Here is a 72,089-nt window from a genome sequence, read left to right as displayed (position 1 = left end):
TGCCATCTGCTTCCACTGTGAGACTAGATGGAAAGAGAATACGGTTGCTGTGGAGGACAAGGAGGCAGTGGTAGGTAAGTGTCACGTGTACCTGGATACACTGCCTCCAGCAGGGCGAATTTTGATAATGACACGTGAACCTGGATACACCGCCTGCAGCAAGGCGAATTTAGACAGAGTAAAGGGGAACACCGCGGAAACAGTTACAATGGTAGGCCGGGGACGGGGAGACCTCCTGCACTCCTCTGAGGCAGTGTCCCTAAACTCCTAAAGATCCCTACACAGGTTCCTCATCTGTCGCCGAGCAGGATACCTTAATCCCTAGCTCGCGCTGCACCTATCTCTTACTAGTGAATTGGACGGTGCAGACACTAATCCCACCACTATACTAATACACACAAGGAAAATACAACAAACAAGGAAAACACACAACTTAGCTTTGCTCTGCTGCTATGGCTCCAAGCAGCAGAGTACGGCACCCGGATACAGCTTCCACCTCAATAGCTGCTACTCCAAAGCTCTGGCTTCTCTCCTCTCCTCTCAATAGCTCCTTTTACCACCAAGGTTGGTTGGGAATGAACAATATCACCAACAGTGATTGAGAACACCTGACACTCCTTTATAGGTAGGAGCCAGGGTAATCACACCTGCTTGGTAATTTACGTGTAATGACTCCAGCGGCCACTAGGGGCAAAACCAGAACTAAAGCAACAACAGTGTAATAACCCCAGTGGCCACCGGCGTCAAAACCAGAACTAAAGCAACTACAGTGTAATAACCCCAGCGGCCACCGGGGCAAAACTAACCTTAAGCCAAAGGCTTAAAGGAAAAAAAAAAGGTTATATGTGCTAAATCTGTCACAATCCAACCTGGATCATGACAGTAAGTATAAGTTTTTTTTTATTTTTTGGGGGCTGCAGGAGACTATCATAATACCAAGGTGGATCATAATACTGTACTGGAGCTAAGGTGGGGACCAGCATACTATATTGGAGTTTATGGGGGCCCATCTTACTGTATTAGAGCTTTCGGGGGGGGCCGTAATACTATGTGGGTAATACTATATGGGGGGACCATCATACTGTATTGGGGATGAAGGGGACAATCATACTGTTTAGTGGGTTGTGTGGGGGACCATCATTCTGTATGGGAGGCCTTGGGGCATCCATAACACACTTTAGACGGTGGCTTTTGTAGTCCAAAATATTTTGTTGGGTGGCTGCTGTGGACTGTTATACTGCATTGTGGACTATGGGATGACTATCATATTGTGTGGGGAGGCTGTGGGAGGAAACATCATTATATTATGTGGCATAACTTTTGGAGGCTGTGAGGGTAACATTATCCTGTATGGGAAGCAGTGGGGGACCATCATAATCTATGGGACGCTATTGATGATATCATACTATATGGGAGGCTGTGGAGGATCCATCATGGTATGTGGCTGGGGGGTGATGTGGATAATTATCATATTGTGAAAAGTGGCTGTGGAGGGACCATCATATATTGTGGGGTGACTGTGGGGAAGCTATTATATTGTTTGTGGTAGATGGGGAAAATTAATATATTTTGTGGTTTTGCTGTGGGGAAACCATCATATTCTGTGGGGTGACTATGAGGGCACATCATACTGTGTGAGGGCTTTGGTGGACATTATATTTTGCTGGTGGCTCTGGTTGACATTACACTGTGTGGGTGGCTGTGATGGACCATCATACAGTATGGGGAGGCTACGGTGGCCATCATACTGTCAGGATCCATTTTTGGATCTGTGTCAGATCTAGGATTCTCCTATATAAACTTTTTTTCTTTCAGGCCATCGGGGGTTAACATCAGGTTTTTCCCACCAGTTTGTTTGCTGGGTCGTGTCACACAGGGCCAGTCACTTTGTGACATTATCACCAACCAACACATTTTTTTTTCTGGTGAGCCATGGCCCAAATGCAGGCCTTTGCCCAACTGATTCAGACCCTCACATATGAGCTTAAGGTGCTGTGGGGTGAGGTGGTGCAGCAACTTCAGCAGTTGATGGGGTTCTGGGCCTCGGCTCAGGTGCAGGCTCAACCAGAACTCAAAATATCTCTCCCTGACAGGTTTTCTGGAGGGAGAGATACATTTCAGGTTTTTCAGGAGGCCTGTAAATTAAACTTCAGGCTCCACCCCCGTTCATCAAGGAGTGAGGAACAGCGTGTGGGGATTATTGTCTCCCTTCTCAAGGGTGATCCCCAATCCTGGGCCTTCTCTCTGCCGACCGATTCGCCATCTTTACAGTCTGTGGACGGGTTTTTGCGGGTCTGGCTCTGGTGTATGGAGATCCTGATGGCATCTCCCTGGCAGAAACCTGACTCTGTAAGATCAAGCAGGGGAACCGGCCTGCTCAGGAGTACTGCTCTGAGTTTAGGAGGTGGGCCACTGACACACAGTGGAATGACCCTGCCCTTAGGAGTCATTTTGTGCAGGGTCTGTCCCCAAGGTTGCAGGATACTCTGGTGCAGTACGCTGCCCCCAGGTCGTTGGATGCCGCCATGTCCTTTGCCATCCAGGTGGATAGACTCCTCAGGGAGAGGCATACACCAAATATGCCCCCTGTAGTCCTTGCTAGGGAGGAGGACACATCTGAGCAGATGGACGAACCCATGCAGGTGCGAGTAGTTGGTTCCCAAACATGTTGCCTGCTATTCGCCATGAGGTGGGGGCATGTTTTTACTGTGGGCAGACAGGTCATTTCATTGGAGTCTGCCCAGTGAGCGCCAAATAATCTGTACAAGCTAAGAAGCCGCGTCCCCCTGGTCGTGTGGAGGGAGGCGACCAGGGAGTGTATATTTCCTTCACTTTTTCCCCTCAGTGTACCTTGTCAGCAGAAGTGGTGATTGGCGGGGTAACTGAGGGTATACCGGTGCTTGTGGACAGTGGAGCAGGAGTCAATCTGATGGATGCTCACTTTGTCCAGACCCATGGCCTGAGGTGTAGGATGCTAGCAAAACCCCTAAGCATCCAGGCCATTGACTCTGTACCACAGAGCCAGGGGAGGTTGACCAAAGTCGTGGATAATATACATCTGCGTATAGGGACTCATCATGATGAGTCCCTGTCATGCTACATCTTGGGGGAATGCCATCACCTATCGTTTTAGGCCTCCCTTGCTTGAAAAGACACAACCCGGTCAAAGATTGGCGGTCTAGAGAAGTAGTCAGCTGGGATCAGTCATGTGAGGGCTGCTGCCCAGGGGCTACTGTCTCTGCCGTCATTCTACAACCATCCCTTTCTTCTCCAGTGGGGGCAGCAGAGGTGCTGCCAGGGAGTAGGGGCAAGTCTCAACCCTCACCACAAGCTAACCCTGAGTTTCGGAGTCCTCTTAGGAGGAGGGGTCAGAGGAAAGTGGTGGTTCCTTCTGAGCATTGTGGGGGTGTGAGGGTGACGACAAAGGGGGACGCCTCTGTTGTCAGTTCTGGGAAGAGTTCACCATCTTGTGGCAAACGTGTGCGTGGCAATAAATGTTCAGGTCCAGACCTGTGTGAATGAGTACGTATGGGTGTCCACCAAAAACATCTGGTGGAAGTGTGCTGCTGGGGTTTGAAGTTCTCTGGTGATCGGGCCGTATTGGGTGTCGGCCATTCTCGGCCTGGGGACTTACCAGCTGGAGTTACCCCCAGTAATGCCCGTACACAACTCATTGTCACCGCCATCAATCCACGTTTACCATAATCCTGAGAGTCAGGTGATTGCTGAGGTGAACTCTGGTAGATCAAGGCGTCCTCATTGTAGGCTGTATTCTGGTGAGGTGCAGTGTTGAGGGTCTAGAGGCCCCTCATTGAAGGAGGGGTACTGTCACGATCCATTCTCATATATAAACTTTTTTCCTTTCAGGCCATTGGGGTTAACATCAAGTTTTTCCCCCCAGTGGCCGCTGGTGTAATTACATGGCTGGTCAATTTGCTGATGCAGGTGGTGACCACTCCCACCTTACTTTAAAAGGTCATCTGATGCTTCAGCTAACTGTTGGTGATACACTTCTGCTTTGGAGACCAGCCAAGCTGGAGTCAGGAGCTGGCTGAGTGCAGTGGTGCTTCAGCTGAATGCTGTGATCTGGTGCCTAACTCTGCTGTGTGGTGGATTGCACAGACAAAGCTAAGTGTTGTTTGTCTTACCTCGTTTGTATATCTTCTCTTGGTGCTATATTAGTGCAGCGGTGGGACCAGTGTCCACACTTACCAATTCCATATTGAGGGATAGGTGCAGGGCAAGTGAGGCCTAAGGTATCCTGCTCGGCGACAGTTTGAAAGAAGCCGTATAGGGATGTCAGGATAGACCAGGGCACAGCCTCAGGAGAGTGCAGGAGGTGTCCATTTTCCCATTCCTTATCGCAAGGCCCACCATTGTAATTGTGTCCCTGGTGTTCCCTTGTTTGTTTGTCGTTTATTATTATTTATTTTTATAGCACCATTGATTCCATGATGCTGTACATGAGAAAGGGTTACATACAAATTACAGATATCACTTACAGTAAACAAACTAACAATGACAGACTGATACAAAGGGGAGAGGACCCTGCCCTTTTGGGCTTACATGCTACAGGATGGTGGGGAAGGAGACAGTAGGTTGGTGGGTTGCAGCAGTTCCGGTGTTGGTTGAGGTGATATCTCCGGTAGTGGTGAGAGAGAAGGAGGTAGCATGGTCATTGCAGGCTGTAGGCTTTCTTGAAGAGGTGGGTTTTCAGGTTCCATCTGAAGGATCCAAATGTGGTTGATAGTCGGACTTGTTGGGGCAAAGAATTCCAGAGGACAGGGGCAATTCAGGAGAAGTCTTGTAGGTGGTTGGATGAGGAGCAAATAAGTGTGGAGGAGAGAAGGAGGTCTTGGGAGGACCGGAGATTATGTGAAGGACGGTATCGGGAGATTAGTTCAGAGACATATGGGGGAGACAGGTTATAGTTGGCCTTGTAGGTCAGTATTAGTAATTTGAACTGGATTCGCTGAGGGAATGGGAGCCAGTGAAAAGATTTGCAGAGGGGAGAAGCGGAGGAGTAGTGAGGAGAGAGATGAATTAGTCGGGCAGCAGAGTTAAGGATGCACTGGAGAGGTGCGAGGGTGTTAGCAGGGAGACCACAGAAAAGGATGTTGCAGTAGTTAAGGCGTGAGATGATGAGGGCATGCAAAAGCATTTTAGTAGATTGAGGGTTAAGGAAAGGACGGATTCTGGAAATATTTTTGAGCTGGAGGCGACAGGAAGTAGAAAGAGCTTGGATGTGCAGTTTGAAGGACAGGGCAGAGTCAAAGGTTACTCCGAGGCAGCGGACTTCCGGTACTGGGGAAAGCATGATGTCATTAATTGTTATAGCTAGGTCAGGTAAGAAAGATCTGTGAGATGGAGGAAAGATGATGAGTTCAGATTTGTCCACATTGAGCTTGAGGAAGCGAGAGGAGAAGAAGGAGGATATGACTGATAGACACTCTGGGATTCTGGACAGCAGAGAGGTGACGTCTGGGCCAGAGAGGTAGATCTGAGTGTCATCAGCATAAAGGTGGTACTGGAATCCGTGGGTCTTTATGAGTTGCCCCAGACCAAGTGTATAGATTGAGAAGAGTAGGGGTCCCAAAACAGAGCCTTGGGGGACTCCAACAGAGAGAGGGTGGGATGAGGAGGTGGTGTGGGAGTGGGAGACGCTGACTGTGAGGTTGGAAAGGTATGAGGAGATCCAGGATAGGGCAAGGTCTTTGATGCCGAAGGAGGAGAGGATCTTTAGTAGGAGGCAGTGGTCAACTGTGTTGAATGCAGAGGACAGGTCTAGAAGCAGGAGTATAGAGTATTGTCCATTTGATTTGGCTGTAAGTAGGTCATTAGTAATTTTGGTTAGGGCTGTCTCAGTGGAGTGATGGGGGCGGAGACCAGATTGTAGATTGTTAAAGAGCAAGTTAGATGATAGGTGGGAGGAAAGTTCAGCGTGTACGTGCTGCTCCAGGAGTTTGGAAGCGAATGGGAGCAATGATATTGGGCAATAGCTGGACATAGCGGTTGGGTCGAGGGTTGGCTTTTTAAGGATAGGCGTGATTGTGGCATGTTTGAAAGCAGAAGGGAAGGTACCGGACGTTAGTGATAGGTTGAAGAGGTGGATTAGGGATGGTATAAGTGTGGTGGTGAGGTTGGGGAGGAGGTGGGATGGAATGGGGTCAAGTGCACAGGTTGTGAGGTGCGATTTGGAGAAGAGACAATTAAGCTCCCCTTCAGTGATGTTGGCGAGTGAGGTTATGGGGTTTGAGCATTGGTCTGATATACAAAGGGGTTGTGGTGGTTGAACAATGAAGACTTGCCTTGTTTGGTTAATCTTATTTTTGAAGTGTGTGGCAAAGTCCTCTGCAGAGATGAGGGAGGTTGGAGGGGGCAGTGGTGGGTGGAGGAGGGAGTTAAAAGTTTTGAATAACTGTTTGGGGTTGTAAGATAGGGAAGATACAAGGGTTGTGAAGTAGGCCTGTTTAACAAACGTGAGGGCAGATTTGAAAGCGAGTGTTGCCTGTTTGAATGCGGTGAAGTCGTCTTGCGAATTTGTTTTCTTCCAGTACCGCTCTGCAATCCTGAACACTTGCCGGAGCTTTTTAGTGGTGTTATTGTGCCAGAGTTGTCTGTTGATATGTCGCATTCTGCCATGAACGAGAGGGGCAACCGCGTCAATAGCTGATGCGAGAGTGGCATTGTTGAAAGCAGTGGCAGTGTCTGTGTTGTGGAGTGAGGATATGGATGCCAGCGGTAGAATAGAGTCAGAGAGCGTGTGGGTGTCGAGGTGTGCAAGGTTTCTGCGGGGGTGCGCGTGTTGCTGGACATGGGTGACAGGTGAGGAGGACAGGGATAAGAAAGTGAATAGATGGTGGTCAGATAGAGGGAGAGGGGAGGTGGTGAAGTTAGAAAGAGAGCAGAGGCGGGTGAAGACCAGGTCTAATGTGTGCCCGTCTGTTTGGGTGGCTGAGGAGGACCACTGAGTAAGTCCAAAGGATGAAGTAAGGGACAGGAGTTTGGAGGCTGCTGACTGAAGGGTATCAGTGGGGATTTTGAAGTCACCCATGATGACAGTGGGGATGTCAGTTGAAAGAAAATGAAGAAGCCAGGTAGAGAATTGGTCAATGAAGGCAGTGGTCAGACCTGGAGGTTGGTATATGATGGCCACTTGGAGGTTGGAGGGAGAGTAGATGCGGACAGAGTGGACTTCAAAAGGGGGGAGGATAAGGGAGGGAAGAGGTGGGATTGGGTTAAAGGAGCAGTTGGAAGAAAGGAGAAGACCCACTCCTCCACCATGTCTATTGCCAGGGTGTGGAGTGTGGGTGAAGTGGAGGCCGCCGTAACACAGCGCAGCAGGGGAGGCGGTGTCAGAGGGTGTCAGCCAGGTTTCTGTGAGGCCGAGGAAGGCAAGATTGTGAGAGAGAAAGCGGTCATGAATCACATGGAGCTTATTGCAGATGGAGCGGGCATTCTAAAGTGCTCCCGAGAGAGGGAGCAGGGGGTTGGGTGTTAATGGCACAGGTTTTAAGTTGGAAAGATTGCGGTAGTTCTTATTAGATAGGGAGCGGTAGGAAGGGGTAGTAATGGGGGTTATGAGCTGTGGGGGTCCAGGATTGGGAGATATGTTGCCATCAGAGAGGAGAAGCAGAGAAAGGGAAAGCAGATGGGAGAAGGAGAGTGGGCAGTTTGTTTTATGCTTCATTCGGACAGGTTTGAGGTTGAGGAGCAGGGTAGATGATTATTTGGTTAGAGGGTGCTGGGGTTTGGGGATAGCGAAGGAGGGTGAGGATTAAAGGAGCAAACTCTGTGAGGCCATAGGTTTAGTGACCGACCACTTGCTGAGTCGTGTCACACAGGGCCAGTCACTTTGTGACAGATACAATGTGGAGGTCTATGGGGGTCATTACACTGTGTGGAGGGCTGTGGGGTCAATTTCCTAAATTGGATGAGGCGTTGATATTTATCTAAAGGTTGATAAGGAATCCAGATGTAAAACTGATAAAGTTCTCAAGATGAGTTTGGAATTTAAAGTGATATCCATTTCACCCCTTGAATGCCTTTGTTAAATCCCAGCTTTATTCTTCATTATTTATCATTTACTAACCCCAAACTATAATTTACTGTACCTATTTTTTTATATGGAAGAAAAAAAAGATAATTTATGGATGCATGAAATTACCTTATTTCCAGGTTCCAAATATCGGTTACTCTGCTTTTATGTCATGTGGCTGTCACATGTACGTGTAAGCACATTTACTTTTAAATGAGAACAGAAGGTAGGGTACTTACTTCAAAATGTATAAATGTCATATATAAAAGCCCTCGGATCCCATAATCTAATGCTGCAATGTCATATACAGTATGACACCTTAATTTGTTTAATCATTTGAAAAACATGAAAACCATCAAAGGCACAGAGGTTTTAGGAAGAATATATTAACCTCTAAATAGTTTGTTTCTTCATTTTTCCTTTGAGATATATACATCCATATATATATATACATATATATATATATATATATATATATATATACACACTGTGTCCGTGAAGTAATGGTGCACCTTTATAGTTTATATTTAGGTGCCCTTTCTCTGGTCCAATCGTATCAGACCTGTTCATGAGGAGAGATAACAAGAGGTAGTGGTATTTTAAATTGAATCATTAAAGGTATTTTAAGGGGAATACATGTGCACATACTAATTCTTGATTTCCTTAGCTTTGATATGTCAATACAAAACGAGGTCTGGCCTAGTGCAGAGGACAAGGCTCAACTGTCCACGGAAGGAATGCAACTACTGCAACAATGGGACAAGTTGTGTGTGGAGTGAGGCCTTTTGTATCGTAAGGTGTACCTACCAACTGAGCTGCAGCACCGATACCAACTGATAATCCCTGTGTCGATGGGTCCGGCCATTGCTTGCGAGGCGCATGAGAAGGGGGGCTCACTTTGGAAGTGAAAAGACACTTCAGTGGTTGCAGCGAGTCCTCTATTGCCCTGAGATGGGAGGGATGGTGGCAGACGCGTGTTGGCAGTGTCGGGTCTGTGGGCTCAGCAAAAGCCCTGATCAGCGGGCTCCCACGCAGTCTATTAAGACTTTGGCTCCGCTAGAGCTACTCATGATTGACTACATTTTCATAGGGTACTCTACGTCGGGGTACTCCTATTGCCTGGTAATGAGGTAATGACAGATCACTTTACCAAGTATGCTGTAGCTGTGTCAACAAGAAACCATATGGCAAAGTCGGCGACTGAGGCCATGTGTCGACATTTCTTCCAAGTGTTCGGGTGTCCGCAGAGAATACACTCGGATCAAGGGGCATGCTTCCAGGGGATGCTGATGAAGGAGCTGCACCAGCTGTGTGGTATCGAACAGTCGAGAACATCGCTAAATCACCCCCAGGGTAACGGGACATGTGAGCGCTATAATCGGATCCTGTTGCAAATGTTGAGGACATTAAAGGGTCAACAGCAGGCACGCTGGCCTAAGTATCTCCCCGAATTGATGTGGATCTACAATAATAGAGTGCACAGCACTACTGGCTATTCACCACACATGTTGATTTTTGGGAGACCCGGCCTGGACATTGAGGATTTGAACATGCCGGATCACTCCTCCAATCCCCGTCGGACTTCATCTGAATGGGTACGAGAAAAACAGCGGCGGTTGAGGGTGGTGCATCAGGTGGTGGTTGATCGTCTTTGACAGGTGGCCCATAGGGACACACGACCTGTGCAAACAGAGATGTTATCTCCGGGAGAAAGAGTGTTGGTGAGGGCAAAACGACGGTCAGGAAAGCTCGGTGACCGATGGGAGGTGACTCCGTATCTGATAAAAAAAAACAGGTGAATCCTGAAATTCCAGTGTACGAGGTGTTGCCGGGGGAGTCAGGGGGGCCAACCCGTAATTTGCTCCGTAACATGCTACAATGGTGCTGGTTTAAAGATTCAGCTCCCAATCCTAAGGAGCCAGAGGCCGTGTCCCAAAGGAAGGGTACTCTTAGTGATCTTGAATTTGATGGAGTGCCTTCTCCTGCACTTGCTTACTTGCCACCTTTAACCAATCTGTCCCTGTGTGACGAGAGTGTTGAGAATGTGGTGGATCCTGCTGAGGAAAGAGAATCAGGTCAGCTGCTCGGTCCTGATGTTGTGTCACAGAACACCGTGCTGCAGGGAGGCAACCTCACTCGCTCCCTCTGGCAACACCACGGAAAAGGCTTCTGTTCCCTCTGGAGTTGCGCCTGTTGGAGTAGGCCTCAGGTGAACTACCCGTTCTATGGCAGAAAAACTGCCTCAGCGATATGCTCAGGATGACTTTGAGTGGGGAGGTACAGTATGTCGGGGACGCCAACCTCTAGTGGGGTGACGTGTAAGAGGGTGAACTGTAATTACACCAGGAGAGCACTAGGACCCTGTAGTGTTTGCCTGCTGGCCCAGTGTCGGCTGTCTAGAGCTGTAAGGAAGCTTCCAGAATCAGAGAGAATGCCCAGAGAGACATTGTGTGTGTAAAGCAGCTTGTGAGAAGCAAGAAGACTGAATGCTGTAAGAGACTGTTTACTGCAGCCACTTCATCTTGGGAGCCTGAGGCCTTGCTGTGGAACAAATACATAGCGTTATTGAGGGCTGTATGACTGTGTAGCTCTGTGTAGTTGCTGTTATGATGAGCTGAGAAGCAATATTGGACAGATATTTTATAGAGAAACAGGTGTATTTCTTCTAGGAGAATTCGTGAGGACTATAAGAGGAGAGACAGCATCTTGAGGCTTCAGAACTATAAGTCCCCGGCATTTGGGCTCAGCATCTGCCAACAAGATGAGGAACCTTGTGTTGCTGCAACTGATTGGCGCAGAAGATTCGGACTGGCTGCAGCCTAGGCAATCTGTATGCCTGAGAGGAGACTCACCTCAGGTTAAAGGTATCATATTCATAGATACCCGGGTATCCGTAGTTGAAGCGCTTAAGGACCTTTGTATTATATTTATATGTATTGTTATTGTAGGTTATACTCAGTGTGCCATTCCAGGGGGTCCCTTGATATCACTACCTTTGATTTACACCTGTTCTCTGAGTACCTGAATTGACCTTTCTGTTAGGTAAAATTATTTCAAATCCCAGTGTAATACAATCTTCAGGGATACTTGGATTGGCATAGTGATTTCAGCTCCGGCTGAGTGAGTGTACTGTATAAGGGTATTTCAATCTGCTTCTTCCACATACTAAGTTCTACTTTATCTGCTGTTTGAGTAAAGTTCCTTTTGGGACTTCTGCCTCAGTCACGATTTGTGACCCACCGGATCTTATTCGGACCTCTGGTCATTACAAATTCAACACTACTCAATTTTTGTAGTAAAAAAGTAGAGATGTCCAAGAGCGGTAAAGGATCCAGCTTTCTGAATATAATTTTTTTTTTAATTTAATACATTGAAAAAAGTGAAAACATATACAAACATTGCAAAAGGTTGAAGTGAACACTTTCTGTAAGTACCAACGCGTTCCTCCTCTTATCGCATGAGGCTGCATGCGATCAGCGTATCCTACTGTATATTTAGCGTTGGATACGCTGATTGTGCGCTGACCGTGCGCTGGTCTGATTTTGCTGGCGCTGCGCCCTTTTGGGGCCGCGCCCAGCGCACAAAAACGCGCTGTGTTGCATTTTGTGTGCTCTGGGTGCAACGCCAAAAGGACGCAGCACCAGCAAAATCTGACCAGCGCACGGTCAGCGCATGATCAGCGTATCCAACGCTAAATATAGGATACGCTGATCACATGCAGCCTCATGTGATCAGAGGAGGAACTGACCGGAGGCTGCGCTGCCGGGGGCAGGGCTTAGCGGCGGCCCTGCGCTGCGCCCACGAACACTCGTGTGAAAGTAGCCTTAGTCCTGGTTCGAAATGCATTGTATTTTATGAAAGGTGTTCAGAAGGTGAAATCTCTGTTCCCTTGTACTTTACACACTCTCCCCTGCTCCAGGACTGAATTTCTGGTGCCACACATGGTGTCTGTTACTGTCTTCAGCGCTGACTTCACATCGACAGCGCTGATGGTGATTAGTGAGCTCAGCAGCTTATGATATCAACTCGAGTCATGGAGATAAGTTACTGTCTGCAGCGCTGTCATCAATGTAATGATGAAGTCAGTAAGGATTTAGGCCACTTTTACATGGAGATATTTTGCATCAGTATTTGTTAACAGACTCCAGGAGGAGTGGATCCAAAACACAGACGAGGTGAAAGTGATTCAGTTATTTTTTTTTTCTGTTTGCTCCTGTTTGTTTTTTAGCTTCCAAATATTGATGTAAAATACTGCCCCAAATACTCACTGTGTGAATGAGGCGATGAAGCTGCTTGTAATCCTGCTGTAATATAAGTTCTTATTCCAATGATGAGTGCACACTTGCTTGTCTTCTCTACTCCATCATATTCAGCAGAGCAGGAGCAACACCTGGGGCAAAACTGTGGCCGGCAGATATCCGACCCTATGACACAGTGACGTGATAGACCCAGACTCCCAAACAAAATGAATCTGACAGACGCACACAAAATAAATACACAAAGCATTGTAATTAGGTGTCAAACATTCTCAATTTTATTTAAATTCATGACACCAAAAATGGCACAACCCCCGACTCACGAAGAGTCACCATCCAGCACTCAGGAGAGGAAAAAGCACCTGTGGTGGAAACCTCTAGGGAACCAAAGCTGGAGGATTGCCCTTCCCTTGGACTTAGAGAGTTAAGGGCCCGTTACACATTGCGATATCGCTAGCAATATCGCTGTAAAGTCACTGGTTTTGTGACGTAGCAGCGATATTGCTAGCGATATCGCTACATGTGATACTTACCTCCGACCGGCTCCCCTGCTGATTATCGCTGATCGCTCGAGAATGTCCTGGGCCATTTCTCGTCGGCCACTTCCTGCTGGGGTTCCTGCTGTGGCGACGAGCGACGCATGGACGCGGGCGAGAGGACGTCAGGATCGCCTCGTCTGACAGGTAAGTAGCGACCCCCGACCGCTGCTATGTCGCTGGTGAGATCTGCCTGTTTGGCAGCTCACTAGCGACCACTTAGCGATGCACCAGCGATCCTGACCGGGTCATATCGTGGTCGGGATCGCTGGTGCATCGCTAAGTGTAACGGTACCCTTAGTGCCGATATAGCAGATGTAACTGCAGAATTTTACAATTTGTACATTTTACTAAATTTACAGAGAACGACATAACAAATTTAGACTATAAATGTGATAACCGGATGTGGGAGAGATCTGGCTGCGATATCGGTCACCACATTGGTTGCTAGACCCAATTTAGTTGATCTGATTGCCCAGATGGATGAACCATTTCTTCCTTTCAGATCCAGGTCCAACTCTCAAAAACTTAGACTTTTGGTTACTGAGATTGTTCATAATGAATAATCCCTAATAGGAGAAATGCCTCCTCCCTACCTTCCTCCACCCCAATTTATCACCTACTAAAGTCATAGGTGCTTCCATGAACGCCCAAAGGAGACCAGCTCTTTGTAGAGGGTAATAGAAGGGGATCCTGTGCTTGGGACCCCCCTCTGATACCTTGCCATGCCCTGGGGGTGTCTAAAGCAGACAACCCCTTTCCCTGCTAGAACCTCCAAATTTCACCAAGGTCGGCACATTACGTGGGGTGGTCAAGCTCAACGTCCTCAGGCGCATCAGTAATGGCGCTGATCATGGCAGCGCGCCCTTCTATTATGGAATCTTCTTTATCACACGTGTTTATGACCTCATAACAGTTGTCATGGTTACTTCAGGGACTATTACTGATGCAGATCCAAGTATTAACCCTATCATAAATGGTATTTCACATTATAGAGGCAACTAACTGCGCTTGTCACCAAGTAGGCGCCTATCATTATGGCTTTCTTTAGGCACCATAAGAAATACAGATTAAGGCTATATGCCCACGTAGCGTTTAAATCCGGACACTGAAAACCGGATTCCTTCCCAGAAATCGCGTTTTTTTTCTGCGCGATTTCAGCGCAATTTCACCGCGATTATGTTCGCGATTTTGCCGCGATTTTCGCATGCGATATTCAAGCACTTTCCAAGCGATTTGAAGCATTGCTTGGAAAGTGATTGACAGGTTGGTCACACTCGTCATACATAGTGTTTGACAAGTGTGACCAGATTTTTACTATTGAGGCCGCCTATGCGGCATCAATAATTGTAAAAGATAGAATGTTAACAATGATAAAAAAAATAAAAAATCTGGGTATATTTACCTTTCGACGTCCCGCGCTGTCTCAGCGGCGCTCCCGTTCCCAGTAATGCCTTGCGAGACCTGGGAACGCTGAGGCCGGGAAGGCAGCACGGGACGTCGGAAGGTAAATATACCCCGATTTTTTATTTTTTATTCTTTTTTTTACAGGGGTATGGTACCCAGGGCCTGGAGTACAGTCTCCTCTCCTCCACACCGTGGGTACCAACCGAACATGAGACGCTTAACTTCCCGCATGGTGGGCATAGCCACATGCGGGAAGTAAGCGATTCTCATGCATTCCTATGGGTGCGGAATCGAGGCAATTCTTTGCGATTCCGCACAAAAGAATGAGCATGCTGCGATTTTTTCCGCGATGCGATTCCGCCGCGGAAAAAAGCGCAGCATTAGCACAGCATGTGCAGAATGCCATAGGAATGCATGAGGTGAGTTCTGTACACGATTTTTAAACGTTTTCGCGCTGAAAATCGTGGCAAAAACGCTTAAAAATCGCATCATGGGCAGAAAGCCTAAATGTGCAATTGTTTCAGGAGGGTTTTGCATTTTTTGATCCAGGGATTGGGTTTATAGCTAGCACGTTACCCTGAAACAAATAAGTGAAATTCTTAGAAAATAATATGGAATTTCAGTTCAAGCATTTTCCTAATGTACAGCTTACATAATTACATAGGTTGAACTTGATGATTCTAGGTCTTTTTTCAACCTGGGTTTAGTAATGGATAATTTTTTTTTCCTCTACTTGATCCATAAAAAAACGTATTTTAATTGCAGTTATTTCAGGTAGCGGGGCAAATATTCTCCGGTCACGATTACATAATGTTATCCCTGGATTAAAAGAGGCAGAGGAACATAAAACATGCAAATGATCTCAGATGGTGATTTGTTCTAGTTGAACATTAAAAGTAATCTGAGAGCAGTATGATGCAGGGGCAGAAAGCAGCCAATCAGTGGTGGGCGGGTTTACACAGAGATCATGGATAAAGGAGACAGATCACATGACAGCAGGTGTATTAGTCCTCTAGTGATAATCTCCTGCTGATAAATCAGTCATTTTATAAGAATTACAGCAAGCAGTCCAGTAAGTGACATATCACTGGAATCAGGGTCGCTGCCCCTGCATTATGCTGCTCTCAGATTAAGTGGCCAAAACCTGGTGACTGATTCTGTTTAATGGCAGTAAAATGAGTTTTAAATGTTTCTGGAAGCACAAAAACAAACAAAAAAGCCTGTTTAGTGTGTGAAGGGGGTTTTATAGAGAAACTGTTGCTGATTACTTGAATCCTCTGTCCAGTCAGATCAAAGAACAATTACACCATCATGTGCTGCCAGAGGAAGATCAGGAAATCAGTGATACTGCTCCGTTGTCCTTTAGCACCATAGAATGGATTTATTATACATCACTTATTCATTTCCGTGGATTGTCGAATACTGCTGGGTATAACAGCCGTCCGGAGGCGAGAGCAAGACATGTTCTCTGTAACCACACTGACCACGAGGATCATGGATAAAGGACACCCCTATATTGCCTAGTATTCATCAAGAGGCTATATCAAAATGTTTTGTCTTTTTTTGTGCATGTTTTTCTCAGCTGGACAATCCCATCATTCAGACGACAAATTCTCTCCCATCGGCAACAGACTTTTCTCTCATCTCCCGTCTCACAATCAGTGATATACCCTCTACTGCTATGTTTCCATGATTAGTACTTGGTGAGGTTTTCACGCTGCAGATTTTCCGCAGAGTTTCATGTTTCAATTTGCCAGATTAGGTTATTTTGTTTCATCGTTGCATTTTTGAGTGTTTTTACATGGGTTGTATTGCTTTTTTTTTTCAGTTTCGCGCTTATTTATTTTTGTATATCATGTTTTCATTAAAATTTTTTAGTTTTCTAAACTTCCTTTATGCTGTGAGCTTTGATAATGGTTTATTGATAATGTTATGTGTGCGTATGGATTGCATCCATTTTTTTTGCTGCTGAAATGTAATAAAAACCCATATGCATTTTTTATATGCAGATATTTGGCATCTGAGGCCTATTATAATATTTCTACTCTGTGGAAATTGATGGCATTTTAGTGGTGTGTGATAAGCATTTTTTGAAATGTTGAGACTCCATGTTGGTTCTCCATCTGGTGGGTTGCCTGTGGTGGAAGGTGTGTCAGAGGCTTATTCTAATATTTCTACTCTGTGGAAATGGATGCCACTTTAGTGGTGTGTGACAATTCTTTTTTTAAAATGTGGAGATTCCAAGCTGGGTTTCCATCTGGTGGGTTGCCCGTGCAAGTAAGTCTCCCAGACTGCCACGCCTGCACTTACTTTCAGTCAACTACCTGTGTACTTTCCTTGTATTTTTCCACCAATAGTAGTCAATGCTGGATTAAAAAAAAATTGTAGGTGTTGCATGAGTTGTGAGGTCTCCCAGCTATGAAGGCTTTCACCGCTCTCTTAACCACCAGGTCCTCATTAAAACTTCAATTCCAAGATATAAATGCTGGACCAGAGCCTAATACCTCATGCATGGCCCATGGCTGACTGCTTATGTGCCATTATAACAGGTTCTACTGTGGTTCAATTGATCAGTCAACTACCTGTGTTACTATTGAAAATTTGCACAGTAAGAGCAATACTGATACTGGTCTCCTCCATGTTAGGGTGAGTAGATGCAAATGCTCCACTATATTCTCCAGCAGGGTTGATGAAATAGCACTCCTTGATGGTGCTACATTAAACTAATCACTTTTTTCAGGGCTAATTGAAATAGATTCTATTCTGTTATAATTATACGGCTCTTGTCTGCACTTCGTCTATGGTGAGGTGTGGCAGTGGGTATAGCGTATGACAGACATCTTGTCAGGGATTATTGCCTTATAAATTATAACATTTGCTGCTGCTGCTTTTTTCCATACTCTTATTGACAGATTGATATTTTTTATGGTGATCTGTACTCAGAAATTCATCAAAGCAGGGAGTGTTCCTTACGTTCCTCCACAGTTTATTGCTACCACGCTCCAGAAAAAATCTTTTCAGGGCTCGTTGAAATCCCTTCTATAGTCTACAATAATAACCTACCTATCTTCAATTTGTCTATGGTTAGGTGTGGCACCAGCTATAGCTTATGACTTGCAGGTAGTTAGGGATTATTGCCTTGCTGCTGCTTTTTTCCATGCACTCATTGACCGATTCATTTTTTTACGGTGATTTGTACTCAGAAATTCATCAAAGCTGGGAATGTTCCTTGTATTCCTACACAGTTTATTGCTGCCATGTTCAATAAAAAATCTTTTCAGGGCTGATTGAAATCCCTTCTATATTCTTCAATAATACTGCTCTTACCTGCAATTCATCTGTGGTAAGGTGTGGCACTAGGTATAGCATATGACTGGCATCTAGTCAATCTAGTGTGGGTTTATTGACTTATAAATTGTAAGACTTGCTGCTGCTTTTTTGCTTGCACTCATTGACCAATTTTTCTACTCTGATCTGTACTCAGAATTTCATCAAAGCAGGCAAAATTTACTGATTTAATTTGTCCATTCACAGTTTCTCTGTAGCATATGTATGTATGTATGTAGTGGTGGGAGATTTTATGCTACTGGAGCAGGAATTACCACTTTTGAACTCTCCAATGTGTTTTTTTCACATCTATTTCTGGGTTGTTCTTGAAGTGTGTTTGATGTCACTGTCCTGCTGGAAAACCCATGACATAGAATGCAAACCCATCTTTGAACCTCCACCCTCTTTGACTGTAACTACTGTGTCCTTTTATTTGTAGACATCATTCAACTTACATTAAACCGTAGAATGATGTGCTTTACCAAAAAATTCTATCTTGGTCTCATCTGTTCACTAGATGCCTGCTGGTCTTCTAAAAATAGTGGGGGCTGCCTACTGGCTCTCTATAAACTGTGAGGACAGACTGCTGGTGCTACAAGTTTCAAACTTTACAATATTAATATGAAAAAGTATATTTGCCCACCTCAGATGGATTAATGATGGTGCAGTTGCAATATACGGCTATGAAAAGCATAGCCATCAGCTGGCCCTAAAAGAAACGCTTAGTGAGAGCTTTCTGCTGGCCTTCTAAAATTAGAGTGAGGGCCGCCGGATGGCCCACTAACAATAGTGAGGCCTCTACAAATAGTAATGGCCTCCTGATGGCCTTAAACAAATATATTGTGACTTCCATAAATTAAACAGAATGTGTTTGATCATGTCTCACACACCACATGGCCACATAAGATATTAAAATGATAAAATTACATTTCCTTGAATTGAATTTTTTACACCATTGAAAGCAATGCAAATAAGCAAAAGAAAAGCAAAAACACTGCGTGTGAACATAGCCCAAAGTGTGAAGGAGCATTTTTTTCTCTTATTTATTTTGTCTTATATTCAAGTCATTATTCTGGAAAGAATGTTTCTTAACATTTTTTTTACAGTAAAATCCATTTTAACTTCGGTTTTAAATGTTTTGTTGTCAATCCGTAAAAGTGGCGTAATACTCTGACAACATTGTTCCCAGCAGTGAAGTGCGATTCAGAGATGCTTCCAGGGGTCTCCCCCGTGATGTTCCTATGCCATTTTTGCACTGTTTGCATGCTTTTTAGTTATTTTTAGACCTCTTCAGACCTACAGGGGGGCCGTCAGAAAAAACCTTGAGATTCCCATTGACTTTCATTATACTCAGTACTTGGGTCGAGCACCTGAGCATTACGATTTGCTCGACTCGTGTAATGAGTACCCAAAAATTTTATTGTTCGCTCATCACTAGTATGGACACTTCTTTTAACCTCTTCACATATTTATGAACTTGAAAAGGTTAAACGAAGCTTAATATACTGAACATATGAATAGCAAGTTGTTTTTTACAATTCCAGGGAATATGTTAGGGTTTTTTTTAGCATTTATTTTGCCCTTTTTCCGGGGAATAACATAGGGGATTCCCCTGATAAAGATGTAATGTGCACATACTGTATCATTAGTCTGACTTCATAGGGGTGTGACCATTTAACCCCTTTCTGACACAGTATGTAATATTGCTTCCCTGCACCCTGGGCCTTATTGACCAAGGACTATTACGTCTACTCAATCATGCGCTCACACAGGCTGTGCGTGCCCGATCGCCGCTGAGCGTCAGCTGATTCTGACAGCTGACACCTGGCACTAAGTGACAGGAGCAGTCTCGCAATGTTCCCGGCACTTTAACCCCCTAGATTATGGAAATATGGAAAAATTATAGCTCTCAAAATATGGTGATGCAAAAAAATAGTTTTTCAATAAAAAGCGTATTTTAGTGTGTGACAGCAGCCAAACATAAAAACCCAATATAAATCTGGTATCGCTGTAATCTCACCAGTCCGAAGAATAAAGTCTCCTAATCACTTATACCGTGCGAGGAATGGCGTAAAAATAAATAAAACCAATTCTTCACATGCTCAGGATTTTTTCATTCCTCCTCCTAAATATCACAGTAAGGCTCGGTGCATATCTATCCTGTGCTCTGCGCTGAGTGCTTACATCGGGGTTTCCATGTAAATCTCTGATTCAGACTGAACCCTCGACTGAAGATTCCCTATAATGAGGCAAATGGAGACGCTGTGGACACCATAGGACCTGTGATCCGGCGAGTCCGTCTTTTTATTATTGCATAAAAGTGCCGTCGGCCACAGTTGTGGACTTCTGAAAAGAAGGACACTGCTGAACAGAGGCCAGATGGAGTCCAGAGTAACTCTGCTGCCTCATTATAGTGAATGGATCCCTCGGAGGTTTCATCTGAATCATGTCACTGAGAAATTTAGATGCAAACCCCAAAGTAAGTGCTTCGTTTCGAACGCTGGATAAACGTGATCCCAAAAGTTAGGTAAAATGTTGCCAATAAAAGCTTCAACTCAATCCACAAAAAAACAAGTCCCCACTCAGGTCTGTCATCTGTTAACGGAAATATAGGGGGCTTCCACGTCACTGGTAGTACAAAGGCTATGGAAAAGCGAAATGGCTTCTCACTCTCCCAAAGAAATTCAGCAAATTCTGCGCTCCCAAATACAAATGCCCCCCTCCCTTTTAAGCCCCACAGTGTGCCTAAACCAAATATAGCGTACACTTTTTTGGCATTTCTGAACTGATGCGAGACCGCCTAACTTACAGCTGCATGCCTCCAGAAGAATGAGCTGGGCATAACGTACTGGTGACTGCAATGTACTGGTCACGTTAAGCCTACTGGTCACTACAACGGCAGTTTACAATTTTCTTTCGGCAACATTCATTGCTGCTTGTTTCTCAGAAATACCTATGAAATCAAAATCGACACTACACCTGTAGATAAATTCCCCAAGGGTTTAGTTATCAAAATGGGGTCACATGAGGTGGGATTCTGCTCTTCTAGCAATTAGAGACTATGTATATGGCATCCACAAATTGCTCTATGAAAATCTGCGCTCCAGGAGGCAAATAGCACTCAGTTCCTCCCGAGTCTCTCTGTATGGCTAAGTAGTACTGTGCAGCCACATATGGATTGCCACGTACAGAAGAAATTATGGGACAAATTATGGTGCCATTTTTACCCACTTATTGTGTGAAAATGTAAAATTTTGGGCTAAAACTAAATGTTGGTGGTAGAATTGTAGTTATTTTTCCTTAATTGCTCAATGGTATAAAATTCTTTGACACACCTGTGGTGTCAATATGATCACTGAAGCCCTAGATGAATTCATGGGGTCACTTTTGGGAATTCTGCTGTTCTGGCAGCTCATGGGCTCTCCCAGTGGGTCATTTGTCATAACAGTAAAATATGGTGCTCCTTCCCTTCTGAGCTTCCCACTTCCTGAAAAATATTTCCCAATTACATGTAGGGTATTGGGGCACTCAGAAAAAATGAACCTCACTTTTTTGTAAAAAAGTTTCCCATGATCCCTTAGAAAAATTAAAAACTTTGAGCTAAGACAACATTTTAGTGGAAGAAATGTACTTATTCTTTCTTCACTGCTCAATGGTATAAAATTCTGTGAGGCAAATGTGGTGTCAATATGATCACTGCACCCCTATATGAATTCAATGGGGAGTGTACTTTGTAAAATTCACATATAGAGGGTTTCTATTGTTCTGGCAAGGGGGTTTCTGCTGTTCTGGCACCTTTGGGGCTCAGCCAATGAGACATGGCATCCTCAAACCATTCCATCAAAATCTGAACTACATTATGGCGGTTCTACCCTTTTCAGCTTTGCACTGTGCCTCAAAAGTAGTATTCCCCCATATATGGAGTGTCGGCATACCCAGAAGAAATTGCACAACAAATTGTATAGTGCAATTTCTCCTGTTACCCTTATGAAAATGCAAACTTTGGGGTTAAAATAAAGTTTTTGAGGGGAAAAAGTGATTTCATTATTTTCATGGCTCAACGTTATAAACTTCTGTGAAGCACCTGGGGGTACAAGGTGCTCACCACACATCTAACTACATCCCTCGAGGGGTCTTGTTCTGCCCTCTGGATAGTGCAAAGATGTTTGTATTATGTGCTGGGTTAGTTATAGCACTGTCTAGTGGTGCTTGAGTTTATAGCAGTGTCTTTAATAGCATTTACTGTCTGTGACTTTTACAGAAGTGTTGAACTATGGGATTGAAGCAATGCTTTGTGGGAAGGAAGCAATGTATTCTGGGATAAAGAAGGTGCCATCTTATTCCGTCATAGGATGCACGTTGTTTACCTGTCCTCCTGTTAATGCTCCAACTTGAGTTCATTAGCCAGGTAAAGCATATCTGTTTTACCGCTTGCTCGCATGTTCTATACTCTTCACAAATAAACAAGTTAGACTACAGAGAACAGTCTGCTTATTTTGGAAGACAGAGATGTGGTTTATGCTGCATGCTAGATTGCACACCGTGTCAACGTGTATGAAGGCAGAACAGGTCTAGTTTCCAAAATGGCATCACTTGTGGGGGGGTTTCCATTGTTTAGGCAGATCAGGGGCTCTCCAAATGGGACATGACGTCCACTAATGATTCCAGGAAATTTTACATTCAAAAAGTCAAATTACATTCCTTCCCTTTTGAGCACTGTAGTGAGACCAAACAGTAGTTTTCGCTTTCATATGGGGTATCGTCAAACTCAACTGAAATAGTACTACAAGTTGTAAGGTGCAATTTCTCCTCTTACCCTTATGAAAATGCAACATTTGGGGCAAAAAACATATTTGTGGGGAAAATGTGATTTTTTTAATTTTCACTGCTTAATGTTATACTGTACATTTTTGTGAAGTACCTGAGGGTTTAATGTGCTCACCACACATCTAGATCAGTTCCCTGATGGGTCTAGTCTCCAAAATGGTGTCACTTGTGAGGGATTTTCACTATTTACACAAGTGGGCAAAAATTTTGATTCCCCTCGTATAGTGACAGAAATAACTTAAATCTGACAAAAGTAATAATAAATAAAAAATCTATGAAAATGAACAAATGAAAGTCAGACTTCACTTTTCAACCATGCTTCCACAGAATTTGTTAAAAATAAAACTCATGAAATAGGCCTGGACAGAAATGATGATATCTCTGAATATAATGTCTCAAAAGGGACAAGTTAAATCAAGGTGTGTCCACTAATTAACATGACAGGGATCAACAATGTTGGAATCAGTGAGTGGGCCTGTATAGAGGGCTAAAGATACTCACTGTGCTGTTTGGTGATATGGTGTGTATCACACTCAACATGGACCAGAGGAAGCGAAGGAAAGAGTTGTCTCAGGAGATTAGAAAGAAAATTATAGACAAACATGTTAAAGGTAAAAGTTATAAGACCATCTCCAAGCAGCTTGATGTTCCTGTGACTACAGTTGCACATATTATTCAGAAATTTAAGTTCCATGGGACTTTAGCCAACCTCCTTGGACATGGCCAGAGAAGGAAAATTGATGACAAATCAAAGAGATGGATAATATGAATGGTAGCAAGAAATCCCAGAAAAACTTCTAAACAGATTAAAGGTGAACTTCAAGCCCAAGGAACATCAGTGTGAGATCACACCATTTGTCATTGTATGAGCCAAAGTGGACTTCATGGGAGATGACCAAGGCGGACACCATTGTTGAAGAAAAATCATAAAAAAGCCAGAGTGGAATTTGTCATACTAGATGTTGACAAGCCACAAAGCTTCTGGGAGAATGTCCTATGGACAGATGAGACAAAAATAGAACTTTTTGGCAAGCCACATCAGCTCTATGCTCACAGATGGAAAAATGAAGCATATCAAGAAAAGAACACTGTCCCAACTGTGAAACATGGAGGAGGCTCGGTTATGTTCTGTGGCTGCTTTGCTGCATCTGGCACAGGGTGTCTAGAATCTATGCAGGGTACAATGAAATCTCAATAGTAACCAGGTATTCTACAGCGAAATGTGCTGCCCAGTTTCAGAAAACTTGGTCTCAGTCACAGGTCATGGGTCTTGCAACAGGATAATGACCCAAAACACACAGCTAAAAAACACCCAAAAATGGCTAAGATTAAAACACTAGACTATTCTGAAGTGGCCTTCTATGAGCTCTGACCTAATTCCCATTGAGCATCTTTAGAAAGAGCTGAAACATGCTGTCTGGAAAAGGCAACCTTCAAACATGAGACATCTGGAGCAGTTTGCTCTTGAGGAGTGGGCCAAAATACCTGTGAAGAGGTGCAGAAGTCTCACTGACAGTTACTGGAATCGTTTGATTGTAGTGATTGCCTCAAAAGGTTGTGCAACAAAATATTAAGTTAAGGGTACCATAATTTCTGTCCAGGCCTATTTCATGAGTTTTATTTTTCTAAAAATTCTATGGAAGCATGGTTGAAAAGCAATGTTTGGCTTTCATTTGTTCATTTTCATAGATTTTTTATTTATTATTACTTTTGTCAGATTACAGTTATTTCCTGAGGAAGGAGTTCTGTGAGACTCTGAAACGCATAGAATAAAGAACACTGTATTAATAATCCGAGAATTTAGTGCTTTGCAGCGCGGATTGTCTGACCACATTTTTCCTATCCAGACTCTTCCATGTTGGTCCCTTGTGGATCTGTGGTTCTGCAGCAGCGAATCCTCCATTGCCTGTTACAAAATTCCATTTGGTGAGTGTATTACTTGCAATTGTTATCTGCACACCGGATAATGCACTATTGCGCTATTTCTCTTTTACAGCAATCCAAATGATACATGGCATCTGCCAATTGTTTAAGCAAATTTTGCATTCAAGGAGTCAAATTGTGCTCCTTCCATTCCAAGCTCTGCAATGCGCCAAAGCAGTGGTTTTCTACTTCATATGTGGTATCGACATACGAGAAATTACAGAACAAATTTTGGGGTCCATTTTTTCCTGTTACCTTTGTCAAAATAAAAAAGTATGGATCTGAAGTAAATTTTTTGTGAAAAAAGTTAAATGTTCATTTTTTTTTCCACATTTCAAAAATTCCTGTGAAGCACCTGAAGGGTTAATAAACTTTTTGAATGTGGTTTTGAGCACCTTGAGGAGTAAATTTTTAAAATTGATGTCACTTTCGCGTATTTTAGTCCTTAAAAAAATGGTTTTGTAAATTTTGTTGGAAAAATGAAAAATCGCTGGTCAACTTCCCTTATAACTTTCGATCCAAAATTGTGCTGATGTAAAGTAGACATGTGGAACATGATAATCATTATCCATTTTGTGTGCCATATCTCTGATATTTAAGGGCATGAAAACTCAAAATTTAAAAATTGCAAAATTGTCAAAATTTTCCACTTTTTTTCAAAAATAAACGCAAGTCACATCGAATAAATTTTACCACTATCATGATATGCAATATGTCTTGAAAAAACAAGCTGAGAATCACCGGTATCCATTGAAGCGTTCCATAGTTATAACCACAAAAAAGTGACAGTGGTCAGAAGTGTAAAAATTGGCCTTTTCATTAATTTGCAAAATACCTTCGGGGGTAAAGGGGTTAAAGTGCCTAGGCCAGCATAAATGCCAAATGCAGCCCTGTCTGTTAATTTCTTCTACAGCTCCATTATTATACTTATATGCTCTCTTTTTAATAGAAATATTCCTATTGTATCATTTGATAGGAAGACTTTTAATATTCCACAGAATCACTTTGCATGTAATGTATTAGAGTGGGAGGAAAATAATTACACTGATCATTGAAGCTTTACTTGGTAAAATACCATAAAATAAATTGTAAAAGGAAAGTATACTGTTTTAAAAGTCTCTGATATATGATACTGATATAGGTTTACCTATTGTATGTATTATTGAAGATTTCAAAATTATCGCAATGTTCAAGTCCTCTAGGGGGAGTAAAAGAATGTTTATTGAAAATAATTTTAAAAATTATTTATTTTTCTCTTATTTTCTAAAACCAAAAGTAAAGAAATTTGAATACAAAAAATGTAGTATCACTTCACCTATAAATCAGATATTTCAAAATATAAAATTAGTTTACCCTTACAGTAAACACTAGTGATGGGCAAGCAGTAAAATGCTTGAGTGCTCATTGCGCGAATCAAGCAAATTAGAATGCTCAGGTGCTCAACCCAAGCAATGAGCCCAATGTAAGTCTATGGGAAACTAGAGCATTTTTCCAGCAGCCCCCCCCCAGCAGAGGGACTAGAAATTGCAGAAATCGATGGGAACAGTTCCCAAATGACATTGGGAACAGGATGGGAAAGACTCCAAGGTCACTGGTATGAACAATGTTGTCAGGGTTTATGCCACTTTTACAGACTCACAATAAAACATACAAAAACAAAACCAAAATGGATTTTCCTGGGAAATATGTTAAGGAACATCTTTTCCAGGGTAATGACTTGTATATAAGGCAAAATAAATAACACGTAGCGTTTTTGATGTGTTTTTTTTTTACTTTAGCATTGCTTTCAACCAAGACAAATGCATTCACTGGGAAATGTAATTTTAACATTTTACAACCTTATCTGGCCATGTGATGTGTCAGGAAACAATCACTGACCTCAGGGAGACCAGTCAAAGAAAACACTGTGGCAGCCGGCAAGGGCGCTCAATCAGTGAAATCCTAGGTGCATTGCTCCCTGGGAAATATGAATATGCAAATAAAGTCTGTGGAGCCTCATTTAAGAGTCTCAAACATGGGACCAGCCAGATCTTCCTCCAGGGAAGGACCCAGCCAAGGAGTGGCTCCTTTCGGAAACCACCATTACCACCATATTAAGTGGCCCTTTAAGTCAATATCCAGATCTTTACGAGTTTACAGATATGACAAGGGAAATACCAAAGCCAGGTATCCATCCACAGACAGCTGTTTTGGGGTGTTGCTCCTCATCAGTGTGGAGTAGGATTCTGGCTAGGTGGGAGCAATGCCTAGTAGACCAACATCACGAAACAATCACTGACCTCAGGGAGACCAGTCAAAGAAAACACTGCGGCAGCCGGCAAGGGCGCTCAATCAGTGAAATCTTAGGTGCATTGCTCCCTGGGAAATACGAATATGCAAATAAAATCCGTGGAGCCTCATTTAAGAGTCTCAAACATGGGACTAGCCAGATCTTCCTCCAGTGAAGGACCCAGCCAAGGAGTGGCTCCTTTTGGAAACAAGCCCCTATACGCAAATGTACATTGTCTATGACTTGGGTAACCCTAACCTGGCTGAGTGGGACAGAATCAATGGCCTGGACTCTTAGGGGTCTCGCTAGCATCCTACTCATCAGGCCATGGGTCTGGACAGAATGAGCATCCACCAAATTGACTCCCACTCCACTGTCCAAAAGCACCGAAATATTCTCAGTTACCCCACCAACAACCACCTCAGCAGGTAAGGTACACTGAGACGAGAAAATGGAAGAAATATACACACCCTGGTCGCCTCCTTCCACACAACCAGGGGGATGCGGCTTTTAAGATGGTAAAGATACTGTGGCGCGCGCTATGCAGACATTGATAAAATGACCAGTCTGCCCACAGTAAAATCATGACCCCTTTCCATGGCGAACCACAGACAACCCTGTTTGGGAACCAACTCCTCCCACTTGCATGGGTTTGTCTGCTTGTTCAGGTGTATCCTCCTCCCGAGCAATGACTATAGGGGGAACATTTGGTGTATGCCTCTCCCTCAAGCTTCTATCGACCCGGATAGCAAGGGACATGGCGGCCTCTAATGACCTGGGGGCGGCGTACTGCACAAGAGTATCCTGCAACCTTGGGGACAGACCCTGCATAAAATGGCTCCTAAGGGCAGGGTCATTCCACTGTGTGTCAGTGGCCCACCTCCTGAACTCCAAGCAGTACTCCTCAGTCGGCCAGCCCCCCTGCTTGATTTTACAGACTCGGGATTCCACCAGGGAGACACTATCAGGATCCCCACACGCCAGAGCCACGAAAAACTCATCCACTGACCGTAAGGATGGAGAACCGGTCGGCAGAGAGAAGGCCCAGGATTGGGGATCACCCTTAAGAAGGGAAACGATGATTCCCACCCGCTGTTCCTCACTCACTCACTCACTGCAGGCCTCCTAAAAGAACAAAAATGTATCTCTCCCTCCAGAGAAATTGTCAGGGAGAGATATCTTGGGTTATGGTTGAGCCTGCACCTGAGCCAAGGCTCAGAACCTCACCAACTGCTGCAGCTGCTGCACCACCTCACCATGCAGCACCTTTGTCATGATCAATGATGGATTGTGACAGATAAAAGCACATGTAACTTTTTTTTCCTTTAAGCTGTTTGCTTAAAGTTAGTTTTGCCCCCGGTGGCCATTAGGGTCATTACACAGTGGTGTCTTTAGTTCTAGTTTTGCCCCCCGGTGGGGCTACTATTATTACATGGGAATCACTAGCAGGTGTGATGGCTCTGGCGCTTGCCTATAAAGGAGAGTCAGGTGGTTTCACTCACTGTTGGTGAAATTGGTCATTTCCAACCATCCTTGGTGGAGGAAGGAGCTAGAGAAGAGTTCCTTGCAGCTCAGTCAGAGTCCTGGTGTGGAAGGAGCAACAGTGAGGAGTTCCTTGCAGCTCTGACAAAGCTTTGGTGAAGTAGCAGCTATTCAGGAGGAAAGCTGCACTCAGGTGCTGGACTCTGTTACTGGGAGCAATAGCAACAGAGCAAAGCTAAGTGGTTTTTCCCTGTTTGTAACTTTCCTTATGTGTGTTTTAGTGCAGTGGTGAGATTAGTTTCTGCATCGTCCAATTCATTAGAAAGGGATAGGTGCAGGGCGAGCTAGGGTTTTTAGGTATCCTGCTCGTCGCCAGGTGCGGAACCTGCCTAAGGACCGTGAGGAGTGTAGAGACACTGACTCAGGGGAGTGCAGGAGGTCTCCACGTCCCCATTCCCTATTGCAAGGCCCACCATTGTATCGGTTTCCCTGGTGTTTCCCTAATCTCTGCAAATTCGCCCTGCTGGAGGCGGTGTATCAAGATACACGTGTAACTATTGAAATTCGCCTGCTGGAGGCGGTGTATCCGGCAGCACGTTACATTGTTTAAATTCGTCCAGGGTCACGGGTGTCATAGACATTCGCCCTGCTGGAGGTGGTGTATCCAGTCACCCGTGACATCACATTATCACCAAACCCTACATTTTTTTCTGCTGAGCCATGGACCCAATGCAGACCTTTGCCTAAATGCTGCAGATATTTACTGATGAGATTAGGGGGCTGCGCGGTGAGTCGGTGCAGCAACTGCAGCTGTTGGTGGGCTTTGGGGGCTTGGTTCAGGAACAGGCTCAGCCACAACCCAAGATATCCCTCCCTGACAGGTTTTCTCAAGGGAGAGATCAATTCTTGCTTTTTCAGCAAGCCTGCAAATTATACTTCAGGCTGTGCCCTCGTTCATCAGGGAGTGAAGAGCAATGGGTGGGAATCATTATGTCCCTTCTTAAGGGGGATCCCCAATCCTGGGCCTTCTCCCTGCCAGACGATTCACCATCATTAGAGTCCGTGGACGAGTTTTTTGTGGCTTTGGCGCTAGTGTATGGGGATCCTGATGGCGTCTCCCTGGCAGAATCCCAACTCCGTAGGTGTAAACAGGGAGCCCGGGTTGCTGAAGAGTACTGCTCAGAATTTAGGAGGTGGGCCACTGGTGCAGTACACCGCCCCAAGGTCGCTGGAGGCCGCCATGTCCCTTGCCATCTAGGTGGATAGACGCCTTAGGGAGAGACATACACAAAATGTGCCCCCTGTTGTTCTTGCTAGGGAGGAGGACCCACCAGTGCGGACGGAGGAACCTAGGCAACCCGGTGTTGTTGGTACAAAAAAGGGGTTGTCTGCGGCTCGCCGTGGTGGGGGGGTATGCTTTTCCTGTGGGAAGCCGGGCCATTTCATGGGAGCCTGCCCAGTACGTGCCAAGTCTCCAGACAAACCCATGCAAGTAGGAGGAGCAAGTTTGTGTACAGGGCTGCCTACGGTTCAGGGAGTGGTGTCGCCATGTTTCTTCTGCGGGCAGACTGGTCATGTCCTTAAGGCTTGCCCTACGCACGCCAAATTATCTATGCCATCTCAGAAGCCGCATTGCCCTGGTCGCTTGGAGGGAGGCGACCAGGGAGTGTATATTTCCTCCATTTTGCCCTCCCAAGGTACTATGTCAGCGGAGGTGTTGGCTGGTGAGGTACCGGAGGTGATACCAGTGCTTGTTGACAGCGGAGCAGGAGTCAGTCTCATGGATGCTCGCTTTGTCCAGACTCATGGCCTGAGGTGTAGGATGCTAGCCCAACCTATAAGCGTCCAGGCCAATAACTCTGCTTTACTGAGCCAAGGGAGCTTGACTCAAGTCGTAGAAAATATCCATCTGCGGATAGGACATCATGAGGAGTCCTTGGCATGCTACGTCTTGGAAGGAATGCCAGTGCCTATCGTACTAGGCCTCCCTTGGCTGAAAAAACACAACCCGGTAATTGATTGGCAGGCTAGGGAAGTAGTCAGCTGGGGGCAGTCGTGTGAGGGCTGCTGCCTAGGGGCTACTGTCTCTGCCGTCTCTCTTCAACTGGCCCCTTCCTCTCCCATGGGAGCAGCAGAGGTGCTGCAGGAGAGTAGGGGCAAGTCTCAACCCTCGCCATTAGTCAATTCTCGGAGGCGCAGACCTCGTGGTGGAAGGGGTTGGAGGGTGGTGAGCCCCTTGGTGAATTTTGGGGGTGTGAGTGTGGTGACACAGGGGGACGTCTCTGTTGGCAGTTCCAGAAAGAGTTCACCATATTGTGACAAACAAATGTATGGCAAAAAATGTTCAGGTCCGGACCTGTGTGTGAATGAGCATGTATGGGTGGCCACCAAAAAACATCCAGTGGAAGTGTGTTGCAGAGTCTTGCCAGCTCGAGTTACCCCCAAACATGCACATACTCAACTCGTCCCCCAGGTCGGTGCTTTGGAGAGGTGTGGTGCCTCCAGAACATACATTGCCAATACCAGCGGTGCTCGTTTTTCATGAATCTGAAGCTCAGGTAGTGGCTGGGGTGAACTCTGGATCTGGGCGTCCCCTCTGTAGGTGGTTCCCTGATGAGGAGCGGTCTTGAGGGTCCATCGGCCCCTCATTGAGGGAGGGTACTGTCACGATCCAAGATGGATTGTAACAGATAAAAGCACATGTAACTTTTTTTTCCTTTAAGCTGTTTGCTTAAAGTTAGTTTTGCCCCCTGATGGCCATTAGGGTCATTACACAGTGGTGTCTTTAGTTCTAGTTTTGCCCCTGGTGGTGGCTAGTATTATTACACAGGATTCACTAGCAGGTGTGATGGCTCTGGAGCTTGCCTATAAAGGAGAGTCAGGTGGTCTCACTCACTGTTGGTGAAATAGGTCATTTCCAACCATCCTTGGTGGAGGAAGGAGCTAGAGAAGAGTTCCTTGCAGCTCAGTCAGAGTCCTGGTGTGGAAGGAGCAACAGTGAGGAGTTCCTTGCAGCTCTGACAAAGCTTTGGTGAAGTAGCAGCTATTCAGGAGGAAAGCTGCACTCAGGTGCTGGACTCTGTTGCTGGGAGCAATAGCAGCAGAGCAAAGATAAATGTTTTTTCCCTGCTTGTAACTTTCCTTATGTGTGTTTTAGTGCAGTGGTGGGATTAGTTTCTGCACTGTCCAATTCATTAGAAAGGGATAGGTGCAGGGCGAGCTAGGGTTTTTAGGTATCCTGCTTGTCGCCAGGTGCAGAACCTGCCTAGGGACCGTGAGGAGTGTAGAGACACTGACTCAGGGGACTGCAGGAGGTCTCCACGTCCCCGTTCCCTATTGCAGGGCCCTTCATTGTATCGGTTTCCCTGGTGTTTCCCTAATCTCTGTAAATTCGCCCTGCTGGAGGCGGTGTATCCAGTCACCCGTGACATCACAACCTTAAGCTCATTGGTGAGGGTCTGAAGCAGTTGGGCAAAGGCCTGCATTTGGGCCATGGCTCACCAGAAAAAAAATGTTACTGTTAATGTCACGATGTGACCGAAGTGGTGTGACATAACCCCATGAAATGTCAGTCAACGAATGGCGCAACACACAAGGGAACACCAGGGAAACTTTAACAATGGTGGGACCTGTCGATAGTGAATGAGGAAATGGACACCTCCTGCACTCACATGAGGAAGTGCCCTGATTTTATTACCATCCCTATACAAGTTCTTTCACCCAATCGCCGAGCAGGATACCTAATCTCTCTGTTACCCTGCTCTTATCTCTAAATAGGGAACTGGCAGGTGAGAGCACTGGTCCCACTGCTGCACTAATACAGCAAAAGGTAAGGACAGATAGACACCAAAAGGGACAGAGTAAACAAAAAATGCAACACTTGGCTCCCTCTGCTGCAAAACACCGCACAGCAGAGTAAGGCACCTGACAAGTGAACTCAGCAAAGCACCACTGTACCCAGAGAGCTCCTTCCTGCAGCTTCATCGCTGTAGAATGAACTAACACCAACTGTCAGCTGATGCATCAGTTGACCTTTTAAAGGATGTGGGAGTGGTCACCACCTACATCAGCTGACACAGCAGCAATGCATTTACACCAGCAGGCCAGCGGGGAAAATCTGACATTATCCCACGATGGCCTGAAAGGAAAAACGTTGTTATCTGAGAACTGGATCTGCCACAGATCCAAAAATAGATAGTGATATCCTGTTTCATTTATGAAGGAGGGACTCTGAAAGACACAAAGCCTATCTTTATAGGGCCATCAGGCGACCTTTACTATTTTTAAAGTTCCAGCAGTCGGGCCTCACTATTCTTAGAGAGTCATCGGACAGCTATGCTTTGTTGTTCCCGATATTAAACAGTGGGTCTCCTATACTGTTATTGCATATGCAGTGAGTGGCAGGGCTGGCCAAAATTTGGAACCACCCCAATACCCCTTTGAAGAGACGTACAGGAGGGCCTCCTGAAAACAATGTTCCCATTATTAGGAAGTGGGTTTCCCTTACTTTTGCCTATGCAGTGAATGCAAGGGCTGCCAAAAGTTCGAAGGCACTCCAATGCCCCTTGGAAGAGACGTTGAGGAGGGCCTCATAAAAAAAAATGTTCCCATTAGAAAGAAGCCGGTCTCCTATACTTGTAATGCTCATTCACTAAGTGTATGGGCTGACAAACATTTACCCCTGGGGGGTATACATAAACATACTGTATAACCAAATTTTTTTATGGGCATCATAAACACCCTTTAAAAAAATTATGTGGGTGTTGCATCACAGACCACAGCCACCCTGGTGATGTGGAGGATAAGGAGAGGGAGGAGGACAACAGCAAATAGCCAAAATCAGGAAGCATATACTTATGTGTGGGTGTGAAGAGGTGCATGGGAATAGACCTTCCAAGAAAAGTCACTGGATTTGAATTTATGTTACGCTCCTATCATTCGGTGGTGTAGAAGAGTCTGGTCCAATCCATCCCTTGTTCATTTTTATAAGAGTCAGACAGTCAGCATTTTCAGTTGACAGGCAGATGCGTTTATCAGTTATAATTCCACCAGCGGCACTAAAAACCCATTCTGACAAAACGCTAGCGGCAGGGCAGGCCAGTGCCTCCAAGGCATAGAGAGCCAGTTTATGCCAAATGTCCAGCTTGGATACCCAATAATTATAAGGCACAGAGGAATCACGGAGGACGTTGGTACGGTCAGCAAGGTACTCCCTCAGCATCTTCCAAATGTTGCACTCCTTGTGAGAGTACCAAATATATGAGAAAGAAAAGGCAATATGCTAAAGACCAGGGATTACCAAACAGTAATTCAATATTTTTTTTGCGTGTACAAAAGCCAGATATTTAAAAACATTTAAAAACAGAGTGCCCACCTGGGGGCCAAAAACAACATTTATTTTATATGTAAACAAAGCCGTGTATATTGATACAGAGTAAGTATCATTAAATTTACCCTGATCAAATAGGGAATTTTATTTGACACCTGGTAGGGATAGATGTGACCCCTTACAAATAAGTAAAAAGTTAATGACAAGAATTAATCTTGTCATTCCAAACAAAAACTGCTATGTGCAAGGTTGCAGAACAACAGCAAACATTTAATTAAGGACACTAAGATTTAATAATCACAATTCATGTGTAAAAAATAAATAAGTCTATAGAGAAAAAGCCAAAATTATGCAATGCATATCACTCGATATCTCATAGTTGTTAGTAAAAAGAGGCTCAATCCCATTCATCCAGTCCCAGATGAAATAGTTTCAAAAGGAAATGTACCCCCTACCACCCAAAAAAAAAAATGACCACCAAAAGGTCCTTATAAAGGATCTATACCTCTGAACCTCATTTGCCGCCAATTAACTTTTAAACTATTATATCACCAGCCTAGTCTTTTAGACATTTCTGGATATTGAGAAACAGGTCTTTTTTAGACCTACTTTAATCATTGCAAGAAAACGGGATGGCGGACACGAAGGGCAGATTCTCCAGATGGTTACCTTCTCAAGCAACTCCATCCTTCTCCCTATTTCCTGCTGTCCAAAACTTTTATGATAAGGTATGCAAGGACATTAACAATTTGAAATTAGATCCTATCAAATATAACAATTTTAGCAGGGAGGGAACTACAGAAACTAAAAAATAACAAGGAGTTTGTGATCCGTGAGGCTGACAAAGGGGGAAATGTGGTCCTTTGGCCACATGGACAATATGTAAGGGAAATAATGCGTCAACTTCAAAGGGAAGATTGTTATGTTTTGTTATCATCTGACCCTACAACCTTTTTTAAGGACAAAATGGACTGTCTTATCAACAGGGCATTACAGGACAATATCGTGATGAAAACGGACACAGAGTTTTTGACCACTCTTTGCTTGGAATGACGAGATTAATTCTTGTCATGAACATTTTCATTATTTGCAAGGGGTGACATCTATCCCTACCAGGTGTCAAATAAAATTTCCTGTTTGATCAGGGAAAATTTAATGATACTTACTCTGTATTGATATACACGGCTTTGTTTACATATAAAATAAATGTTGTTTTTGGCCCGCAGGGCAGGATCCACCTTTGGTGGGCACTCTGTTTTTAAATGTTTTTAAATATCTGGCTATTGTACACTCAAATAAAATATTGAATTACTGTTTGGTGATCCCTGGTCTTTAGCATGTTGCCTTTTCTTTCTCATATATTTGGTTCAGTTTTTCTACATGCTGCAGGTTGATCCCACATTCATTTTGAGGTATTTTTGATGGTGCCCTCCATTTTCTTGTCTTTTGATCCTTGTGAGAGTACCCCACACCTCAGGGCCTGTGCGATGGGAGGGTTTGATAAAACTCCCCCATTACTTTGACAGTGTTCCCCTGCTTCTGCTGGATTGGAGTTGTGTCTCTCTCACCAGTACTCACTGATTGTCCAACAAACTGTGACCTCTGCCACCAGCATTTTTTTTTAATAATTCTGCAACATGGGCCTTCTGGTAATGCACCATTTTAGTACACCTTTCTACCTCTGGTTGAAGAGATTGAAAGCTCTCCTTCTAGCATGGGTCAAGAAGTGTCAGTAACCAGTAATGATTGTCAGTCAAAATTTTTACAATACGAGGGTCACGGGAAAGGCAGCAAAACATAAAGTCAGCCATGCGTGCCAGATTGCTAATAGGCAAGACTTCCATGTCCTCACCAAGAGGATGACTGACCATTCTCTGCTCCTCCTCTTTTCCTCCTCCCTGTCATCAGGTCATTCACACTGAACAGACGGTATGACAGTTGTGCTTGTACCATCTATAACACATGAAAGTAGCTCCTGTTCTTCCTCCTCCTCCTCTTCCTCATTGTCAACCAATCCATGTTGGGATGACATGAGGCTGGGCTGTGTGTAATCATCCTATATGCTTCCATGCTCCATCTCATCATGCTCAGCCTGCAATGCCACCTCTTTGATTGTGAGCAGAGAGTGTTTGTATAAGACAGCAGCGGGATGGTGATGTTAGTTATAACGTCATCACCGCTCACCATCTTGGTGGACTCCTCAAAATTTTGTAGGATGGTACATATGTCTGACATACATGTCCACTCCTGAGGTCTTATGTGTGGAGTCTGAACTGAATACCAACTGCCTTGTTGATGCTGGTAGTCAACAACTGCCCTCTCCTGCTCACAAATCCTTTCCAACTTGTGGATTGTTGAGTTTCAAAGCGTGAGGACATCACACACCAGTCAGTGAGCCGGAAGCTGCAAATGGAAGAACCAGTGTTTTCACTCATAGACACTGTTACTGGAGCCTGAAGTTCAGTCCACAAAGTTGAGTGCTTTGCTGCCATGTGCCTGATCATGCTGGTGGTGGTCAGGTTGTTAGTTTTACTACCCCTGCTGATGTGGGCATGGCAGGTGGTGCAAATGGCCTTTTCGGGGTTATCGGCAGAGTCTTTAAAAAACAACTAGACTCTGGAAGACCTAACAGTTGTACTGCCAACTTGCTTCATGTTGGTCTTACGAGTAACGGTTGCCCGCCTTCTGTCTGCGGCCACCACATTGCTTCTTCTTGCCTATTGGGGTGCAACGCCTCCCTCCCTCTGTGTGCTGCTGTCCTCACTCTGCATATCCTCCTGCCAGGTTGAGTCAGTTACTATATCATCCACCAACTCGGCTTCCACTTCCGTACCCTGGTCCTCCTCCTGGCAATTGTGTCTCCTCATCATCCACTTCTTGTGACACGTTCCTACTGTCGCCTTTGTGAACGTGGTTGCTCAAATATTTGGGCATCGCTACATGCAATATCATCTTGCCCCGCTTCAAGTGGACAGGGCGAGAGGCCCGAATCTATAAATGGAAAAGTGGACAGCTCTTCGGAGTCTCCAAGTGTGGGATCAGTTGTCTCCGGGCAGGAAGGAGAAACAGGGTGAGTAATATGCGGTCCAGACTCACGGCTACTCAGACTTGACCTTGTGGAAGACAGGGTGATGGTGGTGGTGGAAAAGTGAGTGGAAACATTATCCACCATCCAAATAACAACCTTTTCACACTGTTGTGGTTTCAATAGTGCTGTTCTGCTGTCCAGTACAAATTCGGCCAGAAGGTCATGCGTGAGGATGCTTGAAGATCTCGGTGTTTGTTGTGGCACAATTTCAGCTTGCCCACGGCCACAGCCTCTGCATGCACCATCACCATCACGTCCACTTTCCTGTCCCTTGCCACGCACCTTGCCCATTTTAAATGGACTACAATATTTTCCACGTTCACTACAAATTGCTGAATTGGGAGCGAACTTCTATGTGATCCATGTACGGGAAAACTACACTTTAAAATATCTTGACTGTAGGTAAAAATTTATTTTTTGTTATCAAACTGGCGTCACTAACTATGGTAATACGGAGCAAAAACAGTGGAATAGAGGCTTGAAATGCAACAATTTGTAGGCCACAGATAGATGAGGTATCTGACAGAGATACCACAATGTTCTATATGTGACCTGTATTTTTTCATTTTTTTACCCCAAAATAGTGTATAGACTTAGGGTAATACACAGCAAATACAGTTTAATTTTTTCTGTTGCTGAATGTGATACAGCCCGCCGTATCCCTCATTGAATTTTGTGGTGGTAATATGAAGTTGTCTGCAGACCTCAAGCACATTAAAATATTTATTTTTTTCTGTTGATAAATGTGATACCGCCGCTATAACCAACCTTTTCATTTAACAAGAGAAAATGGAACAGCACAATCCAAAATCTTCAGGTGCACAGGCCTCCCAAGCAATTATCCCAAAAGCCAAAATTCACATATGAAAAAACTGAAGGCAGCAATCCTTTTCAAAGAGTAAAAAATGTGGTTTTATTTCAGACCCACATGGTTGGCGACGTTTCGGCTCATGCAAAGCCTTTATCAAGCCTTAATAAAAGGGCTTGATAAAGGCTTTGCATGACCCTAAACGTCGCCAACCATGTGGGTCTGAAATAAAACCACATTTTTTACTCTTTGAAAAGGATTGCTGCCTTCAGTTTTTTCATATGCAACCTTTTCATTTCGTGGCATTGAAATTGCTCTGTGTGCAGAGCTGTTGAACATTAAAATTAATTTATTTTATTATTTTTACAAACGTGATACAGCAGCCAAGATCTGTGTTTGAAATTGTTTAGAGCCTATCTTCTAGATTATGTGCTTCTTTGACATCCAATTTCTCATAGGCATCTTTTGTACCCAGCTTGAGACACGCATCTGTTAGACCTATCTTCTGACGAGCATCAAACGCTCTCTGCTAATTGGTGTTGGGTAGATGAGTAATAGTTTTAGGCTGGATCCTGGATCTTTTACTTCCCATAGCCGCCCTGTTATTGATCCTGTTGTACTTTCCCATTCCCACCCAAAAAAATTCTTCTGTTACTAATGTCATACAGTAGTGGACATGGCACTTTAAAATTGTTTGGAGCATCTAGTCAATTTTATACAGGCCTTATCGACAGGCATAAAAAAATTCTTCTGTTCCTATAGTCATACAGTAGCGGACATGTCACTTTTAAATTGTTTGGAGCATCCACTCAATCTTATACAGGTCTTATTGACAGGCCCCCAAAAATTCTTCTGTTACTAACATCATACAGTGGGGAGCATTTCACATTTTAATTGTTTGGAGCATCTACTCAATCTTATACAGGTCTTATTGACAGGTCCAAAAAAATTTTCTGTTACTAACGTCATACAGCAGGGGACATGTCACTTTAAATTGTTTGGATGCTAGCTACTAGAATATGTGCATCTTTGGCATCCAATTTCTCAAGTGCATCTTTTATACCTATCTTAAGACACAAATCTGTTACACCTATATTCTGACAAGCATCAAATGCTCACTGGTAATTGGTGTTGGGTAGATGAGCAATAGTTGTAGGCTGGATACTGGATCTTATACTTCCCATAGCTGCCCTATTTTGATTCTGTTGTACGCTCCCATTCCCGCCCCCCCAAAATTCTTCTGTCACTAACGTCATACAGTAGTGGACATGTCACATTTAAATTGTTTGGAGCATCCACTCAATCTTATACAGGCCTTATCGACAGGCTTCCAAAAATTCTTCTGTTACTAACGTCATACAGTAGGGGACATGTCACTTTGAAATTGTTTGGAGCATCCACTCAATCTTATACAGGCCTTATCAACAGGCCCAAAAAAATTCTTCTTTTACTAACGTCATGCAGTAGGGAACATCTTACTTTTAATTTTTTTTGGAGCCTATCTTCTAGATTGTGTTGATCTTTGGCATCCAATTACACACAGGCATCTTTTACACCTAGCTTGAGACATGGATCTGTTACACCTATCCTCTGACGAGCATCAAACGCTCTCTGGTAATTGGTGTTTGGTAGATGAGAATTAGTTGTAGGCTGGATACTGGATCTTATACTTCCCATAGCTGCCCTATTTTGATTCTGTTGTACGCTCCCATTCCCGCCCCCCAAAATTCTTCTGTCACTAACGTCATACAGTAGTGGACATGTCACATTTAAATTGTTTGGAGCATCCACTCAATCTTATACAGGCCTTATCGACAGGCTTCCAAAAATTCTTCTGTTACTAACGTCATACAGTAGGGGACATGTCACTTTGAAATTGTTTGGAGCATCCACTCAATCTTATACAGGCCTTATCAACAGGCCCAAAAAAATTCTTCTTTTACTAACGTCATGCAGTAGGGAACATCTTACTTTGAATTTTTTTTGGAGCCTATCTTCTAGATTGTGTTGATCTTTGGCATCCAATTACACACAGGCATCTTTTACACCTAGCTTGAGACATGGATCTGTTACACCTGTCCTCTGACGAGCATCAAACGCTCTCTGGTAATTGGTGTTGGGTAGATGAGTAATAGTTGTAGGCTGGATTCTGGATTTCTTACTTCCCATAGCTGCCCTATTATTGATCCTGTTGTACGGTCTCATTCACGCCCCCCAAAATTCTTCTGTTGCTAACGTCATACAGTAGGGGACATGTCACTTTTAAATTATTTGGAGCATGTGCTTATTCTTATACAAACCTTATCGACAGACGCAAAAAAATTCTTCTGTTACTAAAGTAATACAATAGGGGAGATCTCAGTTTTAAATTGTTTGGAGCACATCTTCTTTGTCATACAGGCCTCATCAACAAAAAATTTTTTTTTCTGTTACTAACTCAATTCAGCACGCCATATTTCACCTTCTCATTTAGTGCTACTGAAATTCAGGTGTGCAGAGGTGGAGCAAAGTAAAAAAAAAATCTCCCATTGAGTCAACTACCCGTGTTACTATTATTTCTGACAATATTAATCTACGAAACTGATATTTATGCCACCTGCGTGTGGCTGAGCATCAATTTCCAATTTTTTTTTTAATCACTTATATAGCACCAATAATTCAACATTTGCTTTACAGACATTTACAGACATTACTGCCACTAGGCTTATAATAAAGCCAACCACCTGAAGCAATTACTCCACAATATAGTAACTTAAATAGAAACCCTAAGATCATGTGAACAGCATACCATTAAATACAGAGTGTATGAGGTAGATCAAGTGCCCATACAAAAAGCTATTTGATTTCTGAATAGATATAAGCACATTGAATGTTAATTAAGGGCCCTATATGATAATGCACATAATACTGGCTAGAAATCACTGCACAGCAAGGCACACATAAAGTGCAATCAAAATGTAAACATGTTACCAAGGATGGCTACCCCACCCATATATAGTGCACAAAGTTTAGAAATAGGCTTAAATAGCCAACCTGCAAAATATATTTGAGCAGAGTCCTCAATGACAAGAACTAGGCACTATGAATAAACAATATGGTAGGGCAAACACATGTGGGGAGGAGGACCCCCATATAGTGTTTGGGCCGGAACCAAGGGGACCGCCATCAGAGTTATTGAAGGAAGCACAACAGGGGGATTACAAAGGGAGACATGCGACTGAGGTTGTCAGGGCAACAGGGGGAGGGGCTAGGGTAAAAGGAGCAGGGGACGCGCTGAAGTGGCAGTTGGGGAAGAGAGGGAGTGAAGGCAAGACGCAGGGTGACTTGCAGGGGCACCGAGAGGAGCCTGCGAGGAGAAAGCAACCGATTGACCGACAAGAGAGACGTGAGAGACTGTGCCCAGAGACTGCTCCCAGCTCCCGTTCTGAGAGAATTTTCCCCGCTAACCCCCGCCTTGAAGGGAGAGGAACTATACCTCCGGTTGTGGCCGTGAGTACTGGTAACCAGGCCTCAGAGACCTGGGCCCTTCCCCCCTGCCTTCCCCCATCACACCGACCCAGCCATCATCGGCCTCAAGATACGCCACATTGTCACAGGTGGGATAAAAGGCTCGCTACCCTGGCTTAGGAAGAGACTCCTTGGTAAAGGACGGCTACAGGCCTTTCTGGGGAACTGCGTCATCACCGCGCGCCACCTCCATCATTTACTTCAGGGCCCGTTGAGCCCCAACGGCACTGCTTTCTTCAGGGCCTGTTGCGCCCCAGTGGCAGCATTTTCTTCAGGGCCTGTTGCGCCCCAGCGGCAGCATTTTCTTCAGGGCCTGTTGCACCCCAGCGGCAGCGTATCCTTCAGGGCCTGTTGCGCCCCAGCGGCAGCGTTACCTTCAGGACCTGTTGTGCCCCAACGTCCCAGTTTCCTTCAGGGCCTGTTGCGCCCCAGCGGCAGTGTTTCCCTCAGGGCCTGTTGCGCCCCAGCAGCAGCGTTTCCTTCAGGGCCTGTTGCGCCCCAACGTCCCCGTTTGCTTCAGGGCCTGTTGCGCCCCAACGTCCTCGTTTTCTTCAGGGCTTGTTGCGCCCCAACGGTATTATTTTCTTCAGGGCCTGTTGCCCCCACCGACGTCACTTTCCTCAGGACAGCCGCCTCAGCGACCTGAACGCGGCCACGCTACTGAACCCCGCAGTCCCTGAAAGGCTAAGTGAAACTATATTTGGTTAAGTTTGATGAGTCCCTGCGTGGACTGTTGGTGTTGTTTCTTTATCCTTGTTTTGTTCAGCCTAGCCTATCGGCTAGAGTTATATAAACGTGATTTCGAAAACCACCATTCGTCTAGTGTCTCGTCACTGCATCCTGCGAACCTGTCTGACCCTACACTTGGCGTAGTCGGCAGGATGCAGTCTCCGTGCATAGACGTGGTGGCGCAGGTCAGGGGGAAGCTGTAGAATCTGTAAATAATGAGAGCCCCCGTACTAGCATTTCATTGGGGGCCATGCTGAACAACCTGCCTAGATTTTCCGGCTCCAATACTATGCTATGGAGCTGGACAGAGCGAATGCGGGGGCTCTTTCGGATGCACCCAATGACCCCTGACCTGGAAGCTGAAGTGGCACTCATGGCCCTAGACGGGGAGGTGCGGAGGTCAGTGATGTTGAAACCTCCGGGGCACCGCAACACTTTTGAAAAGGTGTTGAAGATAGTGGAACAGACCCACGGAGATCCCACTGATGTGGGAGAGTTAAGGACCCGTCTGTTTAGTCGGATGCAGGCAGAGGGGGAGACGATTACTCAGTATATGAATGTGCTCCAAGAATTGCATACGGCTATTGAAAGAAAAGACGGGGTAGGGGTAGGACCTGTTGACATTACCCTACGTGACCTACTGGTGACTGAACTGCGACATCCACTGATAAAACAGGCATTACGGGAACAGATCAGAATGAATCCCCAAATAGATTTTTCAGAAGTGGGAAGTCAGGCACGGGTTCGGGAGCAAGAGCAGGGGATGGCGGTCCCCATGGGGAAGGTCCGAGGTGTGGAGGCCTCCGCGAACGCAGTTGAGGAAACTCAGTGGGTGGAGGAGATGAAGCGAGAATTGAAAAATATTAAGAGCGAGTTGGCTGAAGTAAAGAGAATAACCGAACCAGAGACTGGACGACCCAGTGTTAATCCCGGTCCCTGGGTGTCACGTTCTCCGTGGGGTGGTCAACCTATACCGGCCCGGTGTTATGAGTGTGGAGAACCAGGCCACTTCGCCTGAGAGTGTCCGCGGCGTGGAAGATACCCACCCCGGCGGTTATTAAACTAAAGGGCTCCGGGCTGGGGGGACGCCGCTCGGAGCCGAAAACCACAACTAGGGGTGGTGGAAGTCCCGAAGATTTGATAGCAAATTGTCCGGTAGTTTGGGCAGAAGTAGAGGGCCAGGCCGTCCGATGTTTGGTGGACACGGGGTCACAAGTAACCACTATGCCCGCAGCGTACTTTCAGCGAAATTTTCCAGAGGCAGCAAGGCCTCAGTGGGGACCCATGATTAGACTAGTAGCTGCTAACCAACTGCCGGTCCCGGTTGCCGGGGTAGTGTGGGTGCAGATGACTTTGTGCGGTAAACCCCTCGGCCGCAGAGGGGTGGTGCTGATGCAAGGAGAAGCTGATCAACGACACCCCGTCACCCTAGGCATGAATATTTTAAAAGAGTTTGGTAACCTGTTGCTTAATGATCCCACACAAAGGACACTGAAGCAGTGGGGTTCTCGCACAGCTCAGGGACAGGTATTCCAGCAGCTGGTGCGAGGTGCGCGGGTGCATCGGGACTGCCAGGAGGGTGAGGCTCTGGGTAAGGTCATTGCGTCAGCGGCACCCCTGCTTGTGCTGCCTCCTGGACAGACAGTGGTGGCCCTGCCAATTCGGGCCCCGATACCTTTGGAGGGCGTAGAGGTGCAGGTGGAGCCGTGTCACTCAGAGCACTTACCTCCTGGCATACTGGTGGCTCGTTCCCTCGCTACGGTGCAAAAAGGAACCGTCCTGGTCCGCTGCGTTAACCTTGAAGACCGAGATACCATTCTGAAAGCCCGGACTGTACTGGCCAAGCTAGTAAAGCCTTTAGAAAAAGTGCTGCCCGCTCCTGCGGTTCAATTACGAGTACACCCCGAGGATCTTTGGGAGGTAACAATACGAACCTTACAGGCCCACGAAGTCTCGACACAAGAGAAGGGCCGAAATATTTTGGAGCAGATGGCCGATATTTTGGCCGAGCTTTCTGGACTAACTGCGGCCCAACTTTCACAAGTAAAAGCATCGCTGGGACAGTACCACGAAGTATTTGCTAGCCATGAGGATGACTTTGGGTGTACCACCGCCATCACTCATGAGATCCCCACAGCAGGAGCGGCCCCTATCCGAGAACGATATCGACAGATCCCGCCACAACTCTATCAAGAGGTGAAAACTATGCTGGCTCAGATGCTGCAAAAAGGGGTGATACGGGAAAGTCAAAGCCCTTGGGCGGCCCCCATCGTGTTGGTCCGGAAGAAAGATGGTACACTACGATTCTGTGTGGATTATCGTAAATTGAATGCTTGCACTATTAAAGACTCATACCCACTGCCCCGCATAGAAGAATCTCTGTCTGCATTGGGCAAAGCAACATATTTTTCGACCCTGGACTTGGCCAGTGGGTACTGGCAGGTGCCCATGTCAGAAGAGGACAGAGCTAAGACGGCGTTCATAATGCCCATGGGACTGTTTGAGTTTAATCGTATGCCATTCGGGCTGGCCAACGCCCCCGGGACCTTTCAGTGATTGATGGAGCGATGTTTAGGAGATCTCAATTTTGAGGCCACGTTGATCTACCTGGACGACATCAGTGTCTATGCCGCCTCCTTCGAGGACCACCTGAAGCGGTTGGGACAGGTACTCAGCCGGCTGCAAAAGTACGGGTTGAAGGTGAAGCCTCAGAAATGCCACCTATTTCACTCTCAGATTGAGTATCTGGGTCATGTCGTTTCGGCAGAGGGTGTGAGGCCGTCCCGGGAAAAGGTTGCTGCTATCCAGGAATGGCCTACCCCCGAAACGGTGAAAGACGTGCGGGCTTTTCTGGGGTTAGCTGGATATTACCGTCGTTTCGTAAAGAATTTTGCATGTCGAGCTCGAGCCCTGCATGACCTGCTGAAGGGGGCTCCCGCTGGGGCCAATGGGCGAAAAATCCAGTGGCAACACCCTCAGGAAGAGGCCTTCCGAGATCTTAAGGCTGCACTCTCGGATGCCCCAGTGTTGGCTTATGCGGATTTCTCTCAGCCGTTCATCCTGCACACTGACGGGAGTCTTCACAGGCTAGGGGCTGTGTTGTCACAGGTTCAGGATGGCCGGGAGAGGGTGATCGCCTATGGAAGCCGTTCACTCCATGACTCCGAGCGTAACCCTGACAATTACAGCTCTTTTAAGCTCGAGCTCCTCGCAGTGGTGTGGGCTATGACGGAAAGATTCGCAGAGTACCTAGCGGGCTCCGTGGTGGTAGTGCGAACTGACAACAACCCACTGGCTCATTTGGAAAACGCCAAGTTGGGGGCTTTGGAGCAGCGATGGGTGGCCCGAATGGCGAAGTACAATTACAAGATTATTTACAAAAGAGGGGCCGAGAATGTTCATGCAGATGCTCTCTCCAGGATTCGACATACAACTCCCGGACGGAATCGAGATGAAGAATTAGAAGAAGAGGAAATACCGTTCGCTCTTACCGCTGCCGTGCTCACCAATGTTGATGCAAAAGTATCTTCCCCAGAGGCCCACAGGGGCATCCTGGAGCAATCTCGGGATAAGTGGATACAACAGCAACAAGAAGATGAAGTAGTTGGACTTCTCCGGACATGGGTCGCCGCTGGTCAATTACCCACTGATACTCAACGACAAACTTTGACCCAAGACCTGTCACTGATGCTACGACAATGGGAGAGACTGATTATCCAAAAGGGACTACTGTACCGTAAAATCACTTCGCAAACAACCTCAACGACTGTTTGGCAGGTGGTTACACCCGGAGCTCAACTACACGAGCTGGCTCAAGAGGCTCACGAAAAAGGGGCCCACTTTGGAGTCAAAAAGACTTTGCAATGGTTACAACAGAAAGTTTATCACCCACGCTTGTCGGCTGTTGTGGAAGAAGTTTGCCGTACCTGCCGCTTATGTGAATTGGCCAAACCGCCTGCTCAGAGAGCCGCAACACAGACGATTGTGACTTCAGCACCCTTTGAGCTCCTGACGGTGGATTATCTGCACATTGGTCCCGCATTCCAGGGATACGAACACTGCCTCGTCATGGTGGATCATTTCACCAAGTTCGCTGTGGTCACCCCTACTCGAGACCAGACCTCCGCAATTTGCAGAAACTTTATACAAGTGTACGGCTGTCCTCAACGTATACATTCCGACCAGGGAGCATGTTTTTTGGGGAAAGTTATGGAGGAACTACATCATCTTTATGGGATTGATAAATCCCGGACCACACCATATCACCCATAAGGGAATGGGGCTTGTGAGCGATTTAATCGGACATTGATTCAAATGCTACGCACTCTGGAGAGTGACAAGAAAGCTTGTTGGCCTGAATATGTTTCTGAATTAGTATGGGTTTATAATAATCGGGTACATTGAGTTACGGGCTATACTCCTTATTTCCTGCTGTTCGGACGAGAGAGTAAATGGATCACGGAGGTAGAGTTGGACCCCGAAGAGTCTCGGCCCTAGACCGGAGTGTCATCTTGGGTCCAAAATCATCGCCACAGGCTGCAAACTCTTCACCGAATTGTACATACCAAACTTCAAGACTGGGAACACCCAGGGAAGAATACAACCTCCCCTCCCCATCTCCAAAGCGGGGACCGTGTGCTTGTACTAGATCAACGCCCCCAGAATAAACTGGAGTCACGTTGGGAAGAGAGTCCTTATCGGGTCCTACGCCGTATCCATCCAGAAGGACCTGTGTACGAAATACGGCCTGAGCCGGATGAAACACTGCCCACCCGCATTGTGCATCGTAATATGTTGCGCCCGTGTATTTCCACCGACCCGAAGCAACTGCAACCTGTCCCGAAGACATCCGAACCGGAGTCCATATGCTGGGACTCGGAAGATGAGGATTTCCCCCTAGTTCCCAAGGGCCCTCCACCCAATAATGAGCCAGTTGACACAATTAACCCACCAGCACCATGCAGCCCACCGACGTCCATCACCCCAGAAGATTCCACCCCAGTCGAACTTAGACGCTCCGAGAGGTCAACAGCCGGCAAACCCCCCGAACGGCATGAACAAGATCAGTTCGTATGGCAACGAATATTAACACCTTTACAGGCCAATCTTAATAGACTAACTCCCTCGCCCGAGGACTGGCGAGCTTACAGGGTGGGGGAATGTGGGGAGGAGGACCCCCATATAGTGTTTGGGCCGGAACCAAGGGGACCGCCATCAGAGTTATTGAAGGAAGCACAACAGGGGGATTACAAAGGGAGACATGCGACTGAGGTTGTCAGGGCAACAGGGGGAGGGGCTAGGGTAAAAGGAGCAGGGGACGCGCTGAAGAGGCAGTTGGGGAAGAGAGGGAGTGAAGGCAAGACGGAGGGTGACTTTCAGGGGCACCGAGAGGAGCCTGCGAGGAGAAAGCAACCGATTGACCGACAAGAGAGACGTGAGAGACTGTGCCCAGAGACTGCTCCCAGCTCCCGTTCTGAGAGAATTTTCCCCGCTAACCCCTGCCTTGAAGGGAGAGGAACTATACCTCCGGTTGTGGCTGTGAGTAATGGTAACCAGGCCTCAGAGACCTGGGTCCTTCCCCCCTGCCTTCCCCCATCACAAGGACCCGGCCATCATCGGCCTCAAGATATGCCACATTGTCACAGGTGGGATAAAAGGCTCGCTACCCTGGCTTAGGAAGAGACTCCTTGGTGAAGGACGGCTACAGGCCTTTCTGGGGAACTGCGTCATCACCGCGCGCCACCTCCATCATTTACTTCAGGGCCCGTTGAGCCCCAATGGCACTGCTTTCTTCAGGGCCTGTTGCGCCCCAGGGGCAGCGTTTTCTTCAGGGCCTGTTGCGCCCCAGCGGCAGCGTTTTCTTCAGGGCCTGATGCGCCCCAGCGGCAGCGTATCCTTCAGGGCCTGTTGCGACCCAGCGGCAGCGTTACCTTCAGGGCCTGTTGCACCCCAACGTCCCCGTTTCCTTCAGGGCCTGTTGCGCCCCAACGTCCTCGTTTTCTTCAGGGCTTGTTGCGCCCCAATGGTATTATTTTCTTCAGGGCCTGTTGCCCCCACCGACGTCACTTTCCTCAGGACAGCTGCCTCAGCGACCTCAACGCGGCCACGCTACTGAACCCCACAGTCCCTGAAAGGCTAAGTGAAACTATATTTGGTTAAGTTTGTTGAGTCCCTGCGTGGACTGTTGGTGTTGTTTCTTTATCCTTGTTTTGTTCAGCCTAGCCCATCGGCTAGAGTTATATAAACGTGATTTCGAAAACCACCATTCGTCTAGTGTCTCGTCACTGCATCCTGCGAACCTGTCTGACCCTACACACAGAGCACATGAGAGTAAGAAAAATGGGCTAAGATAGCCACCCATGAGGAGAGACATAAATTAGTAATATCTGCAAACGGAACCCATGTGGAGTAAAGCCAGGCAGACACGTGTCGCCACCGTAAGTGGATTTGTCACGCGTCGGGTCCTAGCTCTGCCTGGCTTTATTCCACATGGGTTCCCTTTGCAGATATTACTAATTTATGTCTCTCCTCATGGGTGGCTATCTTAGCCCATTTTTCTTTCTCTCATGTGCTCTGTGTTTGCCCTACCATATTGTTTATTCATACTGCCTAGTTCTTGTCATTGAGGACTCTGCTCAAATATATTTTGCAGGTTGGCTATTTAAGCCTATTTCTAAACTTTGTGCATGATATATGGGTGGGGTAGCTATCCTTGGTAACATGTTTACATTTTGATTGCACTTTATGTGTGCCTTGCTGTGCAGTGATTTCTAGCCAGTATTATGTGCATTATCATATAGGGCCCTTAATTAACATTCAATGTGCTTATATCTATTCAGAAATCAAATAGCTTTTTGTATGGGCACTTGATCTACCTCATACACTCAGTATTTAATGGTATGCTGTTTATATGATCTTAGGGTTTCTATTTAAGTTACTATATTGTGGAGTAATTCTTCAGGTGGTTAGCTTTATTATAAGCCTAGTATTGTCTGCATGTATGTCAAATGTGTGACTATTTTTAATGTGATTTTATTTGTTTTGTGCTTGTCTGTCTGTGTTCAATAAAAGTGCATTGATTTCATGCTAGTCCATGCCTCAAGGTGATCCCCTTTTGTGGCCTATTCCTTTTTCTTCTCTATACTACTACGTTGTTTGTATAGGCCGTGGTTGGATCTCTTTAGATCAAATCTGTAGTGCCCCCTCTATTGATTTTGTCGACATTACTGCCACTGTCACCATTGGGACTCACAATTGAAATTTACTATCTGTATGTCTTTGGAGTGTGGGTAGAAAAATAAGTACTGAGAGGAAACCCTTGCATACATGGTTAGAACATACAAACTCTTTGCAGAAGCTGTCTTTGGTGGGGTTGGAACACAGGACTTCAGCGCTGCAAAGCTGCTTATGTTTTTGCGCTGACGACTCAACATTTTTGTGGTTGGAAGTCTATCACTGAGATGCAAACTGTGTGCATCACTGTTGTCTTGGGGATAACCCCTGTCAAGATTGTCTTCAAGCATATTTTGATACTGCAGAAAGGGCGTGTCCCTTTTTCAGGGGGGAGGCAACTGGAAAAATGTACTTTTGTATCATGGATAGAACACATCGGCACTCAGGAGTCAGCACTATTTTGAATCATAACTATACGGGTAACAATCATGGAGAAACTGGGTCTGAGCAGAAAAAGTAAATTAATGTGCATGCAAAATGTAATTGCATATGAACACATGACCTTTACACAGAGAAAACCAAAAACAAAACACAAAACAAATATCCTGGAATAAAAAAGTAAAAAAATATATTGCAAAAATTGCATGAAGGTAGTAATAATAGTAGTAAGGGTATTTAGTTAACATAATTTTGATCAAAATAATGTAGAAGCCATCCCGCCACGTCACGGCAACCCTTGTGGGACAGTCCTAACTCTTGTATTTAAAACCTTTCCACTTGTCAAGTGACATAAATGTGAACAAGGACAGAGGGACTGAACCACCAGTGTAACAATCATGTTGCAGATAGTGCTGCAAGAAAGCACACATGGATCAGTCTCTTTCATGAGGTCCAACTCCACAGTGTGTTGGTAGCGGGATAAAACTCAAGTTTTCTTCCTCCATCCCCTTGTGGCAACCATGGACAACAGAGAGGGAATCATTATCCTCTTCATCTCCTATCTGGTGCACGTACATTACCTTTTCCTTCTCGTCCTTTTCATGATCCTTCTCCATTTGATCCTCCCATGGTAACTGCCGGTGAGATGACAGACCTGAACTTAGAGATATTGTTATTCCTAAAGGCATCCTCCTCTGCTTCCTCATCTTCCCCTGGGATCACCACCACCTTCTCACCCAGACTATTTAAAGTGTGGTCCAGAATTTAGATGACAGTAATAGTGATGCTGATGATGGCATCATCACAGATAACCATCTTAGCAGCCATTTTAAAAACTTGCAGAAGGGTGCAGAGGTCCTTCATCTGTGTCCGCTACGCAAGTGTGAACTGCACCACATCTGTACTACGATGTGCCAGGCTATACAAAATGTCATATTGCGCCAGGTCTCTGAGTAACTTCCACAGTCGCTGCAATATGTGCAGAGTTGAATTCCACGGTGTGGTCAATTCACATATCAATCGGTTAACCAGTAGTCCAAAAGATCTCTATACCAAATTAAGTGGAATGGTGAAAGTGAACACACAATGACAGTGTTTTCTACAGCAGCATATCCATGCTGGGACAGTGGTGTAGGAATTGCTGTACTATTGGGTTGAGGATGCGAGCCATGCAAGGCATGTGTGTAAGCTTGGCCCAGTGTAGGGCCACCATCAGGTTTGCACCATTATAGCATTCAAACTTTCCTGGACCCAGGTTGAGTGTAGGCAGCGATTGCTCAACCTCTGCATGGATAGCTGTCCACAACAGTTGATCTGTATGACTGCGATCTCCAAGGCATATTAATTTAAACAATGCCTGAGTGCGGTGAGCCATGGCTGCGCAGTACATTGGTGGGGGGGATCCCCTCTGCAGTGTTGTAACATCTGTTTCATTAAGCCAGAGGTTGAGGACACAGGTGGAGGCCCTAAAGGAGGTGGAGGAGGCAGAAGCACTGGAGGAAGTATTAGGTACAGTGGTTTGTTCTGCAATCCCTGGGGATTCCCAGACTTGGTGTCTAGTGACACCTTACTGTCTAGTGCTTTAAGTCTCCATCCCCTGGTGTGTAGTTGTTTAGTTCTCCAACTCAAGCTGTTTAGTAGTCTAGTTCTCCAACCCCCCCATTGTCTAGTAGTTTTGTTATCCATCTTATGGTGTGTAGTGGTTTATTTTTCCATCCCCAAGCGCCCTAAAAGCCTTGGGGATTGCAAAACTTGTGGAACAGCCCCTTCCCTGACTGCCCCTACAGCCACCAGAGTCACCCAGTGCCGTTATCCAGCTGTAATTTCCCTGTCCATGCTTGCTCATCCAGGTGTCATTGTTGAAATGCATCCTGGCAGACATAGAGTTTTTCAGGGAACAGGTGTTGTCTGCGACTTGTTGCTGTAGCGCAGGCACATCTTTCTTACAGAAGTAATGGTGACTGGGCAACTGGTATTGGGGGCACTGCGACTGCCATCAGCTTTCGGAAACTGTCTGTATCCATAAGGTATAAAGGCTGCATTTCCGAGGCCAACAGATTGGAGTGGCCTTGCAATAATCACAGAGATCACAGGCCATGAGTCATACAGAAACAAGCGCTGTGATCTTAGTAGCGAATAGCTCTCAGCCGGCCCTTACCATCCAGACAATGTCACGATTAGGCCATGAATCATCCAAGGAGGCCGCAGGCTGTTCACAATAATTAGTTCTATGAAAAAGTAATAGTGAGCGTATGGCTTATCCGCGTCCAGATTACAACACATGGAATATGTGTACATCCCGCTGTACGATCACTGCTAACTCCACACTTAACCCTACACTCCTCGCTGTCAACAACAATCCTGTTTATAACCCAAGAAATACATAAATATATGCTGATTGGACGCCATTCTTCTTTTGAGGTTCACACCATCAGGGTGTTCCATCCCCTCTCCCTCCGAGTAGCAGTCAAATACCAGCCTCCAGGCTCACTCACTTACTTTTATGTGTTGCAGCCACACTTCATGTCCTAAGAATTGACAACCCTTTTCCTGGGAAACTTCAACAGCTCCACCTCCCCAATTGCATCCCAGCTTCTATCTCTAGCCATTTCTCGTGGCCTCTCGCAACTTTCAAACTATGAGAGACACAAAGACGGTAACACTTTGGACTTTGTCTGGTTCAGTTCAATCTACTACCTAGATGACTCACCTCTTGTCCGCCATGAAGCTAGGAGTATAACCACAACTTAGACATTTTTAGGTGCTCCCTAAAAACATATCTGTTTAGGGTGGCCTATCACGTTCCCTAATCAAAGTCCTTTTTATACATATAGCTTATTCTCTACTTCTCTGAACATAATTCACCATCAATCTCAACCGTACCCAAAAGGCTCATAAAGCCTTTATATACCCACCATTTCCTCAAGATGGTTGTACTATCAATGTAAATAAGCACCTGTAATTTGTGTCACCCCCACCTCATTGTAGATTGTAAGCTCTGAAGAGCAGGGTCATCATTATTGTCGTCATTATTTTTGCTTTAATTGTTTGATTATTTTAAACTTCATAAGGCTAGTTTCACACTAGTGTAAGGAGGCGCAGCGCCCGGCCGCCGTGCAGCTCCGCCCCCTGCCACGCCCTCTCCAGTCAGCTCCTCCTATGGGTGCATGACGCTGCATGTGACCTGCGTACCCTATCTTTAGCATTGGGTATGCAGGCTGTGCGCTGGTATGCTTTTGGCAGCGCATGCGCCCTTTTGACGGTGCGCCGAGCGCACCAAAATGCAACTTGGTGCGTTTGATGCACGTCAGCGCACCGTCAAAAGGGCGCATGCACCACCAAAAGCATACTAGCGCACGACCTGCGTATTTAATGTTTAAGATAGGGTATAAAAATGCTTTTGACAAATATCTGCTTTTCAAATATTAGGAAATCAGCATAATAATTCAATAACAGACACCAATAAATGGACAATAAGGACAATCGCAATCTACCAAGAGAACACACTGAGCAAAGCTCCAAAAAAGGCGACTATAAGTCCAAAGTAAAATCAATAATTTTTATAGTTAAGACAAATCCAGATACAAGTGTGGGGAAGTGGACAATAACGTGAGGAAACCGCACACCGCATGGATAACAAAGGGTTGCTGTACAATCAGAACATCAGGGGGTGTGATGAAGGAGTGACCCTCCGAAACGATCGTTGGGGTGGGTTGCTGACTGCTGGAACCTTTGCCCGTCATTTCATTAGGTAATTCTTCCTTTTCTTTGCTACCTTGCTTTCTAGGCGTCATAGATCTGTCAAACTATGGTGAATTATCACCTGTTATCTGACAAGGACCTGTGTATTTATTTGTTTATTTGATGGATGGAGCTTGAATAAGATATCTTTTTTGGCGGTGCACTTTATTTGCTGTACATTGCCATGCACTATATGCACTTTGTGATAATTTAGTAAATTTATGCATGTATATTTTTTTTGATATTTTATAGGTTCTGATTGTACAGCAACCCTTTGTTATCCATGCGGTGTGCGGTTTCCACACGTTATTGTCCACTTCCCCCCACTTGTATCTGGATTTGTCTTAACAATAAAAATTATTGATTTTACTTTGGACTTATAGTCGCTTTTTTTGGAGCTTTGCCCAGTGTGTTCTCTTAAAATAGGGTATGCAGGTCGCATGCAGCGTCATGCGCCCATAGTAGGAGCTGACCAGAGGGGACGCGGCAGGGGGCGGAGCTGCACGGCAGCCATGCGCTGCGCCTCCTAACTCTATTGTGAAACTAGCCTAACTTTTGACTGATTTATATGAAATGCTGACTTGTAAAGCTATGCGTAATGTGTTTGTGATATATAAATAAAGTTTATTATAAGTAGATTGAAGATGATGAAATTCAAACTGTTAAAACCTGGAGCTGGCCCTGGATCTCAGGAAATACGGTTCAAATTCAGTGTTCTGCGGATCGATCTGGTCACCTATAATATTTAGATATGGCAGATTTGTTGCTCTAATTTCTACAACTGATTTTATTTTCTGTTTACAATTAAGTGTTCTTAAGCCAAACATAGTAGTTGATACAAAAGAGAGAAATAGCAGACTTTTCTTTTACACTTTTCTTTTTTTCTGGATTAACTCCTGTCTTTGAAAAAAATTGCATCCAAAACTGTGATGAAAACAGTGCATGTGAATTTATCTAAGATAGGAAGATGCGAAAAGTTTAAGCCACTCATCACATTTGGCAAATCCACCGTGCAACGTAGAAAGAGAAGTATAAAATGATAGAATCAAAAAAATACAAAATATCAAAATACATGAAGTATTGTCTTTCAAATTCATTGTTCCTTTACTCTTTAGAGATTGCTATCTAGAAAACAAATATCATGATGTCCGCCAACACATCTTGTGAACAGAGCTTGCCTTGGAATTGCAACATTTGACAGCAGGTTGAAAAATGTGTCAGTTGAAAAGTTCATGATTTCGTAGCTATCTGAACAAATTACATAACAGGAAGATAATAGAAATGCAATCACTGCCAGGAGGACAAGAAAGGATTTTCCATGTGTGCAACATACTCACTACACAGGCATGCCTATGATTTTCATCTATTTTATAAGGTTTTGTATCTTGTTCTTTCTTTTAGCCTCAAGTAATACAGTAATTACAGGTTTCTGGTACAACCCTGGAAAAAAAAAATGAATAACCACATACAAAGGATGATTACCCAGCATTTTCACCTTGAAGGAAATACTGAATACAAAATAGAAGGCTCAAAACAATCCTTGTTTCATAGCTAAACAGTCTTTTCTTGTTGAAACATGCTATACCTAAAACAAATCAAATTAAAGTATTTTTTTAAATAATTGGATTTGTTTTTCTTATCAAGAAGAGAAAAAAAATTTTGATTAAAAAATATAAAAAAAAATATTTAAAAAAACAAAAAACAAAGCACTTATACTGCTCAGGCTTTTATGATGGCCTGAATTAATTGAAGCATTATCACTAGTAACAAGAATCAATATCCTATTAAAAAACCTGGTGGTTACAGCTTTCTCGAAGAACAGCTGGTCAATTTTTGCATTATGGAGCCTTGTCATCAACCAATTTTTCACATCTCTACCATACATTTTCAAGTGGATAAGGATTCAGTTTGTTTGTTGGCCATTTTATTCATTTGATATGCCTTTCCTTAAAGAAAACATTAAATGTTGCCTGTTATGTCAAAAAATGCTATTAATCTGCAGATATGGGGTTAATGTGCAGGTTAACAATTAAAGTTATATGTTTTATATATGTCTAGCATATATGCCCAGCTGTCAGGAGAAAACAAACTTTATTCCTCCAGGCAGCCTCATGCTCAGTAGAGAGCTGGCTATCAATCAGTTCCGGGGAGTGATTACAATTGCTGGTCAGTATGTACTAAGTGGTGACTGAAGTTGCAGCCCTATGACTAAAGCCCCCATCCCACATAGCGACCTCGCTAGCGAGATCGCTGCTGAGTCACAAGTTTTGTGATGCAACAGCGATCTCACCAGCGAGATCGCTGTGTGTGACACTGACCAGTGACCGGCCCCCCTGACGGTTATCGCTGATCATCCTGAAATGGCCAGGACATTTTTTTGATCGCTGGTCTCCCGCTGGCCAGCACGCATCGCTGCGTGTGACACGTGGGAGACCAGCGATCAGCGCGCTGGTAACTAAGGTAAATGCAGGGTTTCTAAGCAGCGCGCGGTGCTTAGAAACCCGATGTGTACCTTAGTTACCAGCGCGCGGATGCAGGGAGCTGGTAACCAAGGTACACATCGGGTTTCTAAGTGAAGTGCGCTGCTTAGAAACCTGATGTGTACCTTAGTTACCAGCTCCCTGCATCAGCGCGCTGGTAACTAACGTACACAGCGATGCGCCCGCTCGGTGTCGCTGGTGCTGATCGCTGGTGAAGCTGCCTGTGTGACAGCTCACCAGTGATCATGTAGCGACACACCAGCGATCCTGACAAGTTGATATCGTTGTCGGGATCGCTGGTGAGTCGCCATGTGTGAAGGGGCCCTAAGGCTCCAAGATTAATAAAATGAATTTCCTTCTGGCAGCTGGGCTTTCAGTGCAGCAGCTGCAGCTTTAGATAACAGGTTTGTGTTTATCTCCAGAATACCTCTGCTATACATTTTATAATATGCCATTTAAGTAAAAGAGAAGACTGCACTCAGATGGTTTAGGCTAGTTTCACATTTGCATTTGGAGGCACAGTGGACGCTCGCTGTGAAGCTCCGCCCCCTGCCGTGCCTCCACCGGTCAGCTCCGCCTATGCGCAGGTATGATTTTGCCGCCGCATGCGTCCTTTTGACGGTGCGGCGACCGCACCAAGATGCAACACTGTAGGCAAGACACATTTGTCTTTGTACTCCTCAACCAGTTGCTGCCACACATGCTTGACATCATTTGAACCAAATAAGTTTATTTTGATCTCATCAGGCTACAGAACATGGTTCCAGTAACCCATGTCCTTAGTCTGCTTGTCTTCAGCAAAGTGTTTGTGGGCTTTCTTAGGCATCATCTTTAGAAGAGGCTTCTTTCTGGGATGACAGCCATGCAGGCCAGTTTGATGCTCTGACAGGCTGACTCTCATCCCTTTAACCTCTGCAGCAATGTTGGCAGTACTCATGCGTCTATTTTATCAGTGTCTTGATATCACAACGTGTGCTGTAAACTTACAATACACAAATTCTAACATGGCACTTCTAGCCTCTAGTTTGCTTGAGAAGTCATTGCTTTTGTGCAGGAATGTCCTGAGTCTATTGGTAAATGAAAGTCCTGTGCTATCCAGTTGATAGTGTAAGGGAGAAGACTGGGCTGCGGGTACCTGTTTGCCGGGACTGGAACTGTTGAGGCTGTCTTCACTGTTTTCTGAGGAAAGGAATAGGGGAACAGAAAGGCACCATGATCCAATGCTATCAAATACACTGCTATAAATTCAGCCACCACTAGATGGTGCTATAACTAACCCAGCACATAATACAAACATATAGCTCTATTCAGAGCACATAACACAGCAGACTGCCTTATATCCAGAGAGCAGAACAAGGGGAGAAAGTGTCAAGTGTCCCTGAAATGCTCATTCCCACGGTTCCTGAGTGTGTTGAGGAAGAACCTCTTACCTCGTTCTCTGAAATGGATAGTTCACCGCCTGCCATCCCAAGGGTAGTATGTAGGTCTGAAACTCCAGGGATGGCTGCTCCATTGAGCCCAAGGGTAGTATGTAGGTCTGAAACTCCAGGGATGGCTGCTCCATTGAGCCCAGACATACTTCCGTTCTCTACGACCCAACCTGAATTATTCCGTGCTAAGTGGACGACGGCTGGAATACCTTCTACTCGTTATGACCAAGATCAGTTTATTTGGCAGCGTATGGTGCGAGAATTGGAGGAGTGTGAACGTCTGATGAAGGAACTCTCTCCCATGGAATGGTGAGCTAAAGGAAAGGGGGAGTGTAAGGGAGATCGGGCTGCGGGTACTTGCTTGCCGGGACCAGAACTGTTGAGGTTGCCTTCCCTGTTTCCTGGGGAAATGAATAAGGGACCGGACAGGCCCCATGACCCAGGAAGAGGGGGCATGTTTATTCAGAGAACCCGGAAGCTGAGGTAGAAAGCGCGCGAAGCTGCAGAGAGGCCCCTGCCACCAGCGTGCGAGCAGCAGGGCAGGCAACACGCTCCACACCCGAACCGCCGGCACTGCGATGTACTGCAGCAGACAGAGCCGGTGGTCTAGAGACAGTTTTGGTGCGGGCAGGTGGCATGCAACAGGTAGAGAGGAGTGCTCTGTTCCCAGAGCACCGTTGCTACACAGGATTGTCTCTGTTAACCCCTGCCACCAACTGCAGGGACTTGAGAGAGTTGCAGGGTGCCCGGTGACGACCAGAGAGCAAGGTGCCATACATTTTGTGTCTGTCAGTACAGCGCACATGCCACATAAGAGATACCGGGTATGGGACAGACACTTGCACCCTGATTTGCCAGTTGATACTTGCCGGTCTATGTTGGATCCGATTGCATCAACTTATAGACTAGGGGCTCAGCGGAAGGTACTGGAGACTGACTGCTGCCACCAGAAGAAGGACCACCATTACCAGCAGGATCTTCTTGGATAAGCACCATTGTTGGCGCTATTGGCTTCCCAGCAGGAGTCACAGTCTGAGGAACTTCTGACACGTTAATTGTTTCACAAGAACAGCCGATACCTGATTCATTGTTCCTGAACTCTGCATATCCTTTGCAAATTCAACTGTTTATTCCCTCATTTAACTGTTTACCTCCCTGCGTGGAGTATTTCCCTGTTAAAGTAAAGTTATCAACTCTTGTTCTGCCTTCTGTCTGTCAATGCATCCCGCAACATGCTTACAATACCTTGGGTTTCAGCATGTGATGACAGTAAGAAGATATGCCAAGAACGGTATGGGGGACGGTGAGCATCGGAGGTTGAGCAGTTATGTGAGTATGGGTTGTCTTTTTTTTTCTATATCTCACATTTATTAAGGGACATTCGATTCAAGGAAAATAAATTTGCTATTAATCATTTCTCAGTGAAATCAGCATCAGATATGCTTATCTCTAGTGGCAAATCATAAGTGCCCTGAAAAGGCATTTTTAAGCTTTGAGTTCTACTCAGACCTAAAGACATAATTAAAGGAGTGCACAGAAGTAAAAAAAGATTGTACTCACCTGTCCTGCTGCCACAATTTTCCACATGGTACTCTACTTGCTTTCTCTTGTATTTGTACTTTTCGGCTCTTTTGCTGCTGAGTAGATCTCACACTGTCCTATGGGATGCAATGCACATGGGCACCTGAATTTTGTATTGGGCTTGATTTGTTACAAGTTTTTTTGCTCTAATTACCTTTAATTTGTCTAGTCATCCATGCCCATTATAACGCTTTTCCTCTTATCTTCCCATTTTGTTTTACTTAAATCAATTTTGCACACAACTGACTGGAAAGAACTAATATTTTTTTAGTTACCACACACCATGTTTTATTTGAATCTTGAAAAAGTTTTCCAATTTTTCTGTTGGCCAGTTTTCCATCAGCTGGCCAAGTCTGACTGCTCAGTAAGGTCTGCAAGTATTCAGTTTTCAATAATTTGACAAATTTGAGTTTTTCATTTGTGTTTTAGACATGCTAACTACAGTGCCTTGCGAAAGTATTCTGCCCCCTGGAACTTTACAACCTTTTCCTCCATATCATGCTTCAAACATAAAGATACCAAATGTAAATGTTTGGTGAAGAATCAACAACAAGTGGAACACAATTGTGAAGTTGATTGAAGTTTATTGGTTATTTTAATTTTTTGGGGGAATTCAAAAACTGAAAAGTGGGGCGTGCAATATTATTCTGCCCCTTTAACTTAATACTTTGTTGCGCCACCTTTTGCTGCAATTACAGCTGCAAGTCGCTTGGGGTATGTCTTTATCAGTTTTGTACATCGAGAGACTGAAATTCTTGCCCATTCTTCCTTGGCAAACAGCTCGAGCTCAGTGAGGTTCGATGGAGATCGTTTGTGAACAGTAGTTTTCTGCTCTTTCCACAGATTCTCGATTGGATTCAGGTCTGGACTTTGACTTGGCCATTCTAACACCTGGATACGTTTATTTGTGAACCATTCCATTGTAGATTTGCTTTATGTTTGGGATCATTGTCTTGTTTGAAGACAAATCTCCGTCCCAGTCTCAGGTCTTTTGCAGACTCCAACAGGTTTTCTTCAAGAATGGTCCTGCATTTGGCTCCATCCATCTTCCCATCAATTTTAACCATCTTCCTGTCCCTGCTGAAGAAAAGCAGGTGCAAACCATGATGCCGCCACCACCATGTTTGACAGTGGGGATGATGTGTTCAGGGTGATGAGCTTTGTTGCCTTTACGCCAAACATATCGTTCGGCATTGTTGCCAAAAAGTTTGATTTTGGTTTCTTCTGACCAGAGCACTTTCTTCCACATGTTTGGTGTGTTTCCCAGGTGTCTTGTTGCAAACTTTAAACAACACTTTTTATGGATATCTTTGAGAAATGGCTTTCTTCTTGCCACTATTCCACAAAGGCCAGATTTGTGCAGTGTACGACTGATTGTTGTCCTATAGACAGACTGTCCCACCTCAGCTGTAGATCTCTGCAGTTCATCCAGAGTGATCATGGGCCTCTTGGCTGTATCTCTGTTCAGTCTTCTCCTTGTTTGAGATGAAAGTGCAATATTATTCGGCCCCTTTACTTTCAGTACAGCAAACTCACTCCAGAAGCTCATTGTGGATCTCTGAATGATCCAATGTTGTCCTAAAAGACTAATGATGATAAATATAATCCACCTGTGTGTAATCAAGTCTCCGTATAAATTCACCTGCTCTGTGATAGTCTCAGGGTTCTGTTTGAAGCACAGAGAGCATCATGAAGACCAAGGAACACAACAGGCAGGTCTGTGATACTGTTGTGGAGAAGTTTAAAGCCGGATTTGGATACAAAATGATTTCCAAAACTTTAAACATCCCAAGGAGCACTGTGCAATGATCATATTGAAATGGAAGGTGTTGTGAGTTCATTTTCCCCTTCGTTACTCAGGTCTGGTGAACTCCCTATTCTGGTGAAGGAAGGTAATGAGCCTGATTATCAGGCACCTGAACCTGATGAGGATGACTGGCTGAGTGGAGTCACGGACTGGATATAAGGCTGCCGACGCCCTTCTGCCCTGCGGGTGATTTCTCTGTGGACTTCTAGGACACCAGTCTGATTCCTGCTCCTCTAAGCTAAGTTTTTCTGCTTTGCCTTTTTGCATTAGTGTTTTGTTTTTGTTTTCCTTGCTTTTCTGGATTCTGCCATTCCCTGCTGGGGTGAGCTGAATCTCCTTTTGCCTGTAGCTCTGTCTTCAGAATATTCCTGAGTACTGACATAGCTTTTTTGAAGTCTAGCGTCTTCAGGGCCTTTTTCACTGTCAGTCTGTTGGCTCTTATTTTCATAGGGTTTTTCACGGATTGCAGACAGCAGCCTTCCTGTCCTTTTCTATTTAGCTAGATTGGGCCCTGTCTTTGCTCAGTCTATCTTTCTGCCTGTGTTAGTGTTTTCATCTTGCTTCACCGTCATTCTATGTTGGGGGCTGCCTATTGCTTTGGGGTCTGCTCTGGGGCAGTTTAGTTTTCCCCTTTCTTTCTTTAGGCCTAGCTAATTCTCCGGCTGTGACCGAGGGGTCTAGGGCATCGTAGGAACCCCCCACGGCTACTGCTAGTTGTGTTGATAGGTTCAGGGGTCTGCAATCCGATAGCTGCCAACTTCTCTGGTTTTCTGGACTTAGCTAGCATTTCTGTTTTTGCCTCCTACGGTGACTCAATCATAACAGGAAGGAGTATCATACCACTGCAAATCTACCAAGACTCGGCCGTCCCTCTAAACTTTCATCTCAAGCAAGGAGAAGACTGATCAGAGATGCAGCCAAGAGGCCCATGATCATTCTGGATGAAATGCAGAGATGTACACCTGAGGTGGGACAGTCTGTCCATAGGACAGCAATCAGTCGTACACTGCACAAATCTGGCCTTTGAGGAAGGGTGGCAAGAAGAAAGCCATATCCCAAAGATATCCATAAAAAGTGTCATTTAAAGTTTGCAACTAGCCACCTGGGAGACACACCAAACGTGGTGCTCTGGTCAGATGAAACCAAAATCGAACTTTTTGGCAACAATGCCAAATGATATGTTTGGCGTAAAGGCAACACAGCTCATTACTCTGAACACACCACCCCCACTGTCAAACATGGTGGTGGCATTGGGCCTGCTTTTCTTCAGCAGAGACAGGGAAGATGATTAAAGTTGATGGGAAGAAGGATGGAGCCAAATACAGGACTGTTATGATTGAGTCACCGTAGGAGGCAAAAACAGAAATGCTAGCTAAGTCCAGAAAACCAGAGAAGTTGGCAGCTATCGGATTGCAGACCCCTGAACCTATCAACACAACTAGCAGTAGCCGTGGGGGGTTCCTACGATGCCCTAGACCCCTCGATCACAGCCGGAGAAATAGCTAGGCCTAAAGAAAGAAAGGGGAAAACTAAACTGCCCCAGAGCAGACCCCAAAGCAATAGGCAGCCCCCAGCATATAATGACGGTGAAGCAAGATGAAAACACTAACACAGGCAGAAAGATAGACTGAGCAAAGACAGGGCCCAATCTAGCTAGATAGGAAAGGACAGGAAGGCTGCTGTCTGCAATCCGTGAAAAACCCTATGAAAATAAGAGCCAAAAGACTGACAGTGAAAAAGGCCCTGAAGATGCTAGGCTTCAAAAAAGCTATGTCAGTACTCAGGAATATTCTGAAGACAGAGCTACAGGCAAAAGGAGATTCAGCTCACCCCAGCAGGGAATGGCAGAATCCAGAAAAGCAAGGAAAACAAAAACAAAACACTAATGCAAACAGGCAAAGCAGAAAAACTTAGCTTAGAGGAGCAGGAATCAGACTGGTGTCCTAGAAGTCCACAGAGAAATCACCCGCAGGGCAGAAGGGCGTCGGCAGCCTTATATCCAGTCCGTGACTCCACTCAGCCAGTCATCCTCATCAGGTTCAGGTGCCTGATAATCAGGCTCATTACCTTCCTTCACCAGAATAGGGAGTTCACCAGACCTCAGTGACGAAGGGGAAAATGAACTCACAACAGTACCTCCCCCTTGAGGAGGGGTCACCAAACCCTCAACCATGCCACCAGGGCGATCAGGGTGAGCCCGATGAAAGGCACGCACCAATCTTTTGGCATGAATATCAGAGGCAGAGACCCAGGAATTATTCTCCTAACCCTTCCACTTAACCAAATAGTGGAGTCTCCGTCTAGCCAGACGGCAATCCAGTATTTTCTCTACCTCATATTCCATGTTACCTTCAACCAATACAGGGTCCGGAGGTGCCACCCCAGGAACAACTGGTTCAACAAACTTCTTCAAGAAGGACTTATGGAACACATTATGGATTTTAAATGTGACAGGAAGAGCCAAACGGAAAGAGACCGGATTTATAATCTCCAAAATCTTGTAAGGTCCAATAAATTTAGGCTTAAACTTAGGAGAAGCCACCTTCATAGCAATATTTTTTGATGATAACCACACCATATCACCAATCTTAAACTGGGGACCAATGGTCCTATGTCGATTGGAAAACCGCTGGGCCTTTTCCTGGGAGAGAGATAACTTATCCACCACTTGGTCCCAGATCTGGTGCATTCGCTCCACCACAGTGTCAACACCTGGGCAGGCAGAAGGCTCCACCTGCCCTGAAGAAAATCGAGGATGAAACCCAAAGTTACAAAAAAAAGGTGACATCAAAGTGGCAGAACTAGCTCTATTATTTAAAGCAAATTCGGCCAAAGGCAAAAATAAAACCCAATCATCCTGATCAGCGGAAATAAAACATCTCAAATACGACTCCAAGGTCTGGTTTGTTCTCTCTGTCTGCCCATTGGTCTGAGGGTGAAAAGCAGAGGAGAAGGACAACTGAATTCCCAGCTTGGAACAGAAAGTCCTCCAAAATCTAGACACAAACTGAACTCCTCTGTCAGATACAATGTTCTCAGGAATCCCGTGTAAGCGAACCACCTGTTGCAAAAACAGGGGCACCAACTCAGAGGAAGATGGCAACTTAGGGAGTGGTACAAGATGAACCATCTTAGAGAACCTATCACAAATCACCCAAATAACAGTCATTCTTTGAGAGACCGGCATATCAGAGATGAAATCCATTGAAATATGGGTCCATGGCCTCCTGGGGACAGGCAAAGGCATCAACAACCCACTAGAACGAGAACAAGATTTAGACCGGGAGCAAGTCCCACAGGACTGCACAAAATTCCTGACATCATGAGACAAGGTGGGCCACCAAAAAGAGCGACTCACCAGATCTCTAGTACCAAAAATACCTGGATGAGCAGCCAATGCAGAGCAATGAACTTCAGACATCACTCTCTTCTTCCACTGGTCAGGAACATACAACTTTCCACTGGGACAACGCTCAGGTTTGTCCTCCTGGAACTCTTGCAGAGCAAGTCTCAAATCGGGCGAGATGGCAGAAAGAACTACCCCTTTGCCTAAGATGGTAGCAGGCTTGGTCACCACAGGAGAATCAGCAAAGAAACTCCTAGAGAGGGCGTCTGCCTTGACATTCTTAGTTCCAGGAAGAAAAGAGACCACAAAATCAAAACGTGTAAAAAACAAGGCCCACCTAGATTGTGTAGGGTTCAAGCGTTTAGCCGACTCTAGATAAATCAAATTCTTGTGGTCAGTGAGGACCACAACCTGATGTTTAGCTCCCTCCAACCAATGTCTCCACTCCTCAAATGCCCATTTCATGGCCAACAGTTCCCGATTCCCCACATCATAGCTACGTTCAGATGGAGAGAACTTTCGGGAAAAGAAAGCACAGGGATTCATTTTAGCTGTTACAGGATCCTTTTGGGACAAAACAGCTCCTGCACCAATCTCAGAAGCATCCACCTCTACCTGGAACGGGAGTGAGACATCAGGTTGCTGCAAAACCGGGGCGGAGGTAAATCTTCGCTTCAGCTCCTGAAAGGAAGCAACAGCCTCCGGAGACCAATTCAACACATCAGCACCCTTCTTAGTCAGATCAGTCAATGGCTTGGCAATACTAGAAAATTTTGCTATAAATTTCCGATAAACATTAGCAAAACCCAAAAACTTCTGGAGGGCCTTCAAAGAAGTGGGCTGAACCCAATCATAAATGGCCTGTACCTTGGCCGGGTCCATTTCAATAGTTGACGGAGACAAAATAAATCCCAAAAATGAAATCCTCTGTACTCCAAAAAGGCATTTCGATCCTTTGACATACAGGGAATTCTCCCTCAAGATCCGGAACACAGTCCGAATATGTTCCACATGAGAATCCCAATCCTTGGAGAAGATCAAAATATCATCCAGATAGATAATCAAAAATTTATCGACAAAGTCTCGGAAAATATCGTTCATGAAGCACTGGAAGACAGAAGGGGCATTAGTGAGCCCAAAAGGCATCACCAGGTACTCAAAATGTCCCTCCGGAGTATTAAACGCCGTCTTCCATTCATCCCCCTGCTTAATGCGGATAAGATTATACGCCCCCTGAGGTCAAGCTTGGTAAACCAGCAAGCACCTCTAACTCTAGAGAATAGATCCGAAATCAGGGGTAACAGATACTGATATTTAATTGTAATTTTATTGAGGGCACGATAATCAATACAAGGCCTTAAAGAACCATCCTTTTTGGCCACAAAAAAAAAACCGGCACCTAAGGGTGAAGAGGATGGTCTAATATGACCCTTCTCCAACGCCTCCTTAATATAGGACCGCATAGCCTCGTGCTCGGGTACAGATAAATTGAAGAGCCGACCCTTGGGAAATTTACACCCCGGGCTTAGTTCAATTGCACAGTCATAACTCCTATGAGGAGGCAAGGACGCAGACTCATTCTCACTAAATACATTATAAAAGTCCGCCAAATAGTCAGGAACATCATGCGACAGAGGAGAGGTGGAAAAAACCGGAGCCTCACTAAAGGTACACCGACAACTCCAACTCACCACAGACACAGATTTCCAATCCAAAACTGGATTATGAATTTGCAACCAGGGAAACCCCAGAACAACGGCATCATGCAGACCATGCAACACCAAAAATCTGCAATTTTCTTGATGGTCTGGGGCGACCCGCATGACCACCTGGGTCCAAAGCTGAGGTTTATTTTTAGCCAAAGGAGTAGCATCAATCTCCCTCAAAGGGATAGGAGTCTGCAGAGGTGTCATCGGAAATCCACAACGTTTAGCAAAATCCAAGTCCATTAGGTTTAGCGCTGCTCCCGAATCCACAGAAGCCTTGGCGGAAAATGTGGACAGGGAGCAGATCAGAGTAATTGCCAGAAGAAACTTAGGTTGAACACCACCAACAGAAAACGTGTGTGCAAAGCGTTTCTCTCGTTTAGGACAAACAGAAATAATATGCGAGGCATCTCCACAGAAAAAACACAGCTTATTACGCCTTCTGAACTCCTGACGTTGCGCCTTAGGCAAAACTCTATCACATTGCATAGGTTTAGACGTCTGTTCAACCGGTGGCAACACCTCTCGTGCAATCCTGCGTTCACGTAAACGCCGATCAACCTGAATGGCTAATGACATAGAATCGTCCAGACCAGAAGGAACAGGAAATCCCACCATAGTATCTTTTACGGCTTCTGACAAACCCTTCCGAAAGAGAGCAGCCAAGGCATTATCATTCCAGGTAGTAAGGACCACCCACTTTCGGAACTTTTGACAGTACAACTCTGCAGAATCTCGACCCTGGTTCAATGCCAACAGGGTCTTTTCAGCCTGATCAATAGCATTAGGTTTGTCATACAATAACCCCAAAGCTTGAAAGAATGCCTTCACATTAGTCAGAATAGGATCATCTGGTTTCAAAGAAAACGCCCAATCCTGGGGATCACCACGCAGCAAAGAGATGACAATTTACCCTGCTGCGCGGAGCTCCCTGACGAGTTAGGCTTCAAGGCAAAAAGTAATTTACAATTATTTTTGAAACTCAAAAATTTAGATCGATCCCCAAAAAATACATCAGGTGTAGGGATCTTTGGTTCAACAGCATGCGAATGAGCAAGGTAGGCGGAAATTCCCCGCACTTCCACAGCGAGCTGCTCCACACGATCAGACAATTGCTTTATCTCCATTGAGAGAAAAAAAAATTCCCCCTACGGCCTCAGAGATATAGAAGAAAAAATATACACACTTTTTTTTTTTTTTTTTTACAATTCTTTCCTGCAATGGAGTACCCTAGGATCTGCAGTATGGCGGGTGATTCTGTTATGATTGAGTCACCGTAGGAGGCAAAAACAGAAATGCTAGCTAAGTCCAGAAAACCAGAGAAGTTGGCAGCGATCGGATTGCAGACCCCTGAACCTATCAACACAACTAGAGTAGCCGTGGGGGGTTCCTACAATGCCCTAGACCCCTCGATCACAGCCGGAGAAATAGCTAGGCCTAAAGAAAGAAAGGGGAAAACTAAACTGCCCCAGAGTAGACCACAAAGCAATAGGCAGCCCCCAACATAGAATGACGGTGAAGCAAGATGAAAACACTAACACAGGCAGAAAGATAGACTGAGCAAAGACGGGGCCCAATCTAGCTAGATAGGAAAGGACAGGAAGGCTGCTGTCTGCAATCCGTGAAAAACCCTATGAAAATAAGAGCCAAAAGACTGACAGTGAAAAAGGCCCTGAAGATGCTAGGCTTCAAAAAAGCTATGTCAGTACTCAGGAATATTCTGAAGACAGAGCTACAGGCAAAAGGAGATTCAGCTCACCCCAGCAGGGAATGGCAGAATCCAGAAAAGCAAGGAAAACAAAAACAAAACACTAATGCAAAAAGGCAAAGCAGAAAAACTTAGCTTAGAGGAGCAGGAATCAGACTGGTGTCCTAGAAGTCCACAGAGAAATCACCCGCAGGGCAGAAGGGCGTCGGCAGCCTTATATCCAGTCCGTGACTCCACTCAGCCAGTCATCCTCATCAGGTTCAGGTGCCTGATAATCAGGCTCATTACCTTCCTTCACCAGAATAGGGAGTTCACCAGACCTCAGTGACGAAGGGGAAAATGAACTCACAACACAGGACCATTCTTGAAGAAAACCAGTTGGAGTCTGCAAAAGACCTGAGACTTGGACAGAGATTTGTCTTCCAACAAGACAATGATCCCAAACATAAAGAAAAATCTACAATGGAATGGTTCACAAATAAACGTATCCAGGTGTTAGAATGGCCAAGTCAAAGTACAGACATAAATCCAATCGAGAATCTGTGGAAAGAGCAGAAAACTGCTGTTCACAAACGATCTCCATCAAACCTCACTGAGCTTGAGCTGTTTGCCAAGGAAGAATGGGCGAGAATTTCAGTCTCTCGATGTACAAAACTGATAGAGACATACCCCAAGCGACATGCAGCTGTAATCGCAACAAAAGGTGGCACAACAAAGTATTGAGTTAAAGGGGCCAAATAATATTGCACCGCCCCACTTTTCAGTTTTTAAATTTCCATAAAAATTTTAAATAACCAATACATTTCGATCAACTTCACAATTGTGTCCCAATTGTTGTTGATTCTTCACCAAAAATTTACATTTGGTATCTTTATGTTTGAAGCATAATATGTGGGAAAAGGTTGAAAAGTTCCAGGGGGCCGAATACTTTTGCAAGGCACTGTACATTCTGATCCCACAATTTTTCACTCAATATTGGATGATACCACAATTTCTTTTCCTCTACTTGATCTGGAAAAAGAAATGTCATCAATTTGTCTATTTTCATTTTTTCTTTGACGTATGCTTCAATAAAAGATATATAAAAAAAATCTATTCACCAAACAATTCTCTCCTCTGCCACTCCTCTGTATTGTTGCTGATTGCCTTATTTCCTTTTACAGAAGGGTTGGCGCATGATTGTAGAAACCAAGCAATGTTTGCAATGGTGATGAACATTTCCCTACTAAATCCTTTGCCTCGCAACATTTTGTTTCTCATTACTTAGATTTTATTTGGATATGGAAAGGAAATTTGAAATTTCACTTTGTGATACTGAAACTTCAGACAAATAATGCATCCTGAAAGGAAATTTCTGCTGAACAAGGCAGAGCAGTAATGTTATTTCTGAGGTTTGTTAGCGTTCACTATAAATAACTCTAGTGAGAATCAATGGCTCTGCTTTTTTGGATAAAGGTTAGGAGAATCAGAAGCTTTTGTTAGGAAGCTCCTGTTGTGTCATTTGACAAGAACCATTGATAAGAGATGGTGCAACTGCAGGAACTCAACCAAAATAGATTTGTGTCTAAGTGTTGTTGATCAATTTTTTTAAATTCTCTATTTGAAAGACTATTGAATATGTGCAGTAGGTTATGTTTCTGTGTACTAAATGACCTTACAAGACTGTAAGTTTGCATTTTACATGTTGCATAATGTTAATAAAAAAAAATAAACATTGGTGCCAATATCATAACTGCATCACACAATTACATTGTTACTTTACTTTTTAATTTAAAATAATGTGCAGGGGAAATAAATGTTTTAATAGTAATTACAAACTTGTTATTATTCTATTTAGCCATTTTGGCGTTATATTGGCTAAAATGTTTACAGCTTTACAAAGTTGCCACCCAATATTGACAGCCATTGTACTGATCACATTGTTGTAAGAGGGTATAATTTGCCACACTTTTATTACACACGCTAATACAGTATATGATAAAGCAATTTTGTAGTACAGGACTATGCCAACTAGATATATATTTTGGAAATTTATGGAATTATGAAAGGACACATTATATTGATTTCCATTTTCAACTGCATCAGAAGACCGTTTTTCATGCAATTCTTAGTGGTCTTCTTATGTAGGATTCAGTGTACCACGAAATGCACTGAGATGCATATAAAGGAGAGAGGAGTGCATCCCGGGCTCTGACATTGACAAAGCTTAACCCATTCAGTAAGTAGAACAGTATAAAAACTTCCAATTTATTGCAACATGTTTTGGAATAGAACCTATTCCTACCTTGGGCATTGCCGATTCTTTTTCATGCAATTTTTAGTGGTCTTTTTATTTAGGGTTCAGTGTACTCAGAAATCCAGTGAGATGCATATGGGATGTAAAATGGCATTCTATACTAGTTTTGTACTCTTCATGTGCTGAGAGTCATTACTATAACTGTGTAGCCCTTTAACAAATAAGCAAATTGATCCATATATGACCCCAAAGTGCTGCTTCAGCAGCGTTTTCAAGTTTAGTCTGTAAATGCATTGGCTCACAATGATGACATTACATTACTGCTGTATTTTTGAAATAGCATCACCCTTTTGTGGCTGATTGACAGGTCAGTGACCAGTGTACCAGAGCAAAATTCCTTTTAGGCTGTGTGCCCACGTTGCGTTTTTTAAGCGTTTCCGCAGCGCTTTTAAACAAGCGTTTCTGCTGCGGAAATGCTTAAGAAAAGCATCTAATGTAATAGAATGAAAAACGCACATGTTGTGCTGATGGTGCATTTTTTTCCGCTGCGGAAACACTTAGCGGAAAAAAACGCAGCATGTTCATTAATTGTGCAGAATCGCATGCGATTCCACATACATACACTGTAATTGCAAAAACGCATAGGAAAACGCATCAAAACGCTCGACAATCACGTCAAAAACGCGTGTCAAAAAGCGCATGTGTTTTCCCTGGCAAGGGCATGCGTTTCTGCTCAGGAAAAATACGCTTGAAAAACGCTACGTGGGCACCTAACCTTAATCATCTAGGGAAGGGCATTGCTAGTTCAGCAATACAGCACAGGATAAAGAGCTGTAAGTGCATAGTCATACTTAAAATGTGCTTCCAGACTGAATTTCAAAACATAATTTTTCACTGAAACAGCACTTTGGTTTTCTAGAGTTCAACCGCCTTTCCTTTTTAAAAGGCTACATAATCATATTAATGGGTTGGGTAGGTAAAAGTTTCTGACAGGTTCCCCTACCAATTTTTTCCAGTGAAATGGGTCCGTAAGAGTCCCAAAGGGGTTGTCCACCTTTGGGGACATTTTTCTTTCACTAAAATGCATGTATGACACAATATGATACTAGCGACTACTCATGGATAGAGTTGAGCGATACCGTCCGATACTTCAAAGTATCGTATCGGATGGTATCGGCCGATCTTTAAAAAAAGTATCGGTATCGCCGATTCCGATACCGGAAGTCCCATTCAAGTCTATGGGACTTCCGGTATCGGAATAAGAAAAACCCTTTCCTGCCCTTGTACAGCCTCTCTGGGGTCTGTACGGGCCTTTCGGGGGGCTGTGCCGGCCTGCCAGGGGGTCTGTGCAGGCTCCGGTGGTCTGTGCCGGCCTGCCGGTGGTCTGTGCAGGCTCCGGGGGGCTGTGCCGGCCTGCCGGGGGGCTGTGCCGGCCTGCCGGGGAGCTGTGCAGGCTCCGGGGGGCTGTGCCGGCCTGCCGGTGGTCTGTGCAGGCTCCGGGGGTCTGTGCAGGCATCGTCCGATGGGACTACAAGTCCCATCGGGCGATGCCTGCTACCATGACAGTGATTGACACATTAGCCAATGATGGGACAGTAGTAGTCCCATCATCCGGCTAATGTGTTAAATGTAAAAAAAAAAAAAAAATTACATGCTACATACATACAACATGCATACTACATACATGCTACATTCATACTACATACTACATACATGCTACATTCATACTACATACATACTACATATATACTACATGCATGCTACATACATACTACATACATACTACATATATACTACATACATACTACATGCATGCTACATGCTACATACAGAACACATATATACTACATGCATGCTACATGCTACATACTACATATATACTACATGCATGCTACATACTACATGCTACATACATACTACATATATACTACATGCATGCTACATACATACTGCATGCTACATGCATGCTACATACATACTACATACATACTACATGCTACATACATACTACATGCATACTACATGCATGCTACATACATACTACATGCTACATACATACTATATATACTACATACATACTACATACATACTACATGCTACATACATACTACATATATACTACATGCTACATACATACTACATACATACTACATGCTACATACATACTACATGCTACATACATACTATATATACTACATACATACTACATGCTACATACATACTACATGCTACATACATACCATATACATACTACATGCATGCTACATACATACTACATGCTACATACATACTACATATATACTACATGCATGCTACATACATACTACATGCTACATACATACTACATATATACTACATGCATACAATACATTCATACAATACATACATAGACATACAGTACATATAACATAGAGTAACATACTTACCAATACTTGTCACATTGTTCCCCGAAGCCATTGTCTTTCCGGAATAAATATTAACATAACAAACCACAAAAATACTCACCCACGATCCGAAGCAGTCCACGAGTGTGTCCCACGACGATCTTGGGTAGAGAACTGCAGCATCAGATGATGCTGCCGTTCTCTACGGGCTGCAGGAATCCAATGACGGAAGGTAGGTATCCTTCCGCACTGTATTCCTCCGCCACTTAAAAAAAAAAAAAGTCCCTAGTCTCACTTTATGCCATTGCTGTGTGGGAATTTCCCACACAGCAATGGCATAAAGTGAGACTAGGGACTTTTTTTTTTTTTAAGTGGCGGAGGAATACAGTGCGGAAGGATACCTACCTTCCGTCATTGGATTCCTGCAGCCCGTAGAGAACGGCAGCATCATCTGATGCTGCAGTTCTCTACCCAAGATCGTCGTGGGACACACTCGTGGACTGCTTCGGATCGTGGGTGAGTATTTTTGTGGT

The sequence above is a fragment of the Dendrobates tinctorius genome, unplaced genomic scaffold, assembly GCF_039654945.1.
Source record: "Dendrobates tinctorius isolate UK_male_01 unplaced genomic scaffold, ASM3965494v1 ptg000098l, whole genome shotgun sequence".
In the NCBI taxonomy this organism is placed as follows: domain Eukaryota; kingdom Metazoa; phylum Chordata; class Amphibia; order Anura; family Dendrobatidae; genus Dendrobates; species Dendrobates tinctorius.
The sequence above is the reverse complement of the archived record's forward strand: the minus strand, read 5'-3'. Positions refer to the sequence as shown.